Here is a 71,326-nt window from a genome sequence, read left to right as displayed (position 1 = left end):
TTAGCTGTGGTGAATGGTCTGGAAAGTGTCTAGTGGGGGTGACTCAGGCTCTGGAGAATGGGTGACCTTGCACAGATGAGAGGTATGGGAAGAAAGATATGAGAAGAACATTTCTTTGGGGAGTACACCATACAACATAATAGTGTATAAATAGAAAGTGACTTTTAAATTAGAATAAAAGAAAACCAGTATGGGGATGGGGGGATATTTGAAGTGAATTCGCTCACCCACTACTAGTTGGAGGTACTTAGAGTTTTCTCTATGGATGTTATATTTTTTTCACCTTTAATATATCTGTTCAGAAACCATCCATAAGGATACACATGAAGGTGTTAACCATGGTTGTGATGGAATCATGGTATGTTTTCTGTTTGCTTACTAGAATTATTCAGAAATGAGTTTTGTCTTCACATTAAGAAGAGAACAATCAAGGATACTTCCTTTGTGGGAAAAAAAATCACATTTGCTGTCCACATGTTTTGACTAAGAATACCAGATATTTAACAACAATTTTCAGGCATCAGAGCTTTCACCGGAGTAGGAGTCCTAAGTCCTTGACATCATCACTTGAGCAAAGCATTTCATTTTTCTGAGCCTGTTTACTCTGTTGAATGGCTTTAGTACTTGACTTTTTGTCTAGATCCTATATCCTCATAAACAAACATGAACTGATTTCAAAATGAAGGGGGAGAAGTTTCCAGTGGGCACAAGAGGAAATTTATTCTGCCCTCTCATCCTGGGCTTACAGGTCAGCCAAAAGCCAGACTAACCCAACTGTTATACAGAGAAAATCCTTTATCTCATCAAGTTACAATAAAAAATGACCTGCAGGTATAATGATTGTAGTTTGATTTCCTAGATTTTTAGACCCAGCAAAGTTGCAGGCTGCCAAGTTCCTTCTTTAATCTTCTTTGCCAAGTTCCTTCCAATGATTCTTCCTCTCATCTCTCGAAAGGTTAACAACATTCACACAACAGAATTTCCCTTGATTTTCCCAGGTCTAGCTAGCATGCATCAAATAAGATGCACAGGTTCTTTGGTAGGAAGAAATGTGGTAGTGGGCAGTGAGAGGAAGCTTCAGATAAAGCCCAGTGATATCTACAGATCCTTTTCAGCTGTAGATAGTGGTTCATTTTCTCATCCTTCCCCAACACATAAGGATAATAATAATATTCATTTATTAAACTCTTACTGTGTTCAGCACCGTACATGCATTATCCCATTTAACCATCACCACAACCCAATGATGCAGGAACTATTATTCTCCACCCCTAGCAACTGAAGAAACTAATGGGAAACTGATTCTAAGAAATTTTAAACGACTATTTCAGGTTATTCAAGTAGGATACTGAAAAGTTAAGATTCAAATCCAGATCTGCCTGATTCCAAAGTCTATGTTAATACCTCTGTACTATAAGATCATGTAGCCATGGATATGGAATTTGTGGTTTTACCAGTATTTATTTTCCCACTCTCAGCTCCCTCCCCACCCCACCTTGGCAACCATTTCCATTTGTATCTGTTTTTATAAAATAGGTATTTTTGTTTTGTGAGTAAACTTGCGTAAATGTTACTTTACATTACATTAGCATTGCCTTTAAGACACATCCACGTTGCTATATGTGTGTTTAACGTGCTGTTTCTAACCATTTCATAGCACTCTGGGTTGTACTTCCAACCATATTTTACCCATTCTCTCTGCAGTGATGGACGCCCAAATTACCTCCAACTCTCTGAAGAGTTCAGTTTTATTTTTCTCCACAAAGTAAATTAACCATTAAATAATCTATCCTCTCCCAATTTTTCAGATATTAATATTGCTACCTCAGCTTCCTCTTTTTTTATACATTTATTTATTTATTTTTTAGCACCTTTAATTATTATTTATTTATTTATTTATTTTGGGGGCTGCGTTGGGTCTTCGTTTCTGTGCGAGGGCTTCCTCTAGCTGCGGCAAGCGGGGGCCACTCTTCATCGCGGTGCGCGGGCCTCTCACTATTGCGGCCTCTCTTGTTGCGGAGCACAGGCTCCAGACGCGCAGGCTCAGCATTTGTGGCTCACGGGCCTAGTTGCTCCGGGGCATGTGGGATCTTCCCAGACCAGGGCTCGAACCCGTGTCCCCTGCATTAGCAGGCAGATTCTCAACCACTGCACCACCAGGGAAGCCCTCAGCTTCCTCTTGATTCATATTTGTGTAGTATACTTTATTCCAACCATTCATTTTCAACTTTTATGTGCCATTGTGTATAGCAGGTATCTTTTGTAAGTGACATATTGTCAGATCATTTTTTATCCCAATAAGATACTTTATGTTTTTTAATTAAGTTTAGCCCATTTGAATTTGTTATATTTACTATCATATTAATATTTGTTTCAGACAGCTTAGTTCATATTTTCATTTCATTTCGTTTTTTAAAATCCTTTCCTGCTTTCAATTAAATAGATTAACTTTTATTCTGCTGGTTAAATTACATTTTCTATTTTTGTTCTTATGGTGGTTGCCTTAAGACCAACACTTAGTTTATTTACTCAGTTGTTTTCCTAACTTTATCAACATCTAAATCTTTGCTCTAAGACAGATCTCTTGTTCCTTTGGTCTTTTCCTGCCCATTCCCCCATCATGTAGATATACCTAGATTTTTAAATTAACGTTGTTATAGTTATGCTTTCTCATTTATTTTGGTTTGAGCTTTTCCATAGACGACAATACATTTACCAAACCATTTGATCAATCCGACTTTTTTTCTGTACCTAGTGCTACATCTTCCTGAATTTATTTCTCTTTTCATTTGTTACTTCTTCCAACTTTGTTTTCATTATGGGTCTTTGAGTACCTGAGAACATACATGTTATGCCCTACATTTGAATGACAATTTGCTGTGTCATTTCCTTAATTCTTTTTTTTTTAAATAAATTTACTTTATTTATTTATTTTTGGCTGCATTGGGTCTTTGTTGCTGCGCGCAGGCTTTCTCTAGTTGCGGCGAGTGGGGGCTACTCTTCATTGCAGTGTGCGTGTTTCTCATTGTGGTGGCTTCTCTTGTTGCGGAGCACGGGCTCTAGGCACGCAGGCTTCAGTAGTTGTGGCTCACAGGCTCAGTAGTTGTGGCTCGTGGGCTCTAGAGCACAGGCTCAGTAGTTGTGGTGCACGGGCTTAGCTGCTCTGCGGCATGTGGGATCTTCCTGGACCAGGGATCCAACCCGTGTCCCCTGCATTGGCAGGCGGGTTCTTAACCACTGCGCCACAAGGGAAGTCCATTTCCTTAATTCTTTAATAATATTACTTCATTGTCTTAGTGAGTCTAGTGTTGCTATTGAGAAGTGCAATGCCACTTGACTTTTGTTCCTTTTCAGGTGATCTTTCTTACTAGAAATTTTTAGAATTTCCTCTTTTTCTATATGTGCTCTAGATCCACTTTCTCCTTAACTCTCTTGCTTGTTCCCTGATAAGTTTTTTTCCAGACTGAGATGTGTCATCTTTCTTTAACAATGGAAAATGTATCTTTATTATTTCTTCCAATGTTTCTCCTTTGGGGATTCCCATTATTCAAATATTGATACTTCTACATTTATTCTTCCAATCTCTTAGATTTTTAAAACAATATTTTCTCGTTTTGTTCTTTCTTGTTGGCCTTTTTTGAGAGTTCCCCGATTGAATATTCCTACTCGCTAATTTTTTTAAGCTATGTTCCCATCCTGTAATATCTCTCATCTACATAGTCTCTATTCCAGCATTATATAGAATTAGTTATATATGTAATTCTTTGTTGTGATTCTTATTAGTGCCCTATAGTACAAAATATTCCTCTCCCTTCTTAAGGACACATAGGATGATTATTCTAAATTCTTGATCTGTCTGTTTCAAAAATTCTGTTCAGTGTGCTGTCTTCCTTTTATAGACCTCAATGTATCCTTATTTTGGCATATGAGTTCATGTCCCCTGGGGGTAATGGATACTCTCTAGTGCCATGTGTTGTGGAAGCACTGAAGATCTGGCCCCAGTCTGCGTTCCTCAAGGCACATTTCAAATGAGTGGTGGGGATAAGCCCCAGACATTGCAGAACCACTGATGACCATCCTGTTTGCTGCCACTTCACCAGGAGACTCTCCTGACCAAGACTGCGCAATTAAACTGCTGGGAAAACAACAGCACCTGGAGAAAATATTGCTGGGCCACCAGTTTGGGGTTTGAGAATGGAGGTTTGTTAGAGTAATTGTCAGTGTATGATTGGTCAATCTGCAACTCTTTTCATGAACAACGCACCAGGGTAGGGCTTTTGCAGTGTTCCTCCTCCCACTACCCCCTCCAACCGTCCTTCCCTTGCATGCTTCAGCCCTCATCCAACCTCATCCCTGCCTCTCACCCACATCCCTTGGTCCAGGGCATCCTTCAGACTCCTCAGGGATTTCTCATAGCTTTTTTTTTCTAAATTGTTCTTCAAATTTATGCTTTAGTCATTTTTCTAGTGTTTTTTGATTTAAGAAGAGGAATTCAACAACCTATGACAGTTTGCCATGTTGCCAAGCAGAAAAAAATTGGACTTGTTAAAATGCTATGCAAATATAAATTATGATAATAAGACAAATACATGATAATTATCTAACAACAAAATTCTGAGAGCTCAAAAAAAGAAAAAGAGATTACTTATGCAAATTGGTTATTTTGTGACATATTATTTGTTATTGACCTAAAATGACTGTGGGAACTTAGTTTTGTTTTTTTTTCTTCCAAACAGTTTAAATGTCTGAGAAGATGAAGGCTGGACAATAAATGCCAGAGAAACAATGACAGATGATCAGATGATGCCGGAGTTTTCTCTTTGAGACTCATGGGCAACTCTACCATCATTACACTGTCTTCCCTGTGCAAATATTGAATCGTTCCCTCTTGAGACTGGACATCATCTTGCTGGGTTTGCTCCATAGATGATATAACAAATGCAAGGTAACTCCTGGAATGATGTAACTCAAACAAAACAACGAACACCAGTGCTCAATGTTTTTCTTCTGAGAAATCTCATCAGACTCCAGGCCCTTTCCCCTACTTTTCTCAGGACCTCTCAGCTAATTAGATAGGAATCTATGCACACTTCCTGCGGGCCTCAGTAGTCCTCCCTCACAAAACCCTGGAAGCTTTAGAATCAAAGGTCTGCATGTTACCCCAGGTAATCACAAAAGGCAAGACCTGGCAAAGGAGAGATTGGTTAACCAGTAACAAAATCATAAGCAGCTCTGACTCCTCCCCTCCCATAGCAGAATCCACACGTAGATGTGATGAGAGTCCTCGATTTGGAGATGTAGCAGAGATATCTACTCCTAGCCATTGCCATGAACTAGTCACACACCCACAAGCCAGGTCACTTCACCTCTGGAAGCATCAATGTACAAATCAACTTAGAACTGCTGTGAGTACAAGTTGCGTGTGAAAGCATTTCAAAACTGATGAAGTACCAGATATGCTTGTATTGAATTAGTATTATTATTAAATAAACAGGGTTCATCTCCCCAAACATAAAGACTTGTCCCTAGGTCTACACGTTCTGTAGAAATAACTTTCCTACACACTTTCCGATGCCTAGAAATCTGAAAACTCCTTTCCTTTACGTTGAGATCTAAAGTGTAAATCTACATGAGTGGGGATCTACTTCAATTTATCAGTCATAGAAACCTTGGTTAAATGCATTTTCAGGGCATTTGTTGAAATGAGGACTGTGAGTCTCTGAGGTAGAAGAGGCAGATGTAGCTAAAAATGGTAAATCTAGACGCCTGGGAACGTTGTTTATTATAATTTTGCTCTCCTAAATCAGCTTTCTCGGCAGAATTGCTTAAAAAACAAACATTGTTTTTGCAAGATTCACCCTAGATGTCTAAACTTTTTAATCCACAATAAACAATTTTTCTGATTCTTAATGTTTATCTAGCACCTGACTCATTTTTTTTAACATCTTTACTGGAGTATAATTGCTTTACAATGGTGTGTTAGTTTCTGCTTTATAACAAAGTGAATCAGCTATACATATACATCCTGACACATTTTTGATTAATCAACGCTCTATCTTTCATCAGTAGTTCAGCTAAAGAGCTGCAGTCCAGGAGTTGAAGGACCCCAAAATCTCAAAGCAAGAATAAAAATGTCTGTCCTCATTTAGAAAGTATCAAAATGTGAGCTTATGTAAGTGTTTGAGAGGTGTCTTCTTTACTATATTTCCTTCAACACTCTGGACAATTCATAGAAAAACCAATTACTTTATTGTGCTTGACTGCAATTACTTGACTAAATCAACTAAATTCTGTCCACTATGAAAAACTATCACCTGATGTTGTTATGCTATTATTTCCCTCAATTTATACTTTAAATAACATATTTCTAGTACTTCCTCAACCTACAAGTTTCCCTTATTCCAAAGAAACAACTTAGTATTAGATTTAACCACAAGGCATTGCCATTTTTTCAGGTCAAAAATGGTTGAAGATTGGTGCAGATCATGCATAGATCCAGGCAGCCTAGATTCAAAGCCCATTTAAGTCACTTGCAAGGTCTCAAACCACAGACGATTATACAATTTTTCTAAACCTCAGTTTCCTCATCTGTAAAATGGGTGTAATAATAGTACCCATCTCAGTTATGAGAATTAAATGAGATAACGTGCAAAAAGTGCTTAGCACAGTACCTGGCACACAGTAATTTCTTAGTACCTGCCAACTTAAAAGAGAGAAAGAAACGAAGCTGATCCATCCACCGGTTTTCCCAATGTTTAGCACAGTGCTTAATCTGTTACATATACTAAATAAAGTTTTTACCCAATTGACTGGTTTTGGCCTTCAATTTTATCAAAATCATCTATTACGTATCCATAATTCTGTGTGAATATTGGGTGTTTTTGGTCTAAGAGTCTCATGTTCCTATTCAGTTCCATCTATTTTCTCAGTGAATTGAGTGTTTGGGATGACCTGGAACACTCCAAATTTTAGAGGTCAGAGGGAGGAGGAGCAGTTGGGAGGAGTGGCCAGTGATTTGGAGGAAAATCCTGCGGTTGTCAGGTTCTGTAAGCCAAACGAAAAATGTGTTTCAAGAGAGAGGGAGTGAGAATATGAGCCATATGCTCCTGAGAGGTCGAGTAAGCTGAAGGTTCAGAACCAAACATTGGGTTTGGCAAAAAGGAAGTTACTGATGACCTTGACAAAAGGAATTTCAATGGAATGCAAGAGACAAAAGCCAAAATGGGTCAATTAAAGACAGAGTGAGAAGAAAAAATGTGAAACACTGAGAACAGACAATACTTTAATGGCTTTCGGTACAGAGGGGAGCAGAGAGGTGATGGCACACTCGGTAGGACATATAGGGTCAAAAGGGCATTTTTTTAAACATTTTTATTGGCGTATAATTGCTTTACAATGGTATGTTAGTTTCTGTTTTGTTACAAAGTGAATCAGTTATACATATACATATATCCCCATATCTCTTCCCTCTTGCATCTCCCTCCCTCCCACCCTCCCTATCCCACCCTTCTAGCTGGTCACAAAGCACCAAGCTGATCTCCCTGTGCTATGTGACTGCTTCCCACTAGCTATCTATTTTACATTTGGTACTGTATATATGTCCATATGTACACTACCACTCTCTCACTTTGTCCCAGCTTACGCTTTCCTCTCCCCATGTCCTCAAGTCCATTCTCTAGTAGGTCTGCGTCTTTATTCCTGTCTTGCCCCTAGGTTCTTCATGACCATTTTATTTTATTTTATTTTTTAAGATTCCATATATATGTGTTAGCATACGGTATTTGTTTTTCTCATTCTGACTTACTTCACTCTGTATGACAGACTCTAGGTCCATCCACCTCACTACAAATAACTCAGAGAAAACCATAATTCAAAAAGAGTCATGTACCACAATGTTCATTGCAGCTCTATTTACAATAGCCAGGACATGGAAGCCACCTAAGTGTCCATTGACAGATGAATGGATAAAGAAGATGTGGCAAAAGGGCATTTTTAAAGATGGGATTGAACACTGATAAGAGCAACCTAGTAGAAAGGGGAAAAATCAGGAAGAAGAGAAGAGACAATTGCAGGACCACAGTCCTCACACAGAGCAGAGGCAGTACAATCAGTGCACAAGTGGTGACATCAGATTTAAAACAGAGCAGGAATTGTTCCTCTAGGTAGGAACTGTAGGAAAGTAGAGTATGGGGTATAAAGGCAGGCAGTTTGCTGAATTTGCTAATAAAAGATGGAGTACTTCTCTTCTGATTGTTTCTATTTTCTCAGTGAAAAAGGAGTTGAAGTAATCAGTTGAGAATGAGTAGAGGAGATGGGCTGAAGACAGAAGAGGAAGCATGACTAGTCATTTGGTACTGGGAGAGCAAATGAACTAGGAAAATGTAGTAGAATTGCCAGACTATGCTGAGGGTCCATTTGAGATGTGTGGTTGTAAATGTAAAGCTAACCAGTTAATACAATACTGTGTTTTCCTTCAGCCTTGTTTAGCTGCTCAGAGTAGAGCAGCTTGCTTGGCCAGTCTGACAGAAAGAATAAATGGCAAGGTGTGTGCAAGAGACTGTTTACAGTAATGCACCATGGGTAATCTGAGCTGAGAAAAGAGAGGAAAGAGGTCATGAGGATGCTAAAGGGTAGAAAAGTGGAGGAGTCTATGGTGGGCCCAGTGGAAGAAAAAAGTGAGGGTACTTTAAAAGTGAGCAGGGAGAGCTTTAAGAACACACATAGAGGAGGACCTTCAAGACGGCGGAGGAGTGAGACGTGGAGATCACCTTCCTCCCCAAAAATACATTAAAAATACATCTACATGTGGAACAACTCCTACAGAACACCTACTGAAGGCTGGCAGAAGACCTCAGACTTCCCAAAATGCAAGAAACTCCCCACATACCTAGCCGTGTGCCTGACAGGGTCTTGGTGCTCTGGCCGGTTGTCAGCCCTGGGCCTCTGAGCTGGGAGAGCTGAATTCAGGACACTGGACCACCAGAGACCTCCTGGTCCCACGTAATATCAATTGGCAAGAGCTCTCCCAGAGATCTCCGTCTCAACGCTAAGGCCCAGCTCCACTCAACGACCAGGAAACTCCAATGCTGGACACCCCATGCCAAACAACTAGCAAGATAGGAACACAACCCCACCCATTAGGAGAGAGGCTGCCTAAAATCATAATAAGTTCATAGACACCCCAAAATACAGCATTGGACATGATCCTGCACACCAGAAAGACAAGATCCAGCCTCATCCACCAGAACACAGGCACCAGTCCCCTCCACCAGGAAGCCTACATAACCCACTGAACCAAACTTACCCACTGGGGGCAGACACCAAAAACAACGGGAACTATGAACTGGCAGCCTGAGAAAAGGAGACCCCAAACACAGTAAGTTAATCAAAATGAGAAGGCAGAGAAATACACAGCAGGTGAAGGAGCAAGGTAAAAACCCACCAGACCAAAAAAATGAAGAGGAAATAGGCAGTCTATCCGAAAAAATAATTCAGAGTAATGAAAGAAAAGATGATCCAAAATCTTGGAAACAGAATGCAGAAAATACAAGAAACGTTTAACAAGGACCTAGAAGAACTAAAGGGTAAACAAACAATGATGAACAACACAATAAATGAAATTAAAAATTCTCTAGAAGGAATCAATAGCAGAATAACTGAGGCAGAAGAACAGATAACTGACCTGGAAAATAAAATAGTGGAAATAACTACCACTGAGCAGAATAAAGAAACAAAAATGAAAAGAATTGAGGACAGTCTCAGAGACCTCTGGGACAACATTAAATGAACCAACATTCGAATTTTAGGGGTCCCAGAAGGAGAAGAGAAGAAGAAAGGGACTGAGAAAATATTTGAAGAAATTATAGTTGAAAACTTCCTTAATATGGGAAAGGAAATAATCAATCAAGTCTAGGAAGAGCAGAGAGTCCCATACAAGATAAATCCAAGGAGAAACACGCCAAGACATATATTAATCAAACTATCAAAAATTATATACAAAGAAAAAACATTAAAAGCAGCAAGGGAATAGCAACAAATAGCATACAAGGGAATCCCCATAAGGTTAACAGTTGATCTTTCAGCAGAAACTCTGCAAGCCACAAGGGAGTGGCAGGACATATTTAAAGTGATGAAAGGGAAAAACCTACAACCAAGATTACTCTACCCAGCAAGGACCTCATTCAGATTCGACAGAGAAATTAAAACCTTTACAGACAAGCAAAAGCTAAGAGAATTCAGCACCACAAAACCAGCTTTACAACAAATGCTAGAGGAACTACTCTAGGTAGGAAACACAAGAGAAGGAAAAGACCTACAAAAACAATTCAAAACAATTAAGAAAATGGTAATAGGAACATACATATTGATAATTACCTTAAATGTAAAAGGATTAAATGCTCCAACAAAAAGACGTAGACTGGCTGAATGGATACAAAAACAAGACCCATATAAATGCTGTCTACAAGAGAACCACTTCAGACCTAGGGACACATACAGACTGAAAGTGAGGGGATGGAAAAAGATATTCCATGCAAATGGAAATCAAAAGAAAGCTGGAGTAGCAATTCTCATATCAGACAAAATAGACTTTAAAATACAGACTGTTACAAGAGACAAAGAAGGACACTACATAATGATCAAGGGATCAATCCAAGAAGATATGACAATTGTAAAAATTTATGCACCCAACATAGGAGCACCTCAATAAATAAGGCAAGTGCTAACAGCCATAAAAAGGGAAATCGACAGTAACACAATCATAGTAGGGGATTTTAACACCCCACTTTCACCAATGGACAGATCATCCAAAATGAAAATAAAGAAACACAAGCTTTAAACGACACATTAAACAAGATGTACTTAACTGATATTTATAGGACATTCCATCCAAAAACAACAGAATACACTTTCTTCTCAAGTGCTCAGGGAACATTCTCCAAGATAGATCATACCTTGGGTCACAAATCAAGCCTTGGTAAATTTAAGAAACTTGAAATCATATCAAGTATCTTTTCTGACCACAACACTATGAGACTAGATATCAATTACAGGAAAAAAACTGTAAAAAATACAAACACATGGAGGCTAAACAATATGCCACTAAATAATGAAGAGATCACTGAAGGAATCAAAAAATACCTAGAAACAAATGACAGTGAAAACACGATGACCCAAAACCTATGGGATGTAGCAAAAGCAGTTCTAAGAGGGAAGTCTATAGCAATACAATCCTACCTCAAGAAACAAGAAACATCTCAAATGAACAACCTAACCTTACACCTAACGCAATTAGAGAAAGAAGAAGAAAAAAACCCCAAAGTTAGCAGAATGAAAGAAATCATAACGATCACATCAGAAATAAATGAAGTACATGATAGCAAAGATCAATAAAACTAAAAGCTGGTTCTTTGAGAAGATAAACAAAATTGATAAACCATTAGACAGAGTCTTCAAGAAAAAAAAGGAGAAGACTCAAATCAACAGAGTTAGAAATGAAAAAGAGAAGTAACAACTGACACTGCAGAAATACAAAAGGTAGTGAGAGATTACTACAAGCAACTATATGCCAATAAAATGGAAAACCTGGAAGAAATGGACAAATTCTTAGAAAAGCACAACCTTCTGAGACTGAACCAGGAAGAAATAGAAAATATAAACAGACCAATCACAAGCACTGAAGTTGAAACTGTGATTAAAAACCTTTCAACAAACAAAAGCCCAGGACCAGATGGCTTCACAGGCAAATTCTATCAAACATTTAGAGAAGAGCTAACACCTATCCTTCTCAAACTCTTCCAAAATATAGCAGAGGGTGGAACACTCCCAAACTCATCTATGAGGTCACCATCACCCTGATACCAAAACCAGACAAAGATGTCACAAAAAAAGAAAACTACAGGCCAATATCACTGATGAACATAGATGCAAAAATCCTCAACAAAATACTAGCAAACAGAATCCAGCAGCACATTAAAAGGATCATACACCATGATCAAGTGGGGTTTATCCCAGGAATGCAAGGATTCTTCAATATATGCAAATCAATCAATGTGATACACCATATTAACAAACTGAAGGATAAAAAACATATGATCATCTCAATAGATGCAGGAAAAGCTTTTGACAAAATTCAACACCCGTTTATGACTAAAAACTTTCCAGAAAGTAGGTATGGAGGGAACCTACCTCAACATAATAAAGTCCATATATGAGAAACCCACAGCCAACTTCGTTCTCAGTAGTGAAAAACTGAAACCATTTCCACTAAGATCAGGAACAAGGCAAGGTTGCCCACTCTCACCACTATTATTCAACATAGTGTTGGAAGTTTTAGCCAAAGCAATCAGAGAAGAAAAAGAAATAAAAGGAATCCAAATCAGAAAAGAAGTAAAACTGTCACTGTTTGCAGATGACATGATACTATACATAGAGAATCCTAAAGATGCTACCAGAAAACTACTAGAGCTAATCAATGAATTTGGTAAAGTAGCAGGATACAAAATTAATGCACAGAAATCTCTTGCATTCCTATACTCTAATGATGAAAAATCTGAAAGAGAAATTAAGGAAACACTCCCATGTACCACTGCAACAAAAAGAATAAAATATCTAGGAATAAACCTACCTAAGGAGACAAAAGACCTGTATGCAGAAAACTATAAGACACTGCTGAAAGAAATTAAAGATGATAAAAACAGACAGAGAGATATACCATGTTCTTGGATTGGAAGAATCAACATTGTGAAAATGACTATACTACCCAAAGCAATCTACAGATTCAGTGCAATCCCTATCAAAATACCAATGGCATTTTTCATAGAACTAGAACAAAAAAATTCACAATTTGTATGGAAACACAAAAGACCCCGAATAGCCAAAGCAATCTTGAGAAAGAAAAACAGCTGGAGGAATCAGGCTCCCAGCCTTCAGACTATACTACAAAGCTACAGTAATCAAGACAGTATGGTACTGGCACAGAAACAGAAATATAGATCAACGGAACAGGATAGAAAGCCTAGAAATAAACCCACACACATATGGTCACCTTATCTTTGATAAAGGAGGCAAGAATATACAGTGGAGAAAAGACAGCCTCTTCAATAAGTGGTGCTGGGAAAACTGGACAGCTACATGTAAAAGAAGAAATTAGAACACTCCCTAACACCATACATAAAAATAAACTCAAAATGGATTAAAGACCTAAATGTAAGGCCAGACACTACAAAACTCTTAGAGGAAAACATAGACAGAACACTCTATGACATAAATCACAGCAAGATCCTTTTTGATCCACCTCCTAGAGAAATGGAAATAAAAACAAAAATCAACAAATGGAACCTAATGAAACTTAAAAGCTTTTGCACAGCAAAGGAAAACATAAACAAGATGAAAAGACAACCCTCAGAATGGGAGAAAAATATTTGCCAATGAAGCAACTGACAAAGGATTAATCTCCAAAATATACAAGCAGCTCATACAGCTCAATATCAAAAAAAACAAACCCAATCCAAAAATAGGGGGGAGACCTGAAAAGACATTTCTCCAAGGAAGGTATACAGATTGCCAACAAACACAGGAAAGGATGCTCAACATCACTAATCATTAGAGAAATGCAAATCAAAACTACAGTGAGGTATCACCTCACACCGGTCAGAATGGCCATCATCAATAAATCTGCAAACAACAAATGCTGGAGAGGGTGTGGAGAAAAGGGAACACTCCTGCACTGTTGGTGGGAATGTAAATTGAGACAGCCACTATGGAGAACAGTATGGAGGTTCCTTAAAAAACTAAAAATAGAACTACCATATGACCCAGCAATCCCACTACTGGGCATATACCCTGAGAAAACCATAATTCAAAAAGAGACATGTACCACAATGTTCACTGCAACTCTATTTACAATAGCCAGGATATGGAAGCAACCTAAGAGCTCATCGACAGATAAATGGATAAAGAAGATGTGACACATATATACAAGGGAATATTACTCAGCCATAAAAAGAAACAAAATTGAGTTATTTGTAGTGAGGTGGATGGACCTAGAATCTGTCATACAGAGTGAATTAAGTCAGAAAGAGAAAAACAAATACCGTATGCTAACACATATAAATGGAATCTAAAAAAATAAAATAAAATTTAATGGTCATGAAGAACCTAGGGGCAAGACAGGAATAAAGACGCAGACCTACTAGAGAATGGACTTGAGGACATGGGGAGAGGGAAGCGTAAGCTGGGACAAAGTGAGAGAGTGGTAGTGTACATATGGACATATATACAGTACCAAACGTAAAATAGATAGCTAGTGGGAAGCAGTCACATAGCACAGGGAGATCAGCTTGGTGCTTTGTGACCAGCTAGAAGGGTGGGATAGGGAGGGTGGGAGGGAGGGAGATGCAAGAGGGAAGAGATATGGGGATATATGTATACGTATAGCTGATTCACTTTGTTATACAGCAGCAACTAACACAACAATGTAAAGCAATTATACTCCAAGAAAGACATTAAAAAAAACCACACACACACACACACACACAAAAGTAAGTAGGGAAGATAGAATCTGGAGTCAAAAGACATGGTTGAGTGCCCAAGCTGCCATTTACTAGCTGTAGATCTTTGGGAAAGCTGGATCACCTGCCCACATATCACTAGCCTCATCAGTAAAGTAGACCTTTCCTCCTCAGGAGATCTTGAGCTTCAAATGACGATCATCTCTTTAGGGCTCCTGTACTTTTATTGCAGCACTTATTGCACTGCACTTGGAAATTGTTTAGTGCTATACAAACACAAGAACGACAATAAAAACAGAAGAAATGGAGGAGGCTCTTCATCCTCTCTAATGCCCAGCCCTTTGCCGGTATGCCAGTACCCACTCCCAACTACTTAAAGGGCTACTATGAAAGGATTCATTCCCTTTGGTTTTGAAAGATTTTTCTTACTATCACAATACATTAATAACAGCTAACTCGACAGAGAGCTTTCTGGACCACCAAGTGAGAGTAACTCAGACAAGGGTCCAAGACCAGGTTGGATTACCTTAGGATGTGTTACGAGGAACACCACAGCCTCCTGAGGTTGGCTGAGCATAAACAAGGCTGCCACAAGAGCCCAGGAAAGGAGGGATCAGTGCCATCCTTTCCCATACATGCCCAGGAGCAGCGCAGGTATGTACATGTTGGAGAGATGATGTTTTTCTTTGACTTGCCCACGTTCTAAGTGAGACGTTGTGCCCAGTTTTAGAAGCCACAGAGCCTCGATAAGCAGGGGCAGGGTTTCCGGAGGCAGAAGTCACTAGAATCCCAGTCAAAAGTTGGCAAGGCTTGGGCACGGCCTTAGAGAAGCAAGTTAACCTCTCAAGGTCTCAGTCACCTCATCTCTAAAGAGACAGCCCAGGTCTGTTTACAGAATTCCAGGATCCCAAACCTCTGGCACCTGCTGATGTCAGCAAGACACGTTTTACACCCCCAGCGGCACGAAGCAGTGGAAATATCAGTACCAGGGCCCATGGCATTCTCCTCTCCGCCACCGTTTGCACCTTTCCCCCCAGCCCCTGCTGAGACCTTCAGGATTCTGTGTCACCTGCAGTGTTAGTAAAACCAGCTGCTTCAAGTCACTGCAGCCAGATTCAAAATGGACTGAGGATAAAAAGCGTGTTTCTCTGCTCTCTGATTTCATGAAAGGGGGACATGAGATGTAAAGATAAGAGTGTATGTATGTGCGTGTGTGTGTGTGTGTGTACCATGTGCTTGTGCACAGAAGCATACACGCACTCCTTTTTTTTTTTTGCAAACACTCCCCCAGTCCAGCCCAAGGGCTCACAGTCTCCTAGCATTGATGGTAACACAGCTACCGCTAGCACCCGGGGACCCCTAAACCATCCACTGTACTTTAGGACTAGCCCTTTCTTACTTCCCATTTCTACACTGCGTTCCAAGAATATTTAGAAAAACACCTTTCGTCCAGTGTCTTCCCTTGCCTGGTGCCCAGGGAACCTGGGTGCATGGACGTGTCGGGTGGGAGGAGATGCCTTTAGCCTTCTTATTTCCTTCATGACTTCCCACCATCATCAACACACTTCCCCGCTCCCTGAGTACAGGCCTAATGTCCCAGCTCAGACTTTAACATGTTTTTGCATTTGTGAGGAAGGGATTGAAGTGGATTTGCTTGTCTCAATAAGCAACCGTTGGCTGTCCTCCAAGAGATAAACCTCAGTCCCCCCTAACCTGCCCCCTCCTTCTGATGTCCTTGGTTCAAACACTCGGAATTATCATTCACATTTCCCTTCTGGTGTACTCACAGCTAATCCCATTTTCCATGGCCTGAATGGGTATCAAGAGTCCTCTTTAGGGCTCTCCTTTTCTCTGTATGTCTATCCCCTCTAATCCAACCTGCGTTTGCTCTAAATCCACCATAAAGATGGCTCCCACCCCATGTGCTTCAACCGCCTTTAAAATAAGGAAGAACTTTGCCCTCCACTTCATGGTCCCCTCCTGCTTTTCTCATTTGTCATCCTCCTGCCCCCCTTCACGCTCTGCTCCAGGTACCCTTACCCGTTCAATCACCCCCTGCTGTGGCACTGCCCCTGCAGCCACCCTCCAATTCTCCATCAAAAGAAGCTCAACTTATCCATCAAGGTTGACCTCACGTTTAGCCTCTTCCATGAGGCCATTCCTGATTCTCCCACACACAGGAAATCTCTGCTTCCTTTGAATTCCCGTGCGGTTTTGCCCATATCCCTCTTGTGGCCTTTATCACATTCTGACTCTTGGTTGGGTTATATAGCATGTATGTGCTTATCTCATTCCTCCTACTGGTGGAGGAGGCCCCCAAGAACCTTGACCTCCGCCCATCCCCTTCACCCCCACAGCCCTCTATAGCACAGTGCCTGGCATATAATAGCTAATTTTGTTTTTTGTTGTTGTTGTTTGTTTGTGTTTTTTTTTTGGCTGTGTTGGGTATTCGTTGCTGTGCACGGGCTCTCTCTAGTTGTGGTGAGCAGGGGCTACTCTTTGTTGCAGTGCGTGGGCTTCTCATTGTCATGGCTTCTCTTGTTGCAGAGCACAGGCTCTAGGTGTGTGGGCTTCAGTAGTTGTGGCACATGGGCTCAGTAGTTGTGGCTCGCGGGCTCTAGAGCACAGGCTCAGTAGTTGTGGCACACCGGCTTAGTTGCTCCACGGCATGTGGGATCTTCCCAGGCCAGGGCTTGAACCCGTGTCCCTTGCAATGGCAGGTGCATTCTTAACCACTGCACCACCAGGGAAGCCCTAATGGCTAATTTTGAAACACAAGAGAAGGAGGCGAGATTGAGTAAAGAAATAAAAGTTTGATGCATGTTCTTGAACCAAGCAACACCAGAACAAAACCAGTTTTAAATTAAATAAAGTGATTATTCTTTAGAGAAAGTACAAGATTAGATGGATACTCTTAACTCCAGTGGCCTGATGTTTCTGGAAACCTCTACATGTTAACTTTTCTTCAAGGCTCTGGAATCCATTTCCAAGTAATAACCCCCTACCAAGACATTTACAAAAGTTACAAAGTGACTAATTCTTGGAAACTTTCCTTGTGACTTGAGATTTCTAACTGGGAAGAGAGGGATGGGGGCAGCTTAGAGAAGACAGAGGGAGAATGAGAATGAGAGAAAACCCAGCCAAGCACAGGACTGAGCTCTGGGTAACCATTAGCTCTAGGTACTGGGAAGCTCTTCCACAAACATTTGAGAGTATAAACTCTAATTATTTGAGTGTCACCAAACCAATAGGGCAGAGAACTAAACTTCAATTCTCTTTTGTCAGATATGAATAAACATTTATCACTTTGCCTCACTATCTTGTGATCGCATGATCCACTTTCGCCTCACAGCAGTCCTTTAAAGTGACCTCTGTGATGGGAAAGCTGGGGTTACAAGAAGCCCAGAATCCTGAGGATGACTGATGGATACATTCCATCTGAGCTACAATTCCTGTGGAAATTCCAAGTCAAATTCCAATTCCAAGTCAAAGGAATTTGGTGGCACTCATGAGTGAAAAGACAGAATATTTCTAACAGATGAGAAACGGAGAAGTTACCCTGAGCACATCGCTTCACCAATGTGTGCCTTGCTTTCACCATCTGGAAAATTAAGAATACCTCTAAAGTAACCAGCTTTCAGGTACTTTTTATGTGGAACAAATAGAAGGTGGACTTGGTGAGTTCTTTACTTGTAGCTAGAAGGAGAAACTCCAGATCTTCTCCAGAGGGATTAGGAGTCAGGGTTGAAGAGAGGTGGTGGGTCCAGGAAAGAAACAGTTTTCTTCCCTCTTTACTGAATCTTTCTCCACTTTCTCTCTGCTCCAGTTTGGAATTGCCCTCTCAGTCTTCTGTATTCCCACAGACGTTGCTTGTTCCACATGTATTTAGCTATAAAAAAGGCCAGAGGGACATTTACTAAGGATAAAAGGGTAAATTCAACAGGAAAATACAACAATTCGAAATTTGTATTCATCTGATAAAAATATAACAATCCTAAACTTGTATTCATCTGATATCTTTAAAATATATTTTTAAAAAAATGAATGAAATGTTTGCTGTACTGTCTTTTGAGGAAACTAGCTAGAGCCCATTAGTGGAATTTTGATTGTTTTCTCTACTACAGGTTTTCTACAGTCCCTGCTATCCCCTTGGCCAAAAGAGATACTTGGCCAAAGAATGTGGGCATCCTTGCCCTGGAGGTCTATTTCCCAGCCCAATATGTGGACCAAACAGACATGGAGAAGTTTAACGATGTGGAGGCAGGGAAGTACACAGTGGGCATGGGCCAAACCCAGATGGGCTTCTGCTCAGTCCAGGAGGGCATCAACTCCCTGTGCCTGACGGTGGTGCAGCAGTTGATGGAGCTCACGCAGCTCCCATGGGAATCTGTGGGCTGGCTGGAAGTGGGCACTGAGACCATCATCGACAAGTCCAAGGCTGTCAAAACAGTGCTCATGGAGCTCTTCCAGGATTCAGGCAACACTGACATTGAGGGCACAGACACCACCAGTGCCTGCTACGGTGACACTGACTCTCTCTATTCAGTGGTGACACTGCCTCTCTCTATTCAGTGTTTTGTTTTATATATTATATATATGTTTATTATATATTTTATATTTTTATATATTTATGTATATAAAATTGCAGAGAAAAAAAAATACTGTTTTGTTGGGGTTGGAGTTTGAGTTGTTATATAATCTGGAGTCCAGCTCCTGGGATGGTACGTGCTGCCAGAGGCCTTATATAAGAAGGGAGCTGGGTTGGAGGCCGAATCCTCAGTTTGGCTTCTCCTTTCCTTGGGTGGTTTCATCCAGGGAGGGAAGGACACCTTCTTCATACAGCTGCTGCGATCATCCAACAACCACAATGATAATAACCACTCAGACTTGTATAGTTAATTAGGGAGCATGTTCACAGAGTCATTCATTTGGTCCTCACAACAGCCTAGGAAGTGGGTGTCATATCTGATTTACGGGGGAGAAAACGGAGGATCTAATATCTTACACGTAGCGCATGGCAGAAGCAAGACACCAAATCAAATTCGGTATATTTCCCATTTCCCTCTTCCTGTTTCTCTAAGGTTTCTCCCAAGTCTCTGAGTGGGAAAGAGATTGGTGATGTTAAAGGATTTAAACAAGTTTAGATGTTAAGGAAAAACACCCCGAAAAAAATAGACCCAAAGAATCACAGGATAGACTACGACACAGAGTATTTCTACTTTCTCTCCCTTGCCTGGTTCCTAGGAGAGTTAGAAACCTAGGTCTGTCAATAATTGATGACAAGTCCCTTAACCTCTGTGAGACTCAGAGTTTTTGTTTGCCTACCTGCCTTCCAGGCATTAAACAAGATATCAATGGAGATGTGAAAAAACAGTACCTGGGCAGACAAGGCCCTACATTTACTAAGTTGGAAACTAGAATTTAAACTTTAGAAACCATAATAAACATTAATTATAAAATTAATTATGAAGTCTTGATGTTGGCGGTGACCCTAGAGACTATCTAATCCAATATTTTTCACTTTAAAAAGAGGCCAAGAAGAGTTTAATGGTTTGTCTCTGTTCATGCAGCAAGGCAGTACAATTCCATTCACCCATTCAGTGTTTTTTTCAACTGCACTGCATAGCCTCACCATCAATGATTCCATTGATTTGGCATGTTCTAGTCTCTACATCATCAAATCTGTACTTTCAGTGCTTCTCCTGCTTGGCATTTGTATTATTACCTCTTCAGCAACCCCTACTACTGTCACCACCAATATGTCCAACCCAGCATTTAGTTAGAGAGTAGAAGTGAAGGGCAAGGGACACTCACCAGCCTTTAACCAAAAATCAGAGCCTATATTTGGGGGCATTATCAGCTTCAAACATGTCATTTCAAATGAGTAGATTCTGCTGAATGGTTGGGTATTCCACAGGAGAGGGCTGCAAATGCATTCTTCTTTAATGTGATGTCTTGGGGGGAAAAATTTATACAAACTATTAGGATGTAAATTGTTAATCTATACTAAAACAAAAAGCATATTTAAGCTTGAGTCTAATGGCAACTGCTAAAACCAGACAAGGACAGTGTAGATGTGATCTCTGCTTCTGACCTGGCCAACCATCCACCTAGGGACCCTCAGATAGGAGAAGGTGGTTCTGGGACTCACCAAGAAGTTCTGGACCATTCCAGAGAGACAGTAGAGTATGAGGGAAGGAAAGAGTGGTACTGGCTCAGATTGCCTGAGAGACCTCATTTTTTCTTGTCTTTTTTAGTTTTAAATGAAGGTAATTGAAACCAACAGTTAAACACACACACACACACACACACACACACACACACACAAGGGTGAAAAGTAAAGAAAAATTTCCCTTTGACACCCCATTACCAACTCCCATAATTTAACACTGACAGTTTCTATGTATTTTTCCAGGAACACTGACAGTTTCTATGTATTATTCCAGGAATTTTCTACGTACCCTTATCTATTCATTTTTTAACATTGTACACATTATTCCTCATCTCTATGATATCTTAGAGGTCATTCTATAGATAGATAAATAGATATAAGATATATATATAGATCTATAGATAGATATACACATAAGGTCACCTAAAGTCATTCTTTTAAAAGCCACATAATATTCTATTGATAGATATGCCAAACCTTAGTCCCATATAGATGGATATTTAGATTGATGTATGTTTTTTGCAATTATAAATACTGTTTTAATGAACATTGTATAATAGTTTTGCACTCTCATGATAATATGTTCTAGGAATAGATTCCTAGAAGTGGAATTGCAGAATAGTTTGATCTAAAAGTTTGATAGAATGTGCCAAATTGCTCTTCAACGTCTTGTACTAAAGTACATTCCTACAATATATATTATCAAACTTTCTAATCTTTGTCAGTTTAATAAATAAAATAATAATATCATTGATTTTCCTTTGTTATTATAAGAGAACTTTGATACTTTTATGATGTTTATTGGCCATTTTTCTATTACATATCTTATCTTTCTTATGAGGCGCTTATATATGAATGAAAATAATCCTTTGTTGGCTTTACGTACTGTAAATACTTCCCCAGTTTGTCTTTTGAGTTTGTTTCTGATAGAAGGTTTTAATTTTAGGCAGTCTAATTGACTGGTTTTTTCCTTAATGGCTTCTAAATACTATTCTATAGTTTCCAAATTTTATATACATATATAAATTTTGTTTATATATATTATATAATATGTTTATTATATATTTTATATTTTTATATATTTACATATATAAAATTGCAGAGAAAAAAAAACAATACTGTTTTGTTGGGGTTGGAGTTTGAATTGTTATATAATCTTAAGAGAAGTTTCTTGGGTTTCAATGAATTTGGATTGGAATCCTGATTCTGAATCTTTATCCTACCATCTATTAGCTGTGTGGCTTTAGGCAAGTGACTCAAGTTCTTTGGGTCTCAATTCCTTTGTCTATAAAGAGGAGGTAACTGTATCTGACAGATAGGCTTATTGTGAGGACTGAATTATACAGAAATAATGGCTCTCAACACAAGTGCTGTCGTAAATCCTGGGGGCTTCCTCACAGTTTAGGTAGAATACTAAAATTGCTGCCATGTTTCTCTCACAAACCCAAGTTTGAGGGCGGGCAGTACTATCAGATGAAAGAGGAACAAATAATATTCAAGACAACAATTATTTATTGAATAATCATCTGGCTACTATAGAAGTAGTTACTATGGGTCACCTACATTAAATGTGGTTACTTGACACTAACTCTTCTCAGAAGGAAAGTAATACCAGATAGTTCGAAGCACGTGGTTCAGGATCCAGTCAGAACTGGGTCTGAATATATAATTCCATATTCATGAGGTGGGTGACCTTAGACAAATTACTTGGATTCTCTAGAAGGCAGTGTCTTCCTTTGTAAATGTGGATATTTCCTGCCTCATTGGATTATTTTAAGGATTGTTTGAGGATAGCTCGTGTCTATCTAGGATTTCAAATATTAGTTTCCCTCCCCATCCCTTGGCCTTCTATGATTTGAAAGAAATTTCCACTGTAGTACTGTGAAGTGCTGTAAGGTGATCAGTACAAACCTAAATCATCTTCAGAAGTGCTAATTTATGAATTTTTCATTGAATTCAGAAACTGAATTCTGAATAAATGAGGATTTTACAGCTAGAGTCACAGAACACTGAGTTTTGACATTGCATTTCACAGGTGTCATGATGAATTTCACTAGGACATAAGTTCCATGGGGCAAGAATTTTTATTTTGGTTCAGTGATCTATCTCCAGTACCTAAAATTGTGCCTGGCACACAGGAGGCTTTCAGTCTACTTGAGATTTGGTAGTGATAATCATTATTTCCTGTCTCTCATTACAAGTCACTATGCCCTGGTGGTCTGTGGAGACATCGCAGTGTACTCCAGTGGTAATATTCACCCCACAGGCAGGGCTGGAGCTGTGGCAATGCTGTTTGGGCCCAAGGCCCCTCTGGCCCTCGAGAGAGGTTTGTAGCAAACAGTGGCTACGTGGTGCCGGGAGACTGTGCATGGCGTAGCCAAATACCTAGCTCCTAATTCCAAGCTGGCACACCCACTATGCAGGGCTGAAATGTGGATTTGATGTTGATATTGACTGCCTTCAAAAGACTGGACTGGGGAGCAGAGGGCAGGGAGGAGGGGAAGAGAGGAATCGGCAAGGTCGCCTCTTCTGCACCCTCACACTTTGGGATAATGATGTGTGGAACAGCTGGCACTGATGCTGCTGACAAGGACCCTTTGAGAGCTAAACTGACATCTGAAAACGAAAGAAGATAATTGGGTATAAAGTGAGAGCTTTCCTTTGAGACCTTTGGTATCTATTCCAGATTTTTTTAAGCCCATCTAGGTATGGAAATGGAAATATAAATCTCATTTATATAAAAGCGGCAATCCAGTCAACTCCCTTTGAACACATGAGGGATGTTCGGTGGGCTCAGGCTTGGGCACGAGAAAGATAAAGACCAGGGGGCTGCTTGTATGTGGCTCTCCTACCCTCTCTGCTCAACGTGGGCTGCCTTGTACAGTTCCCGAATCCCTCTGTGTGCCTTGCCAGGGCTTAGAGCAACCCACATGGAGAATGTATATATATGACTTCTACAAAGCAGATATGACTTCAGAGTGCCCACAACTGGATTGGAAGCTCTCCATCCAGCGCTACTTACGGGCCCTGGACCAATGCTACTTGTTATACCGTCAAAAGATCCAAAACCAGTGGGAGCAAGCTATGGGGCTCAGAGGGCAGAAGGTGGGGACCCTATTTACACGAGGCCAAGAGTATGTCCTAAACTCTTAAGACAAGGACTCTTTTCTCCTCTGCAAATGATCACAAGAGAATTGTTTCATGTCCCCTTCTTCTGACATCCTTTCCTGGGCCTAGGCCAAATTCCCTTTGGAAGTCACTCAGAGTCAAGTATGAAATTGCCTCTAACTTGAGTTAAATGAAAGGAAGTAAACAATCCAAGGTCAAAGCTGAAGTCAGTGGTGCCAGCCACTTGGGGAGGTACTGTGTGAATCAGAGTGACCACATCCTGTGGAGGCCAGGATTCATTTCTGATGAAGTCAGGAGTGATTTGACTCTTGGTTTATAGTTTGCCACCTTTTAAAGTCTGGTTGATGTTGAAAATTCTTACCTATATTTTCAGTATACTTAAGTGTTATCAGTGATTTTTTTTCTTTGCCTGGTAGTGTTGGAAGTTGATTTTATTTTCACCTTACTTTCTGAAGTTTTCTGCTAAAAAATATGTACCAATTCCATAATCAGAAAAGAAACGAATCTTCTTTTAAAAATAAAGAGAAACCCATATACTTAAAAAATAAAGGGGGATTTCCTACCTGTTTAGCCATGCCCAGATGGGCATCTAAAAAAGGCAGGTTTCAGCGTGGATGCTTTAGGGGTGGCCCCTCTCTGCTGCCCTGGGTGGGATGCTGGCTGCCTCCATGGGAAAGGATCAACTTGGACCTCTCTGCCTCTGCCCATCCACTGTAAAATTGTTATTGGCTAATTGCTCTGGCATACTCTGAATTCTTATGACATTCTAATTTTACTCCTTAATCTCATATGGAATTTGATCAATGCCGCTTTGGATCTCAGCACCAAATTGTAAACTTTCCTAAGGGCAGGGGGTGCATTGCCCTTCTCTTTGGAATATGAGAGAGTCTGGAGTGTAGATCCAGAGACACCAGAACCCAAAGCCAAAGCCAGCTGTTTTCAAGCTGGGTGACCTTGGACACATGACTCAGCTTCATATTTTGGAGACTCTGTTTTCTCCCCTGGAAAATAGAGAAAATAGAGAAAATAATACAGTACGAGGTTGATTTGAGCAATTATTTGTCACAGAGGTTGGCAATGGCAGATAGGAAGAAAATATTTGTTTCTTTACTTTCTTCATGAGTAGAGTGCTTAGCAAAATGCTTGTAAAATGAATGAACAAACCTCCGTGTGTTTGCCGGAGGTAGGAGCCAGTTTTCTGGAAGACCTCAGCACAGTCAGATCTTGGAGAGTATGTCTAAGTGGATCATGCCACATCCTTGCTTTCACACTTCTTCTTCCAGCTGGCATCGGTCGACATTTCACTCTTGATGATTTACAGTTTATGATCTTTCACACACCCTTCTGCAAGATGGTCCAGAAATCCCTGGCTCACCTGATGTTCAATGACTTTCTGTTAGCCAGTAGCAACACACAGACCGGCCTCTATAAGAGGCTGGAAGCCTTCAGGTGAGTCCTCTTCCTGAGGAGCCTAGAGGCTCACGATTGGTGAGAAGGAGGAGGCTTCCTCATGCCTTGAGTTTGGACCACCAGCCACTCCTGTGGGAAAAGACAACAATCCTCCAACACAGTAGAAATGACACCAAGTCCTCACGTGGGTTAGTGCGTTACTGTCTTCTCAGAGACCTCACCCTGTATCTTAGGGAGCACAGGGGCCCTGCCAGAACCTCTAGATCAAGTGACTATAAGAAGCTTCAGAGAGTAAGAAAAAGGGGAAAGGGTGTGTGGCTAAATTTTTCAGGTAATAAACATGTTATGAACATCAACTACGTGTCAGACATCATACTAAACTCTGGGGACACAAAAGTGGATGTGACTCCATGATACCTGCCTAGAGGATCTCACAGTCTGTACAGAAAGAAACACCTAGAAGCAAATAATCACAGTGCAGGATGGCAACTTGGGGAGTGTCTGGTCTCATTCTCACTAGCCAGTGGCTTAATGAATGTCTTGCTTGTTGCCTCAAATCCCCGCACCTATGAAATATAGTCCAGCTCACTCCCCTTCGATGTCAATAAAGAGAATGCTGTTTATTGATGCGATACTCCAAGACCTTTAGAAAAGAAGACTACAAAGAGTTCTCACTGGGAAGGGAATCTTTCCGTTTCTTCTTGGTATCTGTTCAAGTTTTGGAGTATTTTACCAACATCTGCCCTTGTTTCTAACTACTACTGCTAACCCTGCCACTAACATCCAAATTAGCACAAACACTGCTTCTAAGACCTGCCCCATGGAAAAAAATTCTAACATATACCAAAGATAATAGCTTAATATCTCTAATATATGAAAGTCTCATCAATAATAAGAAAAACACACTAAGTAGAAAACTGAACAAAGTATATGGACAAGAAATTTCCTCAAGGAAGAAATGCACATAATCATATTTTTAAATGTGCATGACCATTAGTAACAAATATAAACAAGTTAATGTTTTCTTTAGATAGCATTTAAAATTTTTGAATACCCAGAATTGAGTCTATGAGAAAATGAGCAATAGTAAACTGATACAAATATTTGGGGGAGTAATAGGAAAACATGAAGCAAAAGCCTTAAAAGATGTGCATCTTTGGCTCAGTAATTCCACATGTTTAAAAGAACATGTAGCTATTCCTCAAAAAACTAAAAATAGAACTACCATATGACCCAGAAATTCTACTCCTGGGTATACATCAAAAAACCCAAAAACACTAATTGGAAAAGATACATGCGCCCCAGTGTTCAGAGCAGCATTATTTACAATTGCCAAGGTGTGGAAGCAACCTGTGTCCAACAGCAGATGAATGGATAAAGAAGATGTGGTACACATATACAATGGAATACTACTCAGTCATAAAAAAGAACAAAATTTTGCCATTTGCAACAACATGGATGGACTTGGAGGACATTATGCTAAGTAAAATGAGTCAGACAGAGAAAGACAAACGCTATATGATATCACTTGTAAGTGGAATCTAAAATACAACATACCAGTGAATATAACAAAAAAGAAGCAGACTCATAGATAGAACAAACTAGTGGGTGCCAGTGGGGAGAGGGGGAGGGGCAACATAAGGGTGTAGGAGGTACAGACTATTGGGTCTAATATAGGCTCAAGGATGCATTGTACATCATGGGGAATATAGCCAACATTTTGTGATAACTGTAAATGGAAAGTAACCTTTTAAAATTGCCTAAAAAAATTTTAATGAAAAAAAAAATGTTTCCTGAAAAAAAAAATAAAATGTAGCTCTTCTCTGTAGTATTTTAGCTAATGAGGACAGAAATGAGGCTATCGGTTAAAGTAGGGTACATCATATCATGGTTCATTTGGCAGCCTTTAAAAATAATGTTAGAGAAGCTGACAATGTCAAAGAGAAAATTAGTTAAGGAAGCATGCTAAACAGATGTATAGCATGATTTTACTTTCCAATAAACTGTATAAAATTAGGAATGGATCCCATAAGAAAACTATGACCTAAGTGCTCTCTCTGAATGGTAAGACTATTAGTGACAGTTTTCCTCTGTGTTTTCTGTATTTCCAAGTATTCTATTATAAAAAACATGTGTCCCAAAGTCTTCTCTCCAGTAGCTATCACACTTTTCCCCTTGCTGCATTCCTTCCCTCATGTGGCTTCTCGCCTGGCCTATTCCTCAGGCTGCCTCACAGGGGGCTAAAGCTGGAAGACACTTACACCAATAAGGACGTAGAAAAAGCATTTCAAAAGGCCTCTCTAGACATGTTCAACAAGAAGAGCAAGGCCTCCCTCTACCTCTCCATACACAACGGGAATATGTACACTTCATCCCTGGATGGATGCCTGGCCTCACTTCTGTCCCCGTGAGTACTGCATGTGACCCCACCTCCTCTTACCCGTGGCCTCTGGTCTGAGGGTTCAACCAAGTTTTGTTCCTCTTCTGGTTCAGAAGTTTTTCAAAAAGGAAAGAAAGAAGGAAGGAAGGAAAATGAAAGAAACAGGTTTCAAAGGTGTATGTGTAGGTAGATTTACCATCAGTATTAAACAGTGGTCTCCAAAGTGAAGTGCACGTATGATGCCAGGGGATGAGCAAGATCTATTTGGTGCAGCAGGAAAATAGTAGAACTTTTCTGCATATTTTGATCTCATCCTTTAAAATCTCTGTACTCAGTAAAGCATGTTGGTCAAGAGATTCTAGCTTAAGAGCCCAAAACCTGTGTTCAAATCTCTTTACCATTTATTAGCTTTGACCTTGGAAAAATACTTAACCTTTATGTGCCTTCTTTTTCCCAACTATAAAATTTGTACAATAACAATACCTACCTTCTAAGGTTTTGATGAATGTTAAATGTCTAAAGCAATTAAAACAGTAATGCTCAGCAGGGGCCCAAATGTTAATTTTTAGTTTTATAGATATTCTATTTTGTGGATTTTACAAGAAAACACTTGTACTACTAGCACATGCATACAACATGAGAAAAATACATATGTATATCATTGGACTTGCTCAAATTATTCCTAATGAGGATATAATAAAAAAAGTTGCAACTGCTGAAGCACTGCCAGTCAACATGGGAGCCTTGAGATGAGTCCAGTGGTCTGACCTTCACTTGGAGGTGCCTTCAGAGTTCACTGAATTCATCTTGTCTTCCTGGGTGGGGAGAAGTTCCTTTTACATCCCAGAAATTCTGGTATGCTCACTGTGACTTCTGTATCTTAGACTTTAGCTGTTCTCCTCTTGGTAAGTCTTCCTCCTTCTGGGCCTACCCCCAGGGTCTTCCAGAACTCCCTGTTTGTGTAGAGTGCCCAGAACCCATTTCTAGTTGCAAGAGGTTGACTAGACTGGTGGCTTATTTGCAGTGCAGAACATAATGTTGATGTGTCGTTTTAGGTTTTGATTTCTTTGCCCGCAGTCACTCTGCCCAGGACTTGGCTGGCTCCAGGATTGGTGCCTTCTCTTATGGCTCTGGCTTAGCGGAAAGTTTCTTTTCATTTCGGGTGTCCCAGGATGCTTCTCCAGGTGAGTCCATTCTTTTGATCAGGCACTTCTGGCCAGTTTCATCTGGGAAAAGAAACCACTTTCTGCCTCACCACTACCAAGGCTCCCACCTTGACAGAATTATGTTGTGATTAAGAACAAAGGAAAGCCCTGAAGGGATTTAAGCAATAGAGTAAGTTTGTCTAATTCATGTATTCGAAGCACTTCCCTGGCTACTACTTAGAGACTAGATTGATGAGAAACAAAGGTGAATATGGGGAAACCAGTCAGATTGTTCCAGCAAATAGTCTAGGCAAGAGATGATGGTGGTGGTTTGGTTGCAACTGGTTAAAGAGAAGTTGATGGATTTGAGATATCCAGTAAACATTTGTTGATTATTTTATGATGGATGTGATCAAGGGCATACGTCTAAGCACTAAATGGGATACACCGTGACTAAATGAGGGTCTGCCTGTATGTTTTGCTAACATTATGTTTGCTGAGCTTTATCATTCCTTGACATTCTAAGCCATACATAGAGCACTTTCCCCTGGGGCGGGAGCTCCCACAGAGCCTGGCTCTCCATTGGACTTGTGATTGGTAGTAGTGCTGACAATGAAGTAAGTTTAAGCGTCTTACTTTTGCTTCCCAGGCTCCCCCCACCCCTGGAGAAGCTGGTATCCAGTACCTCAGACCTGCCAAAATGTCTCGCCTCCCGGAAGCGTATGTCTCCTGAGAAGTTTGCAGAAATAATGGACCAAAGAGAACAATTCTACCACAAGGGTAAGAAAAAAGGCAGAAAGAGAGGAGGAGAAGGCAATTTTTCTCAGATTCTATACCAGGAGCTGAGAGCCAGGGATTCAACAGAAGTCTAGAATATAGTGGGTGAGAGTGACGACTTCTATCAGATATGATTGGGAGAAGGTTTGTTAGGTGCAAAAGGGGAAGAACCGGGTGGGGAAGCAGAAGGCAGAGTTGGGAAGAGGTAGGAGGCAGCATGTGGCTTCCCAGCACTGAGCACAGATAACCACCCAAAACAGGACGCTGGACAATGAAGTCCCATGGAAGCCAGATGTATGGTCTTTGAAAATACTATCTATGCAACAGTTGAAAAAGCCCAGATTTTGGAGCCAGATATCAAAGTCTAAGCTGGGCTGTGATACTTATCAGCTCTTTATCTTTGAGAAAATTATTGAACTTTTCTCAGTTGCCTCATTTCTAAAGTCATACGAACTTTGCAGGATTGCCAAAGAGATTAATGAATTAATTAATGATAAATAAGTTATCAGCAAATATTACTGTCTTCTTCCAGCTACCCCCTTTCCTTACCAAACATAAAACAAAATAGTGCCCCCAAAAAGCAACAAAGGAAAAGTACACCAAAGCAAAAGTTAGGACTGGAGAAGCCAGATGGTGGTTTTAAAATCGGGGTAACCATATTTTTTCAAACAAAACTTGGGACACATGATTTACCCTGAAAAGGAGACTGAGCTTATGGAACTGAGAATGTTCCAGAAAACCTAGACCTCGTAGTCATTGATCTTATCTGGAACAGGGGACATGTTAGAACAAAAAAGAAGCCAAAATAGGGCTTCCCTGGTGGCGCAGTGGTTGAGAGTCTGCCTGCCAATGCAGGGGACACGGGTTCGAGCCCTGGTCTGGGAAGATCCCACATGCCGCGGAGCAACTAGGCCCGTGAGCCACAAGTACTGAGCCTGCGCGTCTGGAGCCCGTGCTCCGCAACAAGAGAGGCCGCGATAGTGAGAGGCCCGCGCACCGCGATGAAGAGTGGCCCCCACTCGCTGCAACTAGAGAAAGCTCTCACACAGAAACGAAGACCCAACACAGCCATAAATAAATAATAAATAAACAAATAAAAAAAATAAAATAAAAGTAAAAAAAAAAGCCAAAATAAAATACAAATAGGACCTCTGAGATGAACGTTAATGGACAAAACTTTGAAATACTACAATGAATCAGAGTTGGAAAACTTAGGGCTAGGAAGGAAGTGTCTACTAGAAAACAGGATGCTTTGAGGTACACCTCAAGCTAGGTACCATTGGCAGAAGGACATGATGAAGATTTCAATGGAGGAAGGGCATGTTTACTGCAGAATAACGGCATACTCCTATAACAAAATTTCTAGTAGACAAGTCTTAGGTACTAGCTCCAAGAGAGCTGCTTCTGGTTTTTCTGCTGGCCCAGAGCTCTACTGGGTGTAGACTAGGTGACCTCGCCACCCCTTGCAGCACAGCCAGGAGAGCCCCACGTGAAGGTCTAGGCATCCCTATTACCATTTTCTCTTCCTCAACCCCATGCAGCCCTTTGTGAGTATTGCCTCTTCTCATTCCACAGTGAATTTCTCACCACTTGGTGACCAAAACAGCCTTTTCCCAGGCACTTGATACCTGGAGCAAGTGGATGAGGGGTATCACCGAAAGTATGCCCGGAGTCCGGTCTAAAGGTGATGAGTGAAATTTTAGAGTGTAGGTGGCTGAAAGATTTTCCTCTGGGTAACAGATGCAGTTCTGAGAGTGTAAACAGGCCAGAGAGGGTTCGTAGCTTCCATAATGATCAGAGGTGGGGAGTTTGTACCACGAGGACCAAGTAAAACTCTTGGGGCTCTTTGCCTAAGGCAAAAGCTGGGGGAGGGGCACGCTCTTAAATCTTGAATCTGAAAAAAAGAGTCAACTTGTTTACCTGATCTACTCATGATAGGAAGCTCCCCTAGAAGCTTGATAGAAACAAACTTAGCATCCATAACAGAAGCAGGCAGGCTGTGAACCTATGGAACTCATTACTCCAATGGGGCGAGTTGGTAACAAAGATGAAGAACATCAGAGAAGGAACACACCAGTGTGTTGGAGAGACTCATAAGGAAACAGGGTGCTGGGGATTCTGTGAGAGGCAGAAGCCTTGGCTGGAGGGAACCTTAGGCTAAGGGGCTGTGAGCAATCTTCCCATCTTGCGATTCCTTCTGGGGAGAAGAAGTGAGATTTGGGAAATAAGTGGAGAGGGGCATAAGGAGAGAAGAGTTTGATGGAAGAGGATGGAATCGGGAAGAGAAATAGGAGAATTCTTTATGGTACTTTTTAAAGGAAAATCAAAGATTCAGGATTAGAATCTTGTAGTGCATGGACCCACATATCTGCCTTCAGTTAATCTTCGGAATTGGGAAGATACGCAGAATGGAAGTGTGAGAAGCAATTTCTTTTACAACCCATAAATCTCAACAGATCAGTCCCTGCACCCGAATACTTCATCTATATTTTCCTGTTTTTAAATTTTTTCCCCTACTTTGGTACATGAAGGGGGAAGACTAAAAAGTTTGCCAAGGGCAGGGTAGGGAACAGGGAAAGATGAGGAAGAAGTCCTGGGTAAACGAGATACCTGGATAAAACAGGAAAACTGCAGGATAAGGGGTGTCCTCTGTTCACTCCTAACCACTGCCAGCGTTCTCAGCCCTGTGGGGCAACTGAAGTGTGCCTCTGGGATGTTAGGAGGTAAGCGAGGTTGGAAAGAGGGCCGACCGGCCAGGCTGCCGGGTATGGTTGAGAACGGCAGGCTCCATAAGCAACTCATCAGACTTTGGCGCTACCAGGGAGTCATCTGTTTGTTTGCTTATCTGTTGTCTGTTTGTAATATGGTTCTTAAGGGCAAGTCAGTGGCAAAGAGGGGGCCATTAAATGTGTCAAGCTAGTTCAGTTATCAGAAGCAGAGAGAGAGAGAGAGAGAGAGAGGAGAAAGAAGAGACAGAGAAAGAGAGAGAGAATTGGGATTTTTCAAGGGAGAGTTTCCAAGTCAGGTTCCCTCCCTCTCCTGGTCCACATGCTTAAGCAGCATTGTACCAAGAAAAGAAAAGCTGGGCCTCATCCTTGTCTCACAGGAGCCATGAACCTACACCAGTGAGATGTTAGCTAAAATAAAGATTGTATGTCAGTGCAGTGCTCTGCGGAGCTCTGCCTCTGCACTGCCCAGCCTGCTCTCCCATCACAGACAGGATGTGTCATGGGGACCCTGCCCACCTCCCAGCCTTGGCTCCCATGGCGTTGGGCTCAGGGCCCTCAGCCGTCCAGGTTTGCTCCTGGAAGGGCAGTGGAACACCCCAGACCTCGGGATATCTTCAGGAGAGCCTGCCTCGGGTAAGGAGCAGGTATGGGGAAAGGGGGGATGCCCAGGGTGAGACTCATGATTGAATGTCCTTCTTTTGTTTCTTTAAACTTTACAGATAAGTGGAGAGGTTCCTTGCAAAAGTACGCTATAGAATTTCTGCCCTCTCTCGGTCGTATAAATGTCCCCCACTCTTAGCTGGTAAATAGATTGGATTGGACACAGCAGCCCCCCAAAGCACTGGCCCTGTAGAGTGAGGGGCCATCCTTAGTGGGTCCTTCTTGCCTCTCTCTGCTGCAGTCACTGTCATGGGCTTGTGGTGCTGGAGAAGCCCTTTGTGAAGAGGGAGATGGAGGGACGGAGGGAAGGCTCAGCCTTGAGTCATAGACCGGAAATGTGGCAGATCCTTTGTCTCCTTCAAGATCCAGATAACTTGCCTCTCATTTGTTATAGCTTTGTGGTTATTGTTATTATTAAATTTCTGTGCTGTTAGTTCTTTGTTCCTTAGGGTTTTCTGTGAATTTCTAAATTTTATGTTTGGTACTAAGCTAATATAACACAATTAAAAAGTAGGGAAGGAGGGAATAACTCCCATATTTCTTGGCAACCAGAACACAAAACAGTGCAGCAGCTGTCATGCAGAGAAACCTGCTGGACCTCCTGGCTCTGAGGTCCCACTCTCCCCACCCGCATGTACACCCACGGCAGTGAACTTGCCGAACACTCACCTCACACCCTCCCTCTCTCCCTTCGAATTCCACTCTCTGAGAGCTACAGGGGAAACAAAGGGTGAAACACAGCCTCCACCCCCAGCTTCTTTCCCTGATCTTAAGACACCTTACAGAGCCAGCAGACAGGGGCCAGAAATGACTTCAGGAGCTGAGGATCAAAGCTCCTTGGTCTCATGCCTTGTTGGTGTTATCGCCACAAGTGAACACAGGGCAGAGGTTAATAGGTTACGTTTTGGGCCCCTCCAACCAAAAACATTGTTTCAATCCCTAGCAGGAAATTTTTCCCTTAGAGGATGGTTTTTACCTCTTGAGCTAGGGCACTGCTTTATCTAGGATCTTCTTGTAAAATAGCAATGGTTCAGGGGCGTGAAGTTATTTAAGTTATTAACTTATTGACTTGTAGAAAGTTCCCTCTGCCACCCCAGCAAGAAGAGGGGCACTTTGGAGGAGGGAGGATGGCTTCTGTCAGTGGGGAGGAGGGCTGGCGTGGGCAGGCCGCCCTAGGGATAACAGGACATTGGGCACAGGGGGATGAGGTGCTGGGCCCGCCCACTTCACTGCTTGCTCCAGGCTGTTCGTTTCACAACAGGCACCAGAAAATCCGAGATAAAGCGCTGCGTGAGCGCTAATCCTGCATCAGCTGACTCCCTTCCCAGGCCCTCTCCACCTGCTCGCTGAACTCCTGCTCTATTACACCAGCTGTAGCTGCCACCCAGCAGCCCCCCCTTGGCTGACCCCCATTGCCTGCCCCTCCTCAGCAAGCTGTTTGGGGGCCCTCAGTCTAGCTGGCAGCCCTGCCAGGACAATGTATGCCTTTCCTAGGATCTCTGGAGTAGTGTCTGTAGTCGTGGGAGCAAAGCCCTTATTCACCTGAGCTCTTTTTTTTTTCATTTTTATTTTATATTGGAGCATAGTCGATTAACAGTGTTGTGTTAGTTTCAGGTGTAGAGCAATGTGATTCAGTTATACATAGATCTATAATACATGTATCTATTCTGTTTCAAATTCTTTTCCCATTTAAGTTATTACAGAATATTGAGCAGAGTTCCCTGGGCTATACAGTAGGTCCCTGTTGTTTACCTATTTTATTTTATTTTTTTTATAAATTTATTTATTTATTTATTTTTGGCTGTGTTGGGTCTTCGTTTCTGTGCGAGGGCTTTCTCCAGTTTCGGCGAACGGGGGCCACTCTTCATCGCGGTGCATGGGTCTCTCATTGTCGCGGCCTCTCCCATTGCGGAGCACAGGCTCCAGACGCGCAGGCTCAGTAGTTGTGGCTCACGGGCCCAGCTGCTCCGTGGCATGTGGGATCTTCCCAGACCAGGGCTCGAACCCGTGTCCGCTGCATTGGAAGGCAGATTCTTAACCACTGCGCCACCAGGGAAGCCCATATTTTAAATACAGCAGTGTATACGTGTCAATCCCAAACTCCCAATCTATCCCTCCCTCCCATCCTTCCCCCCTGGTAACCATAAGTTCATTCTCTTAGTCTCTGAGTCTGTTTCTGTTTTGTAAATAAGTTCATTTGTGTCATTTTTGTTTTTTTTTTTGCAGATGCTGCATAAAAGCAATGTCGTATGATATTTGTCTTTCTCTGTCTGACTTACTTCACTTAGTACAATAATCACCTGATCTCTTGAGGCAGGAGACTCCGGGCCTTGCCTTCTATCCACATAGTTTGCTGGGCGGTCTTGGTGGCCTGAGCAACCAGGACCTTCTGTGTCACCGAATGCCACAGCCAGGCCTGCTTCCACTTGCGAGTCATTTGGACACTATGTGGGGATGATATTAAAAATATTTAATGAGACTATCAAGGTGCTGCCCATCCCGTGCACGCCGGCAGAATATGAGCCTTGGATCAGCTGCAGGGCACCCAGGAGGGCACTGGTCATTGTCACCAATGCACAGACGTTTCCAGCCCCTTCCTCTCCCCCTCTTCACTGACTTTGATACTAAGCCCTAGGACTTCCTCTGGTAGCTCCGGCATCTACTTCATTAAAACTGACCCCTGCTGGCTCTGAACAAAGCCCTCTCCCCCTGTTTAAGGTCAGCATATGAAGGGATGATTTTCCAGTTGCCCGGTCACCATTTTCACCCTAAGGTCGGCTACTATCATGCAGATAAAGAACTTCCCTATTTGGGCAAAAAATCACCCAGGACAACCTACAGCAGGAGAGGATGGAGTGATGACTTGATAAAGGCATTGAGGCCTGTTACACGCATCTCAAGCAAGGATACCAACATGTCACAGTATATTGAAACAGATGTGGAGAGTGGTCCAGCCCACTGATCATGAGGCAACTTCTGGTCTCCAGGGGACATACAAAACACACACACACACACACACACACACACACACACACGTACGTACGTACGTTTCTGAATCTCAGAGTCCCAGGAGCCAGCATTCAGAGGCCAGTTCCCTCCTGTCCCAGTATTTGTCTGCCTCCCTCACTGAGCTTTCAGCAAACCTTCTGCTTCCCAGCCAAGACACACAAGAAGGAAATTCCACTCTAAAGTTAGGCGGTGCAGAGATGCCACAAACCACAGAGCAACGCGAAGGAGTAAACAGCACCAGCTGGATCTTGAACTTAATCTTGCCTTTTTAAATTTAGGAGAGTTTACGTGGACAGCCACAGGACAGGGTGATACAGTGAATGTGTCCCATGCCTTCACAAGCCACCCATGTCTAGGAAGATATTTGGGGATGCTCAAGTAATTTGGGTTTCTAGAATTGTTTTGACCACCTTAGAGCACAGAATATGGTTTGTCTAGGGGTTTCTGAGAAGAGGCTGAGAGGCTGAAGATTGAGCTCAATTTTTAACTGAGTTTTAACTTATCAATCTCAGCCTGTTTTTCTAGCTATCGATGGGCTCCAGCGCCACCACCGCCCTCCCCTCCACCAGATGTTTCTTGATCTCTTTCCAGGCAGAGAGAATGGGCTGTCTGATGTCAGGACACCCCACGTCCAGATCTGGCAGAATATTACCACAAGGGCAAAGGGAGGGCCCTTTGGTGCATGGGATTCTATGTAAGCGACTGAGACCTGGTCGTCTGCTCTTAAAAAGACATAGGGATGAAGAAACCAAGTGCCTCGGGCACTTCCCATACACCACTTTTTTAAGCCATTCAATCCTGAGAGCCGTCATTACCCCTCTTACTGATGAGGGAACAAAGGCTTAGGGGAATTAAACACCGTGCTCAAGGTCAAAGCAGCTCAAAGCCACCTTGCTGTTCTAGTTCAGGCCCATCCCCTTCCAGCTCTGCTACTGCAAGGCCCTAATACACGTTATGAGCTCACAGCAGAGGTCAGCACAGCCAGCGGTTACGGGTGGAGCTTCTACCGACCTTTGGTTCAATCACAGCTCTGAGGCCACAGTGATGGGTTTGCTCCCGCCACTGCCAATCAGCTGCCCGTTGCCGGGCCTTCTTAGCCTGCCTTGTCTCCAAAACAGATGCTGCTGGGCATAAGGTAGGAAGGGATCATCCCCTACAGATGGAGTAAAAATCCCTCAAAAGGTGAAACCCTTAGGGTACAGGAGTACCATTCTGCCATGTTTTGTGAAAATCATCTTTAAAAAAAAAAAATCAAGTAAGATACTGCCCAACCCATACTGAGCTGGCTTTGTGATCTCACCAAACATCTTCAGGACCTGTGCCTTTACTCACACTTTCTTCCCCTTATGAAACCTTTCCAAACATCTCGTGGGAACCACCATCCACAGCTCTAATTACTTCCTCCTCTGCTCTCAACAGAATTCATGTACACCTGTTGTGGCACTTTCCTCACTGCTTCCAGTGACCTCTGTGTGCTCTGTCCCCCCAGCAGATGGAGACTTCTATGGGAGCAGCCTGAGCTTTAATCCTCCTCCTCCTAGGCAGAGCATCTAACCCAGTGCCTGGCACATAATGCTGTACATGTTTGTTGAATTATATTTTCAATGTGCATCTAAATTCCCAGATGGAAGGGATATCTGAAATAGCATAGGAATTTGCTCAAATACCTTGAGTTTTGTTCCTGTAAAAATGTCTCTTAAAAACTTGAGAGACAGGAGAGGGGGTTCTCTTCAGAGTACCCACAGGCAGGCGTGCAGTCCGCCCATCTGGATCTCCCTTTACATGTCCTACCCTCTTGCAACAAAAGTCCTGCCCCACGGCTGCCTGCGGATGCCCTCTGGTGGCTCTTCAGGGTAATGACAACACAAAGGTGCCCGGAGAGTACGGGGTAGGCTCTTTATTGGGTGGTTATTGCTGTACGACAGGGGTCAGATGAGACACAAGCAGTGTCAGCCCCAGGAATGTGGCTCTCCTCTCCCAGTGGGTGTGTTTCTTCAGGAAATCCCACGAGGCTGGGACAAGTGAGCCCAAGGTTAGAAGTGGAACTGGAAAGCCTCGGTCGTGTGCTGCTTCCAGGGCTCCAGGCTGGGCAGCAGGGAGGAGATGCCCATGACGTGCCAGGTCTCCCCATCTGACACCATTGAGGTCTGGTAGGACAGCAGCTGCACCTCTGCCTCTTTCAGGAGGCCTGGAAGTAGAAGAAACCCCTGGTTGGCACAGGGCTCGGGGGAAGGAGAAGCAAGAGGCTGGGAGCAGGCTCACAAGTCTTGAGTTCCCAAGATCAGTGTTGGAACGGGGGTGATGGTCTCAGAATCAAAGCGCTGAGACAGGGAACAAAGGGCTCTGCCCAGGTCCCTCACTATTCTGCAGGCTTTAGGAACACCCTGGCCATCAGGCAAGGCAGGGGAGGGAAGATCAGCCACGAAGAGCCAGAGCTGGACTTGCTGGCTGCCAGTTTTATCCAGACCATCAGCAAGGGGGAAAAGCAGGGGAAAGTTCCCCTGGGCAGCTGGCAACGATAGTGAAATTAGGCCCTTTGGGGCCTGTGGACACACTCACTCTCTGCCATACTTGGAAGTGCTCCAGAACTCCCAGTAGCCCAAGCGCCAGGGGACAGGAGCAGATCCAAGATGCCCACGACATCTGGAGGGGATGCCCTGACATGCTTTGTTGGATCAGGCTGGCCACCGCCGGGCATGCGGTCAGAAGGAAACCTGCAACTTAATTCTGAGCTCCTGGGATACAGCTCTACAGGCAGTTCTCAACTGTGTCCTTACTGTGGTGAGCACCTGCCTAACAAGAGGGGAGCTGGGGCCCTACCCCTGACGCACCGCTCTATGACCTTAGATAAGGCACTTAACCTCAGAACTCCGTACCGGCTCCCCAAATGTTCTGGAACCTGCGGCAGATCCAGTGATGCTGGCAGGCATGGAGAGGGGCTGAAGGAGGCAGAAGTCCACGGAGCCCAGTCCCAGGACAGAGCCCTCAACACACACCCACCGCTGCCTCAAGGCCCCTCCTCACCAATCATGGTCGGCAGCATCGCAGGGTTGGAGGGGTGAGCCCTGAACATGAGCAGGGGCAGGCCCCGTTGGAGAGGCACCTCCGGTCTGAAGACAGCTCCGTTGAGTGCCTGCAGCACAGGCGTGGTGCCCTGGACCCAGCCCACGGCCTGGTAGGGGGCACCTGCCAGGGCCACGGTCAGGAGGCATTCCCCGCAGCCCTGCTCCCCTGGTGCAGCAGGGCTGTGGGAAGTGGTTACCTGCAGAGAAAAGGCAAAAAGGCACAGTGACGCCCACCCCCTCCCTAGGCCTAATCGCCAATTTATAGGGCTTCAGCCCTGCTGCCACGCTCAGCAACTCAGGGCGGGGGGAGAGGGCAGATGGGGAAGCCTGGTGGCCCTGAGCGTGAGCTTCCTCCCTAAAGGGAGGGCGAAGAGATCTGCCAGGTACAGGTAAAGGCTTGGGCTGGATGGTGGGAAGTGGGGAGAAGGTGGGAGGGAGGGAGGCAGGGCTGTGAGAAGGCCTGGGATGAGCAGGACGGTCACCAGAGGCTGATCCAGCCTGGTCCCTCCTTCTCTGACTTACTGCTCCCTGCACAGAAGCAGTGGCCTGCCTGGGATATAGGAGAGCAGTGGGGGGAGAGGAAGGGGGACGTGAGAGCTCTACTGCCCGCTGCCTCTGCCAGCTCCCACTGGCTGAGAAACACAGACTTCAGTCTAAAACGGGAACCGGAAGGGAAGACGCCAAAGGGAAGCCACGAGGGGCGGCAGAGGCTAAGATTATGTGCGGCGAGCTCTCAGAGTTTGCAGACTAACCAGGAACCCGGGTGCCGTGGTAAAGGAGCACTAGTTGGAGAATCGGGGGCCGAGCACGCCGGGCTATCTCCCAGCTCCCAGCCTGGCTCCTCGATCTCCTCAGCTGTGAACTGGGGCTACTGCTGCCCCTCCCACTCACAGAGCACTTATACACAAAGCACCTGCACGAGTATTAGTTCACTCGTAGCGATGCTCGGGGCCGGTGGTATCTCCACTCTGCAAGTGAAGAGATCACAGCTACTTCTCACAGGCAGACACTGTCACCTGCAGGACCGGCGCCCAGGGCTCCCGCTCGCTCGGGGAGCAGAGCTGCAAGGTGCTCTGAACGCAGGCGAGAAAAGCAGTGCAGACCCGGGATGGAGGGGATGGAGGGGAGGGGAGGGGAGGGGTGCGCACATTGAGGCCGGTCTCGTTCACCAGCAGCTTGGCGTTCACCAGGTTCACCTCCACCTGACGGGAAGCATCCTTCAGGAGGCCGACGATGACGGCGGGGGTCAGGCAGTTCCCAGAGTTCTTCAGGGACAACCCTGGGGACCCAGAGAAGCCGCTGTAAGGCCACTGTGCGTAGAACAACAAGGGAGTGGGCAGCACATCGCTGGCCCCGAGCTCTGGGTCACGGCTTCTCACTGACCTGGGGGCCCAACTCCAGCCTGCCAGGCAGTTCTGCTTTCCTCTGCAGGCAGAGAGGTGGCCGGGGTGGGGGACACACGAGGGGTCCAGGCCAGGACACTGGGGACACGCTACACCAGTTTAAGAAACTCTTCTCCAGAACCCAGCCTAACTCTGCTGCCCCGCACACCTGCCCCTGGCCTGTCCACCCTGGCTTGCCTGTCATTCCCCAAAGGGACACTTGAAAAATATCCTACTCTTATCCCTACCCGGCACTCATGCCCTTGCCGGCCTCAGGAAATGGAAGCAGGAAGGGGCGACTAAAGCAGCTGGGCCCACGTCCCTGTCTTGTCTCCTTGAGGCCTCGGCACCCCGGCCAGTGAGGCCTCTGGCTCTGCCCCTGTCTGGTACCGGCAATGCTCAGGGTCTACCTGCCTCCACTCCAGTCTCTCCCCACGTGAGGGGATGCCCAACAGTCAACGGGGAGGACAAGCCCCTGCAGGGTTCAGGGGACCGGGGCCCTCCCCGGTCTCTCAACCACGCCTGCACAGGGCTGGACCCACTGCAAAGGCGGCCAGAGCCTGCGGAGGGGCAGACAGCGGGTGCTGCTCCCGTCCCCACTCCCCGGCTGAGCAAATGCCCCTGCGGGCATCAGCCTGCCCGAGGGCCCACCTTAGGATGTGACAGAGCACAAAATGTCCTCACCGCCTGCCTCGTCTGACACACCCGCCCCGGCTTTCACTTCACGGGTGAAGAACTCACAGCTCAGAGAAGGAAAAGTCCCACAGCAGGTAAGCAACTGGGTCAAAACCAGAATAAAATGTTCTGCTGCTTCACCCGGACTCCCTCCACCAATCCTACTGCCTCTCATGTGAAATTCCAAATCTTACGGAGGTCCCTCTTGCACCCCAAACATGCACGTCTTAAAAATACTGTATAAACGTGATTTACGAAAGTTAAGTATATTTCCCAATAACTTTTTGTACCCATCCTCCTCAGTAGCAAGCAAGCCATACTCAGACCAAATGTGAAACGCGGAGTCACGAGAGCAGGGTCACCTCTGAGTCCCTCACTGGTCTGTGGCCTGCAGCAGACACACCTGGTGGGGTGCCGAGTCCACGCCCCTCTTCCCTCTCCCTCTGCAGAGTTCCCGGCTCACCCTGTGTTACCACCTGGATGGTCCCTTTGGGGGACCCAGCCCAGGCTTGCATCAGTGCCCCAAGAGCTTCTGCCAGACCAATCCAAGGCTTGGTGTGTGGAGAGAAGGCACTGGTAAGGGCCTGGGCGTTTACCTGCAGAGAAAGGGGAGCAGGGCAGAGGTCAGGAAGGGATGGGACAGGGCACACCTGCCCAACTCGGCTCCCAAACAAGGTCTTATTGTTGAGACTCAGCTCCACGTGGAGAGCAGGTGGCATGGGGCCACCCTTGCTTTGGGTGCCTGGGGGGTGACAACCTCCATTAGCCACCAACAAGGTGACAACAACCTGTTCCCATAGCTGAGGAGAGCTATAGAGCCAGAAAAGGGCACAAAAGGCTAAGACCACTTCAAACTGCCAGACGGGGAGTGGGAAGATGGGGAGAAGGACATCTCCCTCTTCTCTGAACATGTGCCAGCGCCCCCAAACCACTCCACCGGAGACTTGTTTCTCCTGTGCTGGGGAAGGAAGATGGGTCTTTGACATAAAACATATGGGGAGGGCTTCCCTGGTGGCACAGTGGTTAAGAATCCACCTGCCAACGCAGGGCACACGGGTTCGAGCCCTGGTCCGGGAAGATCCCACATGCTGCGGAGCAACTAAGCCCGTGCACCACAACTACTGAGCCTGCGTTCTAGAGCCCGCGAGCCACAACTACTGAACCCGCGAGCCACAACTACTGAAGCCCACGTGCCTAGAGCCTGTGCTCCGCAACAAGAGAAGCCACTGCAATGAGAAGCCCACGCACCGCAACAAAGAGTAGCCCCCGCTCGCCGCAACTAGAGAAAGCCCACGTGCAGCAACGAAGACCCAACGCAGCCAAAACTAAATAGATAAAATAAATACATTTTAAAAAAAAATTTTTTTAAAATAAAAAACACATGGGGAGTCACAGATCACTTGGACCTAGAGTGGTGTGTCTCTCTGGGATGGCATTCCTAATTTGCCTTCATTTTTATTTTCCATGTTGATTTTTTAAAATGTGTTTTTACATTGTCACAAAACACTCTGTCAAAATATCACAATTTGTAAGGCTGGATTTATATACCTTTTTTTTTTTTTGGTCATGCCACGCAGCTTGTGGAATCTCAGCTCCCCAACCAGGGATTGAACCCAGGCCATGGCAGTGAAAGCGCAGAATCCTAAACACTAGACCACCAGGGAACTCCCTGGATCCACACGTTTTTGATGATCCTATCACTCTTTAAAAGTTGACTCCTGTGAAGTCCACCACAGACCGGCTGGGCAGTTGAAGAAGGCAGAAGCCACGTAATCTTCTGACGTTGTAAGTCTAGGGTCTGGCTGGCTGGACCCCCAGCAGGGACTTGATAACAAAAACCAGCTTGTTCTGTGTCAAAATGTCTATTCCATCTTGTGGCTCTGAGTTAAGTATCTGGCCACTTATGCTGAGGCAACTTGTAAAGAGAACCATCTAAGAAGGATTTAATTAGAAACACGGGTTGGATGCAAATCAATCAGGCAGCTCTAAGATGTAATGAAAAGAAAACGTGGAGGCTTCTATTCCTGTTTTCATAAAGATACAACTGGCAGAGAATTAAAGAAGAGAGACTTGTGATGACAGAAACAACCAAGGAGGCGGGACACCGCAGCAGACCCTTCTGTGTTAAGGGGCAGCCTGGTGTGATCGCACCCTGCGGCCGGGCCCCCTTTGATCCTCTCCGAAGGGCACAGAAAGGGCAGTGAGTCCCAGAGCTGCAGGGGGAGAACTGAAGGGCCAGGCCACAGCTGGGGTGTGAAAGCCTGCAGCAGGCAGCGGGAAAGTGCTCAACTGAGAAGCCCCAAAGGCAGGCGCCACGCTTGGTCAGATCCCTGCACAGGCCAGGGCGGTGCTTCCCCCAGGTCTGCTGAGTAAAAGGAGCGTCTGTCTTCTCTAGAAGATGAGTGGGAGGCTCCAGGAAGAGCCAGTGCATTGGGGCACCAACCTGACCCTAATGCTAGTCTGTGCCTCACGTTAGAGCAGAACTGAACTGGAGAGGACCCGGTAAAGAATGAGGGACAGAGGAGTTTCCCATGTGACAAATATGTCTTTCTTACAAATGCCTACTCTACCCCACCAGCCGTTGTGGCTGGAGAGTTCAATTTGCCTAAGTTTAACAATTTGACTAGGAGATGTGACCTCTTAAGTAAGAAGGGGACATTTTGTGGGCCCATTTGATGGAGCTGGTGTTAAGGAGTCCCCATCATGAAAAGGCCTGGAATGCCACCACTCCCTGAATAACTCATAAGGGCTGTACCGCTGAGGGCTGCACCCTGCCTTGTGAGTGGACAGAAGAAAGAAAAGCCCAGCCCAGACTGGGTGGCAATGGTCACGGTGGCCCAAACCTCGCCTGGGTCCCCACCAGCCTCACGGGGGAGGAATGAACCGCTCAGAAGCCCACGGCATGCAAAGGGAGTGAGAAAGCGTGCCCTGTCTTGAGAAGTCCACAGACACAGCGCAGAGAGTGGGTGCAGACATGGATGGGTAAGCGTCTTTGTTGACCACCGAGCTGTGGCCACTGCCAGGCTGTCCCAGCCTGCCCGTCGCACCTGCGATGGCTGCCCCCAAGGAGCCCTCCTACGGGACAGCAGTAGGCGCCCTTATTTTCTCAGGGTGTAGAGGCCACAGTGGCCTGGGCTCTTTAACCAGGGCTGGCAGGGTTGAACAAAGCATCCTGTGTCTCTCCTGCCGCAGTTCTGTCCTCAGAAGCGAAAACGCCTGTGTTGAGGGTCAGCCAGGAGGATCAGGGACTACCCCCCAGCCGCGCCCCAACTCTCACTCATTATTGGTTAAATGCTCCAGGCAGAGCCACATGAACTGCAGAGAAGCTTACATCCTTTTGGTTTTGGTGGCGTTTTTTTGTTTGTTTGTCCTCTGAGAACTTAGAACTTAATTAAGAACTAAGATATAAACTCATGAAACCTCAATAATAGGAGAGAATGTGGCTTACTGCAAAAGGGTTGGGATGGAGCTAGAAAGGCCAAGCAAGCCTTCGTGAAGGGGCAGGTGGCGCGCGAGCCCCCCGATGGACAGCTATTCCTTCCTTATTCACCTCCATATCCCCAAAGGGCTCTGACAGTATCTGGTACCCACTGGAGCTTAGGGACCATCTGAAGACTGAGTGAATGAGACAGGACTTGAAGTATAAAGTCAGGTTCAGCTTGGAAGAGGAACACATGCCAGGAAGGGCCCACTGTGAGCGCAGTCAAGAAACCATGATTTGGGGAAAGAAAGGGGGCCAGCTGGCTTGGAGGGTTCCTATGGGGAAGATGGGTGCAGGCTTCCGGGCAGGGCATCCCTGCCCAGGCTTCTAAGAGAGATGGGATGAAAGGCGAGCGCTCGGGGTTACGAGGCGAGGACGCCCTCTCAGGGCTTTCTCCACAGGCCGTCCCCCACCTGCCCCTACCTCGGGCATCCCGCCATCATGCCAGCCACACTCCTTCACTCCCAAGGCCTGTGGAGAACAAAGGAGCCTTTCTCCAGAGGCAGGGCACTGGGAAAAACCACAATCTCAGCAGTGAGCCTACGCTATAAACAAGCTAAGCTGGCTCCCTGCTGCCGGGCCTCAGCTCTCAAGACTAAGCAGGGGCAGCTCCTGCCACCCCACCCAGAGCGCTGGCTCAAGTACAGTCCCTTATCTTCGGCCCCCAGGGCTGAATCTGGTCCCAGCAACAACGCGCCCTTCTGCAGCTCTTCCCTCTGACCTCCGGGCCCAGCCCCACATGGCATACTTACAACTCCCGCCAGAGATTTCCCCTTCACCATGTCCACGAACTGGATGGCAATTTCCTCCCCGCAGCGGCTCTGGGCCTCCTTGGTGCTGGCGCCTAGGTGGGGGCAGCTGATGACATTCTCGTGGTCCACCAAGGCCCGGTTCCGGGGTGGCTCCTGCCCAGAAAGAGACATCTCTGGGTGGGCCGCTACAGATCGGCCCCAGGGAGTTGGAGGGGAAGAGGGCAGGGGTGATGCTGTCTCCTACTTCTGTAAGAGGTCACTGGACTCAATAATAACCATCTTCCTCATGAATGTTCCATCACAGCAGAGTAGACAGAGCTGTAGACCGGATTCCAGTCTCAGCTCCACCAATTACTCCCTATGTGCTTTTGGGCAAATCTCCATCTCTCTGAGCCTCAGTTTCCCTATCTATAAAATGGGTTACTACTACCTATCTCCTAACACTATTATGGAGATTATGCAGTAATAAAGGAGGTTCTCAACCAGTGGTAGCTGTTATAGCTGATACTGGTTTTTCCCCTCTACCCACTGCCCCAACACCAGTCCACCCCTCAGCACTTACTGTCAGCTCTTAGCACAGAGGCAGGCTCTTTGTGGGCATTCCGCACGGGTGTTGCATCCTGGTTCTCACCAGGACAGGCGGCCCATCTGGCCACTCCTACCCCACCCTCCAGTGCCCCTTCCACCCCTTCTGCTCACCGGGCACAGTGTAGGGGCCTTGGACATGTTACTTAGGCCTCCTCTCTTCTGGTCATTCTCCCCAGGACTCTATCGGCTCCCACGGGATTTGGCCACATAGGTCTGTGAGTGCCGGCCGCAGAGTAGTAAGTGCCATGGGGAGACCAAAGAGAGCGAGGGGAAGGTGCTGTGTTAGGGAGATGGCAATATAAACAAGGGTCAGGCACACCCTTGCCTTCAAGGAGCTGACGATGTAGCTGAGATAGATGACCAGGACCACAAACCCAACGCATGCTGTGCCCTGGGCAGGGAACAGACACTGAGTGCTACAGGGAGTCAGAGGGCCAGGGTCTTGCCAAGGTCACAAAGCTGGTAACCAGCAAACCCCCACTGCCTAATCCAAAGCCCGTGCTTTTTCCCCGATCTCCAATGCTGAGGTGGGATTTTTAAGAGAGGTGGACAGGATTCAAGTGGGAATGCTATCGGGTGTGAGGGCAGGATGGGGGCAGTGGGTGAGCAGATGCTACATCTCTGCTCCTGCACAGAGACCTGGGACAGCAGCCTCTGGGACCAGGGGAACACGTCTAACCAGTATCCTCGGCTTCCTTCCCTCTGCAGGAAGAGAGGAAGGGAAAGGAAGGCCAACAGACACTGGGTGGAATGTCTTCTTGGCAGTGGGAGTCATTTCACCAGAGATCTGTATCAATACCTTAAACCCCTCTCTGCCTGCCCCAAATCCTCCACCTCAGAACTGATCTGCTGCTCTGTCTTCCTCTGAACTTATCAACAGCGTAGCCGTCCAGGAGCCCGAGCCCAGGAATGGGTCCTATATAAAATCTGAGTTTTGCAGAAGACAGCATGGCTGCCTCTGTACCAGGCTCTGCACCGGGCTCCTCAAACCACAGACGTGTTATTTTTGGCGACACAACTTCTCCCGCTAGAGACAGGAAGCTCAAGGTCTTTGCACAGCTGGGCTTGCAGCCCAAGTCTCTCTGCTCTGGTCTCCCCTCCCCACCGACACTGAGCAGGCACTCACTTCTGTGAACACGTCCAGCGCGGCTCCGGCACACTGACCCGACTGCAGGGCCCGGAGCAGGGCGCCTTCATCCACAATCCCTCCGCGAGCACAGTTCACCACACGCACCCCCTTCTTGCACTGGGCGAAGGTGCTGTCGTTCAGCAGGCCTGGAACGGAGGGAGGAGCTTTCCTGCGGCAATGGTGTGGGGATCCCCGTGTTCTCCCCACTGCACTGGCAACCGCACCAGCTCCAGAGGCCCTCTCTTTCCCCCACCAGCTCTTCCCCACACACCTCCTTTCTGGGGGACCACGGTCTTTCTGGTCTCACTGCTCCCTTCTCAGATGCTCTGGGGCAGGAGTCCTTGTCATGGATTTGGACCAGACTCAATTTAGAAACATCCCAAATATCCCTGAGATATTAGTGCTTCCTGCAGTGGTCCCAGGAAGTATTCATGGGGTCACTGGTGTTGCATGTTGACCCAGCTCACCCAGACCCTGTGCATTTCCAGCCAACTCACCCCTCCTCGGTCTGATGCAAGGCCGTGTAACAAGACATCACCATGCTCCATGCTCACAGGATCTGGATGGACCACCGCCACAGCTGGTCCCCAGCATAGGCAGAAAGCCCAGACCGAGGGCCCACCCTTATCTGGTCTGTGGCTTCTGTGGCCAACCCACAAGGTAGGGGCACACCTACCTGTGGTGGAAGGCAGGAGAGGTGTGTGCACAGTGATAAAGTCACAGAGAGGCCAGATCTCCTCCAAGGGCACCTGCTGCACACCGAAGGAGGCTGAGACCTCTGGCGAAATGATGGGGTCATACCCTATGGTCTGGGGAAGTCAGAGAGGGAGCGTAAGTGTCACTGTTAATTATTAGCACTGGTATTATTAGTCATGGCAACCATTTATGGACCACTGACCCTGTGCCCCGCACTACAGTTAAGCCTTCCCCAACACCTGTCTACCTCTCACGACAATACAACCGTGTTGGCACTATTCTTCTTCCTTCATTAGAGCTGAAGGAAGTGGAGCTTACACACTGGAGGGGGCGGCGCCAGAGTTCAAAGGCAGGTTCGCCCACCTCCAAGCTCTGAACCACGAACGGGTGCAGGAACAGCTGGTGTGCGGTTGGACCAGTGGAGCTCAGACGCCCTTGGAAAGCGGGGAGCCCACGTGAGGCAGGACGATCCTGCGGGAAGCGGTGACGCGGTCGAGGGCACAAGGGAAATGGGGGAGAAGCTGGCTGCAGCCAGAGGCCCCACAGGCCAGAAGACAGAGGCAGATGCACCGCCCACTTCAACAGAGTGAGGAAGAGATGAGGGAAGAGGGCAGTGGTGGTGCTGAGCGGGTTACCAAGGAGACGGGACTCGCCACTGGGGAAGAGGGTGAAACACCAGTGCTGACACCGGCGGGGAGAGTACGTTCCCCTCTCTTGAAGTTTCTTTTAACAAGACTTAAAGTGCATCTCGTTTTGGAAGGCACAACTTGGTGAATAATCGCGCAGAGAGGTATAAATGACTAATGACAAATCCTTTCAACAAGGCAGGTTTGACTGGGGTGGGGAAGGACACCAAGAGGAGGAAAGTGAGACATAAAGGCACCGTGGGTGCGGAGGACCCAGAAAGAAGCCTGGTCTGGGCTGGCCGGGGAAGGGGTGGGCCCCCAAAGCAGAGGGACCTCCCTGAGGCTGCGGAGAAGGAGGGAAGTTTGACTCCTGGGAGATGGGGACAGACAAGAAACTCGGGGGTGTAAACTTCATCAACCCTATGAAATCAGCTAAAGGTCATCACATATTGATGGGAAGAGGGAAAGCTGGAGAAGACAAAGCTCAGGAGAAGGAAGAAAGGACACAGACTCATAGCTGATAATGGCAAACATCTTTAGCATTCACTATGTGTCTCAAACCTCCTTAGGTACTATTATTTCCCTGTTTTACATATGAGGAAACTAAGGCGGAGTTTAAATGCTTTAGCCAAGGTCATAAAAGTAGCAAGTGGTAGAGCTGGGACACAAGTATTCTGACTCCAGGGCCTGCACTCCTAATGCCTACCCTCTAATCAGGGGTGGAGTGAGAAGCCCACAGCCCCACCTGAGAAAACAGGAGTAGAATGAGGTGGAAACATCTCTCCTACATCAGAAGGAATCTTGGGTGTCAGCCACACACCTCTCAGCAAGGTCAATGCTTTAAAGGTTGCCAAGGCAGCACAAGCAGCAGGGATGCATGTGCAACCAGGTGAAAATCATCCACCTCTTGCAACAGCAAAGACCTACCCGCATTCTGCCTGGTCTGCCCCGGAAGCCTTCCCAGGGCTCTCTCCATGGGCTTGGTCCATGTCTCAAAGGCATGGATGTCCTCAAGAAGGCCGGACAGCCGACTGAGCTGGGCAGGCTGGCAGGACCCAGGATACGGCCTCTGAACAAGTGAACCAGGAGCTGGGCCTGAGTCCTGCCTCAGTCGCTGTCGACTGTGTGTCAAGGTGCAAGTCAGTGCCTCCAGACCTGGGTCCTCCACTCTACGTAAAGAAGCAGGTGGATGATTTCAAAGTCACCCGCTGCTCTGACTTCCAACAATTCAATATTCCACGAAAAGAAAGCTCCCTTAGCCCTGAGAAAATGTACAGAGTTGGCCCAGGATTAAACAAAAACAAACAGAAAGAACTTCAACAGTGGTCATCTCTAGGGTGGTAGGATTAACTTTTCCCCTTTATGCTTTCCTACGCTCGTTTAACTTTCCCCCACTGATCATGAATTTCTTTTGAAATTAGGGAAATATACAAGTTATTTTAGAAAATAATGGCACAGAAGATTGCTATATCAAGTCAGCACTCCTAGAGAGGAAGCTGAAAACGGTTATGAATGAGGTGTCGCTTTTGGATCACATTTTTCATCATCAGCCTTGTGGGACAAAAAACGCCGGGTGGGTCCCACTCCGACCTCCGGCAGAGGTTTGGGAGAAAGAGGCTGCCTCCCGGACGCCCTACAGGATCGTGAGCTCGTGACCACCTCAGCCCCACGTGGCCATTCCCCCAGATGTAACCTTCTCATTTCTCGTGGGGAGGATGAAACGCCCGGGGGAGAGGAGAGGATCCTGCCCTGTGTTCTCACAAGTCTTCTTTGTCCGTGGGCTCTGAGGCTGGCTGGAACAACGGCCCCGTTCATCTCTAAGCCAGATGTACTTTTCCTCATGTGGAGCGGGAAGAGGACAGGGACACCAACGGAGGTCACACAGCCAAGCCCGATGGAGGGGGTTCACACAACTCTATTGGCTCTGGGCTCCTAGGAGCCAAGAAGCAACATGGGGCTGCCGGGAGGAAGGGTCCTGCAGGCCAAGCCTGGCCCAGTGCCCCCACTGCAGCTGCCTGGGGCTAAAGGGAAGTGGACAGGGTGGGGTGGGGGGAAGAGGAGGGATAAGCATCTGCCACAGCGGTCAGCAGGCCCCGACTCAGCTTTCTTTCACAGAGAAACAGTACCTCGTTCATCTGCAGACAACTGCAGGGGAAGAATTCTACCCTGTTCTCATTTTTCGCTCAAAATACCCAGGGCGGACAGGAGCTGAACTCAACTAAGGGCTGGGCTTCTTATATCAGGGGGACCACGTTGCCAGAGATAAAAAGGGTGATATCAGGCCTGAGTCGGGTCCTAATGTATCCTGGATAGGTCAGATGTCCTCATGTGCAGAAGTCAGGGCACTCGCGGTTACACACATCTATGACTCCTAGAGACGAGCCTTGGGGAGCTGCATAAAGGGATGCCCCACCTCACCCCACGCCAGGACTCCTGATGTTGGGGCAGCAGAGGAACCCTAGATTTTCAAGCGGTGCTCCAGGGCGACCTGCTAGCTGCCGTCCTAGAAGGCAGCCTTGGGAGGCTGAGCACGCTGCTCCCGGTCCCCCGGCTGACCGTGGATGGAGGAGAGCCAGGAGGCCTGCAAGGTAAAGGGGCTCCAACAGAGGAGCCTAACGGTCTCGCCCTCTCTCTACCCCAGAGCCAATCTTCGGGCTTAGCGTTGGTGCTGCTCTCCCCCAACACGATGAAACCTTACACAGAAACTCAGTATAAAACCAGATCAGGGGCTTCCTTGGTGGCGCAGTGGTTGAGAATCTGCCTGCTAACGCAGGGGACACGGGTTCGAGCCCTGGTTTGGGAGGGTCCCACATGCCGCGGAGCAACTAGGCCCATGAGCCACAACTACGGAGCCTGCGCGTCTGGAGCCTGTGCTCCGCAACAAGAGAGGCCGCGATAGTGAAAAGGCCTGCGCACCGCGATGAAGAGTGGCCCCCGCTTGCCGCAACTAGAGAAAGCCCTCGCACAGAAACGAAGACCCAACACAGCCAAAAATAAATAAATAAATTAATTAATTTAAATAAATAAATAAATAAAACCAGATTAATTCGAAGGTGCAGAGGTGAAGGCCCAGAGCCCCACCACCTGCTCTCTTTCTGGGCCCATACCCCAGGTCCTTATTCTATATCTGAAAGTATTTGAAAACCACTGCTCTAGGGCAGTCGGAATTCCAGGTACCAGACTGAGATGGCAGCTGCCTGTCCGGCGAATGGCTGAGCACAGGGACACGGGGCAGGGGCTGATTAACAAGCAGGGATCAGGAATAAAGACAGCGGTGGTGGAGTGGGGCAAAGAGCCCCAGATTGGAACTCAGGAGGCCCAGAGTCTGAGCTGGACTCCACCCCTTATTCGTCCTATTATCTTGAGCGTATCACATAACCTCCCTGGGCCTCAGTTTCCTTATCTGTAAAACTGGGGTAATAATTGTGACCCCAGAGGGTCATTGTAAGCACAGTATCTAACACAGCAGATCTCAGTAAATATTAGCAGGACCTGAAAGAATCGGTGACAACTGGTGCCTCGGGTTCAACGTCCATCCCTCTGGGCTAAGGTCAGACTCATCACAACACTGGCCAAAAAGAAACTGTTAAGAGATGCTGGTCTGCTCCTCACAGAAAACCCTGAAAAGAAAGTGCAAGGCTCAGCCCCTGGCTGGCTGGGGCCTGTTGACCCATTCTAGGGGACAGGCCAGCTTGAGTGAGTTGAGCCTCCAGAGTTATAACCTGTTATCCAGCAACACTATTGAGAAAAAGTTTCAAGCAGAAAGAACATTACAGAGTGCAAGACCCAAATGATTCAGAACACCAGCAGGCTGCAGGCTGCCAGAATTATACTGAAACCCACATCTGCACCTGTGGCTCAAAGCAAAGTTAGCAGCTGCTCTAAGGTGGAAACCAAGGCTCCTTCTAGGCCTGTGCTGGCATAAGTGGGCTCTTCCCCCACCGATCTCCGCCTGGCTAAGCTCCCCCTTCCTTAAGTGACCAGACAGTCACAAAGAAAGGAAGGGAAAGGGGTGGTCCACCCCCAGTATCTGAGCCCAAGAAGGTCTCTCCTTACAGCTCCTGTGATATGAAGGGGAGCCCTTTTTTTTCTTTAACTATTTAATAGCTTTTATTCTACACATTTATAAAAGTAACAGTTTTCCAGGGAAATAGTTTTCACCCAACCACCATATATCTGAAAGTATTATGTTGAAGTATAAACTCAAAATAAGGCCAAGTGGAATCAGTAATACTGGGGCTCATAATGTAGGAGCTGAGACTTCCCAGGTCTGGAGGAGTTCCATGACCCTAGAAGAGCAGGTACTGCTGTCACTTGGAGCGAGAATGGTAGACAGAGGTCCTGCATCAGCTACACTTTTTTAGTATTGGTGAAAATGAAAACCGTCCATCTGTTTTGATGCCTGTTCAGTCACACAAGAGAAAGCCATGAATGGTGCCCCGCTTTCACAGTCCTGTTTGCTTAGGGAGGACATTTTCCCTGGGCATGTTGGAAAAACGGGGAAAACCATGATTTCATCTGTTACACTTTTTTTTGCACACACTTTTCACCAAAACATTTTCCTTGTAACAAAATGAAACTATCCGAAGAGTAGTTTCGGATAGTTTAAATCCTGATACCTTAGAGAGGGTCAGATAATAGTTGTCCATTAGCAGCTTAATTAGTGATGAACAGCCTGGTGACAGATCAGGAACAGGATCTGTTCCCAGGTGCCAGGAGAGAAGAGGATGATAAAGATAACCTTTACAAGCTTTGCTGCTTCGCCCGAGCCAGCCCAGCCGGAACTGCTCAAAGTGTCCCCTACGACTACTGGTCCGCTCTATGTCTTTAATTAGGTTGTTCTCCCAAGTTACTGTAACAAACCCAGTCCTTAATAATTTGACACCATTGCCTAGGACCACACAGTAAACTCACTGCCAGGACCATTTCACAGTTTAAAGAAAGTGGTAGCCCATTGGGATGACGGATGTTCACAGACGTCAGAGCTCACAGGGCATCTGCGTCTATGTTCACACCCCCTCTTCACATGCTGGCCAAGTGGTTATCCGGTCTTGCAGGTATATCTGCAGAGATGCGGGACTCACTCCCTCCTGAGACCATTCATTCCATTGGGGGCCAGCTCTGTAGCTCTGCCCCTCCAGCTTACACCTAGTGGTCCTCCCTGGATCTACTTCTTAGAGAGAATGACTCTTCTATAGGACTTCTATTTAGCTATTTGAAGGCCTCCACTATGACTCCCAAGTCTTGATGGGCTCAGTGACCCCAGTGCCTTCAGCCCATTCTTAGGGAACACAGACATGAGGTCCCTCACCATCACCCTCTGTCTCCAAAGCTTTCACAGTCTCCCAGAACTTGGGGTCTTTGACTGCTCAAATACACAGGGGCTGATCAGTACAGAGAGTGAAGAATGTCACCTCCCTTGCTCTGAATGTCATACTTCTTTTAATGCTGCCAAAAGTCACATAAACTTTTCTATCAATCACATCACTCACTGTTAACCACACTGCACTGTTGTCAAAGGCCTCCTCCCCTAGAAAAAGCCTTTTATACTCACCTCTACACCCAAGTCTAGTTGCTCTGGAGGCTCATATGTAGGGCACTGATGTATCCCAAACAAAGTTTCTATTACAGTGCCCAACTATCCTAGACTTTGAATGTCTTTTAGGACCTGATTCTGCACTTTTAATTATTTACTACTTTTCTCCCTGCTTCCTGTCATCCACAAATGACACATCATCCAGGCTGTTGATGAGAATGGTGGACAAGGCAGAGCCCTGCACCATCCTGTACAGTCTCCCTACAGACTGAGTCGGATCCATCTTTCAACCAGTTACTAAACCCTTAGCACCACACTCACGGTCTCCATCTTAACCCCAAGGGTATCATGAAAGACCTCACCAACGCTTGCTAAAGTCCACATCTGCAAACAATCTAAATGTCCATCACTGAGGGAATAGCCAAATAAAAGCAATTTATCCCTACAAAGGAATTCCATGCAACAGTTTTAAAATATGGTAAATCTATTTATTCCAAGACATACGTTTTTATCTTAACAACATGCACAATATTCCATTCTCTCTAGAGATAGAATTCCTCTATAGGCATAGAGCTGTATGCATTCCATATAAATGCACAGAAAAAATCTGAGATGACACAGATCAAACTGACGTTACCTGTGAGGAAACTCTGATTGGTATGGTCATCTAGGAGACCTTTATCTATATTTCAGTTTTTATGAGAATGCACTGACTTATTACATGATTACAATATAATTTTAAATAGTCAAGATATATGACATCTAGGGAGTCCCATGATATTACCAGTTTAATACTGATTTCCAAAGAGAGACCAAGACTAGTTTGAAACAACTTGTGTTTCATAAACGCTAATCAGACAGCGTCCTGTCTGGATGCTGATAAATCATCTCTTTTACAATTTGTTCAAGAATCTTCCTTCCTTGCCCTTTAGAAAATCTTGCTCTCCACAACTGCTTGAACATGAACCGAGGTTCAGATGATGCAGGTCAGTGACCTGCTGCCCTGAGACGAGATTAAGAATGTGTTGGGACCTGGAAACATGTTAAGGAGCTGGGTCAAAGTGAGCAGGTCCCGATGTGTTGGGACCTGGAAACATGTTAAGGAGCTGGGTCAAAGTGAGCACGAAGAGACACCACTTGGGCCAGTGGGAAAGGACCAGAGCCAGGCTGCTCTTGAGGGGCTGGGGTTGGGGGGACATCCCGAGGTGTGTTTCGGGTTTTCAAAGAGCATGTCCCAGAAGCAAGACAGTCTAGAGTAACCCTCCAGAGACATCTGGACAGAAGAAACCCCCAGAGAAGCAGCTACATGCTGCAACACAAAAAAGGCAGCCAACATCCTCAAAACCATGCTGGGAACAAAACATGTGGGCATGTGGTGAGTGCTATGCCAGAGACACAGATTAACACTCGTAAGCAGGCTCTAGGCACCTCTGAGCTGGGCCCTGTCAGTCACTTCCGCTGCTGACGCTCAAGGTCCTACATCCCTCTATGCCTCTAGGAAGCAGCCCTGGCAGCGGTTAAGTAGCTGAGTGGTGCCAAAGGCACAGACAAGCTTATCTTATCCATCACTTCAATTATTCAAGACATGAGGTGGGACTTCTTGTCTGACTTCAGTCACTGCCAAAGTCTCAAGTCCTTGACAATGAGTGTTCCTGAGCTAGAAGAGCCTGGAGTGCTGTGGCACCATGCGGGAGTGCACGGGACAGAATGGCTGCTGGGGCCTGGCAACCATCCCAAAGTCACTGTATCATCAATGAAACGCTCACCTGTTTGGTTACCTGTGCCCCGAGTTTTACTTCACCCTGACCCCCGCTTTTAGATGATCAGAATTTTTCATGAGCTGAACCTTTACCTTGATCCCTCACCAATGAGGAAAAAGGAGAAAGTGCTCCCTGTGGCTTATGGCACCTCACCACCCCGGCACAACCACCCCTGCACAAAGGACGTGGCTTTGGTTTGTTTCCATGATCAATGGATCCTGCTGGGCCACACCCACCTCTCACAGGGAGCCAGAAAAATATCCCCGCCCTTCCCAGTGTGGCGGGGCTTAGAAACGATGTCTGGCTGACTTCAATTAATAGGGTGGGAAGTAGAGGCAGGGGAGAGAAGATGTGGATTGTGGTACAATGGGATGCCCACCTGGTTCTTATCCGTCGTCCATTTACTGCGAGCCCTTAGCAAAAACTTACAAACTCCAGAGGTCGACATAAAATTAAGGGTTAATCTATAAAGTCTCTTCTAACACAATGAAGGTGGGAGGGACATACAGAAAGGAAGGAGCAAGGGAAAAAGGGAAAATTCCATAGCAGCTCTATGTAAATTTTTCTAGAACTGAAATGATCTGATTTTCAAAACCATTTTCCTTAATGTTTAACTAAAGCTTTCCTGGCTGCAGTTTGAACCCACAATCCCTCCCTCAACAGTCACAGGAAACATGGAGACGGCCACCAGCCGACCCAGCGGCCACATCTCTCTGGCCCACCTGGGCAGCCCTCTGGGCTTCCTCTCTTGGCTGAATGGCCTCCCGCCTCGGCAAGGTCTCCTGGATTGGCCCCGGGGACTGGGGGTGGCACTGCTACTGATGACAGCCCTCCCTCAACCAGAAGAACTACTGAGCTCCCAGCATAGTATAAGAGAGAGCCCTGGTGGGCGGCGGGGGTCAGGGATGATTTCTGAGAGATGCGTGAGGTCTCCTGGCCACCGTGGACTCCACAATCATTTCACAGCGTATAGGCAAGCACCTTTCAATCTCTTCTGGACTGTGGAGGGGAGCTAGAAGACGGATGGACAATTGCTCTGTTTTAAGGTTATAAATTTGCTCCTGGTTTCTGAATTATCACAGAAGACAGAACCAGCAAAACAAGGAGGCCCTCGCAGAAGGGGAGGAAAGGCAGGGCAGGATACAAGACCCCTCTCAGCTCCATGGGGACTCAAGGCAATTACTCACCCCAGAGCTGAAGGACCTCCACCAAGCATTCCCAGATGTTGAATTCAAGGGTCTAGATCAGCAGGCCAATGTTCCCTCCCTCCCTGGCTTTGCCACCCATTCACTCAGGGGCTCTAAAAGGGGGGGGTCAGGCTCTCCTAGGGCAAAGCCTTTAGCTTCTCTCAAGCAAAGCTGCCTCCTCCACAATTGCTATGGGAAGCCCCACATCAAAGTGGTCTGGTGACCTCTTACCTTCATCCCAAAGGATTGCATCCGGGTGGCCACCTCTCTCCCAATTCTGCCCAGGCCAAGAATTCCTAGGATCTTTCCATTCAGCTCTGTTCCCATGAACTGCAAACAGGCGAAGAAGTGGAAGTCAGCACCCAGAGTGGACCTCGGGCACCCAGCCAGGTGGGGTGACGCAAGGCCGGCTGCTCACCTTCTTCCGCTCCCATTTGCCATTCTTCATGGAAGCCGTCGCCTGGGGAATCTGCCTGCAAGGACAGACAAAGTCAGCGGGCCCACCCAGACCCTGCCAGCCCAGGAAGGAGGCACAATGTGAGGGCTGCACAGCCACTACTTCTGCCGGGCATCCCCCCAGGGAACCAAGCTCAAGCTGGGTCTGGGGGGCTCAGATTCAGAAACACCGAGGACGGTCAAGGGAGGGTAGCAGGGGGAAAGCCTTGGCAAGACCTGACTTGGAGCCCTGGGATTTGTCTCCAGTTAGGTGTCTGGGTGGAGGTTCTGAGTCCATCTCAGCGGCTGGAGTATCAGCCTGAGTGACTCTGGGCATGTAAAAAGCAACAGCTAATCCTCCAGGGATAATCCTCTTGATAACATCAAATGTTCCAGAAATTCAAGAATTTCCATTTTCCTATTCCATCCAGAGCCATAACCTACAACATCTTCCACTGTATCAAGGGACAGCTGAATACTTATTCTCCCTTGAGAGTTAGGCTAGACTGGGGTGGGCGGGTGGTGTAGTCCAGACACTTCCAACAACCACACAACCTCCTGTCCCACCACACACACACACACACACACACACACACACTCCACAGCTTATCTCCTCCTATTGGTCAACATGGAGGTCTGAGTCTCTATGTGTTTTCTGGAGAGGACAGAGGAAGTTAGGGCAATGTGAGAGGTCAGAGGGCAAGATGTGTCATGTGGGACATGGCCCTCCAGGCTTCTCCAGAAGCTAGAAAGGAAGAGACAAGAAACAATGTTTAAACATCAGCTCATTTAATGCTCACAACTGCATGGGGGTGGGGTGTGGCCACTGGGGGTTAAATACCTCGCCCAGCATCACTCAACTAGGAGTAGCGGAATCAATTCAAAGCCAAGGAAGACATCCCCACCAGTTAGCCCCCTAAGTATTTAAATGCAGGCGTTCCTGCCGGCCACAAAATTCAGAGGTGTGTGCATGTCTGCATGTGTGAGAGAGAAGAGATTCCAAGATAACTGTTCCTGTATTTCCACTTCACTGACTTCTTATAAAAAGCATTCTTTCCTGTCTACACGTTACCAGGACGCAGACTTCCATCTGAGGGTGAGGTTGATGGGAATCTGTTCTACGATCGGAGTCCCACGAACTCATGGGTCAACTCAGCAAAGCTTACGTAACAAGTTCATGGAAGAAGATCCATCTCATTGCTCTGGTCCATGGGGCCTCATTTCAGGAATGTCATTTAGGACAATGACTTGCCTTGAGGAAGTGCTCCCTCCTCAACAAAGCCAGCCAGATCAGATGCCTCTGGCCGAGTGAGACAGAGCCCCCAGCTCCGGCCTCCCGACCTCTGCCCACCTGGCTGCAAGGTGCCATCTAAGAGGTGTGCGTGCAGCACCACGGAGCACAGGAAACCCTCACACCCTCCCTCTGGGTGCTCCACCCAGCTGGCCGTGGTGCCTCCCCAGGTTTCAACATTTCGGGATCCTCACCAGGCCAGTCTGGGGAGGACCATGACATGGGCAAAGGACCTCCCAAGAATTATATGGAGGCCGGCCTGACTTACAAGAGAAAATAAAGCAGGCAGAACGGTGAAATCTACATGTGTTGTGTTCTCCTCTCTTTCTTTCTGTGTCCTTGTTCTTCTCCAGCACCTCAGGAACAGGCAAAATCTGTTCAAAGTCCCCCACCGTGAGGCCCATTCAGGCCTGCTCTCCACCCACATTGCCCAATGCTCTCAACTTTACCGTCCACACTTCCCACCCCCTCTACTGCTGCCCTGCTGGGAAAGCGGTCTGCTTAAACCAGCACACAGGGGTTATGAGAGACTGGTGATTCCTTCTCATAGGGTGCTTCTTTCTCGGTTTGGATGACGAGTGAGGTCATGATGAGTGGTTGGCAACAGGGTGCTTCCCCTAAATCATACCACTTTGCCTACTCCTTTAAGTAAAGCTGGTCTTGGAATAGGAGGAAGATTATTCCTGACTCCCAAGGGAAACACCACCTCCAGAAAAAAAGTGAGAGAATTAGAAAGCTGCACTGGGATCGCTCCCTCACCCCCCAAAAAACCAAAAAAAAAAACACCACTGAATTTAATAGCACAAGTGATACCAGGGCATCAGGCCTCAACACTTCTCCAGATGTTCTGGGAGATCCAGACAGCCAGCTCAAGGACCCCCTTCCGGGCTGGGTCCCTTCTGCTGTGCAATTCTCCCTGTTCTTCCCTTTCTCCAGTCTCCTCTCTTCTTCACTGATCAGTGAATATCAGTGAATACCTAAGATCTCAGGTAGAAATCTTGGGGAAGAGTTAGAACAAAGGTGAACTCCCCCAGATCCTCTCCCAGCAGGGAGGAGAACAGGTCTTGAGAAGGGAAAAGAATCATTCCTCAGCCCCAGAAGGTTTCAGGCCTGAGTAGTGACGTGAGGGGTCCTGGCTGCCTGGGTTCCTTGGTTTAAGGATCCGCGGATCTGCAAAGGGACCCAGAGCATCTTCCCGCCCTCCCACTGGCTCCTTGCCCTTCCCACTGACCCGCTGCCTGTTCAACAGCAGTGTTCATACAGTCATTTTACCACCCAACACAGTAAGATTTGTGCACATCCTGTGTGTTTGCAAACAACCTGAGAAGCCACCTGACCTTGGTGTGCCAGAACCAGTGGAATGAATGTTCAGTTGAGGACTGATGGCCTTGAAGGTTCTTAGCAGCCTGCATGTCACCAAGCTGAACTGTTTCTAAGTTTCTCGGGGTCAGTTTGCTTAGGGAGTCATAATAATTGACAGACCACAGAGAGTGACTCTGCTCAGAAGTCAGGGACTTACCTGGCCAGGCACATGATCATCCCACAGGTGAGCTCCGCAGCGCTGAGGCTGTTCCCACTGGGGGTGCTAAAGATGGAAGAAGATGGGGGACATCGGTCAGCCAGACCCAGGATTCCCACTCCTGTCCCAGTGGAAAGACTCTAGTACACGCTGTGCTCTCTCTCCTGCTCCATAAGCTTACCCGTTCCTTTTGTTTGTTTTGTTTAGTTTTATGGGTTTATTTTTTATTTTAAAAAATTGAAGTATAGTTGATGTATAATATTATATAAGTTACAGGTGTACAATATAGTGATTCACAATTTTTAAAGGTTACACTCCATTTACAGTTATCATAAAATATTGGCCATATTCCCTGCGTTGTACAGTATATCCTTACAGCTTATTTTATACCTAATAGTTTGTACCTCTTAACCCCCTACCCCTACGTTGCCCCTCCCCCCTTCCCTCTCCCCACTGGTAGCCACTAGATTGTTCTCTATATCTGTGAATCTGTTTCTTTTTTGTTATATTCACTAGTTTGCTGTATTTTTTAGATTCCGTATGTAAGTGATAACATACAGTATTTGTCTCTCTATGTCTGACTTATTTCACTTAGCATAATGCCTTCCAAAACCATCCATGTGGCTACAAAAGGCAAAATTTCATTCTTTTCATGGCTGAGTAGTATTCCATTTTATATATATATATATATATATATATATATATATATATATATATATATATATATATATATATATATAAAACATCTTCTTTATCCATTCATCTGTCGATGGATACTCAGGTTGCTTCCATATCTTGGCAATTGTACATAATGCTGCTATGAACGTTGGCGTGCACCTATCTTTTAGAATTAGCATTTTTGGTTTTTTTGGATATATACCCAGGAGTGAAATTGCTGGGTCATGTGGTAGTTCTTTTTTTAGTTTTTTGAGGACCCTCCAACTGTTCTCCACAGTGGCTGCACCAATTTACATTCCCACCAACAGTGTACGAGCGTTCCCTTTTCTCCACATTCTCGCCAACGTTTTGAACTTACGTGTTCTTAGTGAAAATCCCTAACACCACGCCACTGCCCTGGGTTCTGTGATGTACTCCTGCCCTAACCCCAGGACTGGAAGAAAACCCCTTTGCCCTGGCTTTATGTTTTCCTGCGGAGGGACCTCCATTCGAGAAACACACTCATTTCTCTACCCAAACTCACTTCTCCCGGGGCAGAGAAGTATCTCAATAGATTGGGAGAGAGACGTGTGGCTCAGCCCTTCTCTCTCTCCTCTTACTTTAGGATCTACCTGCCTACAGAAAGCACAAATCCCTGCTGTTCCATGCCATTAATCTTTTTTTAAAAAATTTTTATTGGAGTATAGTTGATTTTACACAGTTGTGTTAGTTCCATGCCATCAGTCTTATCGAGGCTGTACTCGTGACAGATACAGAGGTCAGCCCCTTGCCCACAGACCTTTATCAATTTGCCCAACCTGGCTTATTTTTAGTAACAAAGCTAATATTTTTATCTCCGCCTGTTTGACTTTTCCTTCTATTTCTCAACAAGTTTTGCACTGAGAAATCATCCCCACATGTTAAATCATAGGGTAATGTTGACCCTATCCATCTTACAGAAAGGAAAATAGAGATAATACCCATGAAACTATTTTTCTTTTCTCAAAGGCTTTTTCTTGTTGCTCTTGGAATAATTTATTAACACACGTGTTCACCCTCCTTTCCCTCTACTGGGTCTTTTCTTCTCTGGAAATGAAGGTTATGAGGTGAAAAAAGGTCAAGAGATCCTATTTTTAAAAAGTTAAAAATCAAGATAAAAGGATTCTCAGACATGTATACACTGATGTGTATAAAATTGATGACTAATAAGAACCTGCTGTATAAAAAATAATAATAATAAAAAATAAAAAAATAAAGTAGACCAAAAAAACAGTTTCTTTCCCTTGAAAATCCAGAACTTTTCAAAAGGAAATAGATAAAAATAAATTAAAAAAAAAAAAAAAGACTCTCAGAGTCTGTCTTTCCATAAGAACACCTGGCTTCCTGTCTCACCCAGCAAATGATCAGGTTACATGGGATACAGGAAGACGTGTGGGGACCAAGGGGCTGGAGCCTCTGGGTCCAGGGCAAGATTGGAGGATGGGTTACTGGTTAACATTTCTTCTGTTGGATATTGACCTCAGGCAGACGATTGGGTTGGTTAACCCCGACCCTATGGAGGCAAGTGGAGGGAAAGGAGGGGAAAGTCTTGAGGACAGCGAGGCTCCCGAGGGAAGAGGAAAGGCTCGAGGACAGAGAAGTGGAAGGGGTTAACCTTGCCACACCACCTACATGCCAGACGGGAGCCAGAAATGAGTGTTGCCTAGCGCTGGCATGCTGCCATGACCTTTGCCCTGGGTTTCTGCAAAGACAGCTCTAAAGGGGACCCCTTCCCTCTTGGCCCCGGAGTAAAGAGAAACTGGGTTCCCGGCCCCCACAGGGCGCAGGGAAGTGAGGAAGAGAGAGAATGGGAGAGTCCGTCTACTAGCAAAGGTTATGCAGCTGCACAAGGGAGACCATAGTCAAGCAGAGCCAACAGAACCTGGCTCCAGATGAAACAGCCGAGGGGGAAGGGCAGGGCTGAAGCAGGGACTGAGACAAATCCACCAGCATTCTTCTGATTCCCCAACCAGGCTGCAGGCGTGCAAGCATCTAGGGGGCAGGTTTGTGAAGCATTTTGAGGTTACAAAGAGAGCCTCTGTGTCAAAAACCCCAGGAACCGCTAAGCTGTGAGCGGTGACACCCTGTCTGGACTTGGCCCGGAGCAAGCAGCCTCCTGGAAGCCCTTCTAACTCTGACCCAGCTTCCTCTACAGGTGTTTCCTCCCTCCTCATGGTCAGTCGCCACACACCCCACCACCCCACCACTTCCATGACTTACTTCATGACCAGGATGCCCTTCCTTGTTGCGGCCTCCAGATCCACATTGTCCACACCCGTGCCAGCCCGGCCCACCACCTGCAGCTTCTTGGTCGCGTTGATGACATCAGAGGTCACCTTGGTGCCCGAGCGGACAATAAGGCCTTCGCAGTCCTGAGGCAGAAGAAGAAACACCTGGATCCACAGAGTTGGTCTTTGAGGCCTCGTAAAGCCCTTCTGTCCAAAGTGGGAGTTCCTGCAGGCTGGCTGACTTTGGATACATTCAAGGAAAGGAAGGCATGCTTATGCACACACATCTGAAAGCCTCCGCCATCACTCAGGCTTGGGTTCACATCCAAGCTCCAGCCCTGACAAGCTATGACTCTGAGCTTCGGCCTCCTTAAGTGTGTGAGGAAGAAATGAGACAGGAAGGTACAACGCCTGGCATGGTATCTGGCCCCGCTCAATGGTCGTCACTTCCTCCACTGGACACGGAGCTACTGATGGGAAGAGGTGGGATTGGATTCTACTTTGTAAGCCCCTATGCCTGGTACACAGAAGGCACTCAATAGATGAATAAATGAAGTGAATAAAAGACAAATTGTTAAAAGAAAAACATTTCCTAAAATCGAAACCAAAGTAAGGGGAAGGGGAGAAAATAATTAAACTTGTCCATAGTTACTTGGAAAACCAGGCAATATTAGACTAAGACTACACCTATGTGAAAAATCAGACTTTCTGGATTCATCATAGCCATTTTACTGGGGCTAAGCCAGACCCCAGGACAATCTTCCTTAGGCTCATCCAGAATCCAGTGGTATCTTCTGCAGAATAAGGATACTGTTGCCAAACACCCAATGAGAATCCCCAGGAAATGGAGCAGGTGAGCAAATACACACCCTGTCCCAAGCTGGCTGTCCCAGGTTGGTGAGCAAGCAGCAAGGGTCACTGCACAAGCAGCAAGCTGGGAACCAGGAGGCTGGGGTTCTAGGCCTAGGGCTGGCAATGACAAGTTGGGTCACTGTACCAAGTCATGTCACCCCGAACCCTGGTCTCCTTCTGTAACATAAGAGCGTTGGAACAGATGGCCCCTGGGGTCCCTGCCACATCTGATCTGACACCTGTAAGCCACGCTGCATTTCCCCAGTGGAGCACCCAGCTGGATCCCACGAGAACCTTCTCTCTTCCCTCCCCACCACACGGATTCTGGAGACAGAGAAAGGTCATGGGCCTCTGGCTCCTAGGGCAAGGACCCACACTGTGTTTACTGTGTGCAAGCCCAGAGCCTTGGGACCAGTTTGGACAAGTTACATGCAGAGAGAGCACAGAGTTCTTTTCTCTCCACGGAGGGAAGAAGAGGAATGACGCTTACGTTGCAGCCTATTTAGATCTGGAGGGCTTCTCAACACTGGGATGATTGTTCAAGAGAGGCTGCAGAATTACTTCTCTGGAGGCGTGAATGCTTCATGCATCCTCACTGGCTGGGGGCTGTGCCAGACCGCAGACAGCTGGATGGAGGAACCTTCACGGGCACTCCAAGCCTTTTGTGTCTGTGGTTCTGAATAGAATGCTCCTTGAATGCTCGCTCCAAAGCTGCCAGCCCTCCCGCAAACCTTGGGAATCTGCTTCCCACAGGACAGACCCGCTGTAGAAGAGGATGCAGACTCCCCAGGAGCCCACCCCATTCCTGCAGACCCTGAGGACAAGCCCAGAAACAGCATGGCGTTTTTCTTTAACAAGCACAACCTCTCTCTGTGGAAGGATCTCCCTTACAGAGACTTATCCTGCAGTCTCTCTCTACTTTTCCCTCAAGGGTGTGTCCCAGCTTTCTCTGAAGCCAAGAAGTCTGAAGAGCTTCCAGTCAGACCAGCACAGATGTACATGCAGAGCTCACCCATCCCAAGTGGGAATCTGCCTTTGCAGACTCCCATTCAGCAGACGCTGGTCCCACACGATCCGGGCATTCCTGTGGCCAGAGTTCACGGGCTTTCAAGACCCTTTACACCCTCAACTACCCCTGTTCCTGTTCATTCAAACACATCATCAATTAATTCATTCAAGGGAATTCCCTGGTGGTCCAGTGGTTAGGACTCTGCACTTCCACTGCTGAGGGTGCGGGTTCAATCCCTGGTCAGGGAACTAAGATTCCTTGAGCCACACGGTATGGCAAAAAAAAAACCAAACAAACAAAACAGAAACAGAATTCATTCAATCAGCATGCATTTACTGAGAGCCTGTGTGCCAGCCTACCTCCTGCTGACCCCTCAAAACCCCTGCACTCCAGGCCCCATCCCCTTCTCAGGCCCCAGGTCATCCCTCTGAGACTTGGCTCCCTGCAGTCCACGCCTCTCCTCAGCTTATGCAAACTGCAGTCCTTTGCAAATCCGCCCACATCTTCCCTGCAGTTTGCAGTGATTATAACTTTCTTCTGCAGCGCCCCAAGGTCTTCTCTGGCACTCCCGCAGTGGGAATCTCAACACTGCACCCACTCTGCTGTCTACTCTTCTCTGCTTTGTGCATGCTCTATCTGTATAAGAATGCAGGCTGGAACAGGCATTTGCTACACTTGGGTTTCCTCCCCACTCCCAGTCCCCCAGCTGCTTCAGAGCTGGAAAACAACAGGCCACCGTTCTGCTGGATTTACGGCTGTTCCGGACAAACTATGCAGACTCAGCAGTGGAAACCCATTCACGTTCCTCAAGTTCACACATGCTTCCTTTCCCAAGAACAGGCTTGGCCTTGGGGATGATTCTAGCATTGCTCCTGCTTCTGACTTACATCATAGGAGAAGTCAGAGAAACTCTCCAGATCATGTTCCCCAGCTATAGAGAATGCAGGTAGGCGGTATTTGGCACAATATGTGTAATCCTGATTAAGTAGATGGTTATTTAACTTTTGCAAACCAAATCCTAGTGTAAAGGCTAGAAATTTGCATTTTAAAAGAGGCTTTCAAAACATGGACTCTTGCATCGAACTTTATTCCCTTCTTTTCCTTTCTTCAAATTCTGAAATAAAGATATAAAGGTGCTTGAGTAAATTAAATGCATTACCAGCATGCATTTAGAGGGCTCTGACCAGCATTGCTAGTTAATGAAACAGAAGAAAATATCAGAATGCAACACATATAGTAAGGGTATTCTTTCATGAAACTTTAGTGTATGTGTGTACACATATGTGTGTGTATAGCGAGTTACAATGTAAAATGAATTTCTTATTGTGGGCCATGGTCAAAGTTTAAAAGCCACTGATACATGCTAAGATTTAAATGTTCCTGCATATTAGGCTTATTTAAGATGTGACATCTGCTGATAGAAGAGGGGTACACAGTCTAAGTAAGAGTTTTGTTGAGTTCCAAACAAGATGCTTTATTATTCCAAGCCAGTGTTTTCCAAACTTTTGACTAAGACCCACAGTAAGAAACACATGTTTAAGCTGTGATTTTATACTCACATACCACACACACCACAAACACACACATAATTGAAACAAATTTCGTGACACAATACTTAGCCTTAACTATCCGCATTGCTCTCTGATATTTCTTATTTTGTTTTTTTAAATGCTAATCATGACCCATTAAATGGACTTCATTACCCACTAATGAGCTGTGACTTGCTTCAAGTCTGAAAAGCATGGTTCTGGGCGATGATTGTACTTCCTGACCACAGAGTGAGAGAGAATAAATTGTGCCTGCCCAGAATACCAAGGAGTGGGAACGGAGGCCAGGCCTGGTTCAGGCAATGGGCTCCAGTTTCTTTCAGTACTAAAAAGGTTTAAACAGGGGGGGGCAGGGCCACTAACCCAGGCACCTCTCCATGCAATAACAAGAGGCAGTGCGGATATGAGGACCCTCCAGTGGCCCAAGGAGACTAACCAGCAGTCTGAACCTAGTGTTTTTTACAAAGACAGACATGAAGACTGGGCACTCCCAAACCGCCCAACAATGTAGCCAACAAACACCCCTCCTCTCCTGCCAGGAGTTTTCAGTGCCTTTAAAACATCCTCCAAGTTCCAGCCCCAGATTCCCAGCACCCACCCGGCCAACCTCCCAACACCATGGAAACAAACCCTCCACTAGTGACCAAGGCCTCCCATTCTAGTCAATTCCACACTTACCACTCCCTCTCAACCCACCCTACCCCCGGGGTACAGAATTTTAATTTCCATAACAAAGCTGGAAAGCCCCAAGTCCAGGCCACTCTTCCCAACCCAGTGGTCTGGTGGAGGTGAGCATCTAGAGACCACTCCACTTCCTTCTGGCCACTGCCCAGAGCCAAGGCCATTGATACCATCTGCACAAAAGAGGAGGTGACAAGTGCGAGGTGGCTGTTTTCCATCCAGTCCTAGGGTAGTCCAAGGATCACGTCCTGAGCCCTTGGCCCCCACCGAGTCCAGGCTGACCACCCGCTTCTCTCCATTTGCAACGCAGTGGAGCAGGCAGAGGCTAGGCTGCCGGATGGTCTCATTTAGCACTCAAGTACTGTGTCATCTGGTCACTTGTCTCACCCTGTGTTGGCCAGGCTCCTAACTAGCTGACAAGCTTCTTTAAGACAGGGACCAGGGACTTCCCTGGTGGCGCAGTGGTTAATAATCCACCTGCCAAGGCAGGGGACACGGGTTCGAGCCCTGGTCCAGGAAGACCCCACATGCCGCGGACAACTAAACCCGTGCACCACAACTGCTGAGTCTGCGTGCCACAGCTACGGAAGCCCGCGATCCACAACAAGAGAAGCCACGCAGTAAAAAGCCGGAGCACCGCAACGAAGAGCAGCTCCCTCTGGCCGCAACTAGAGGAAGCCCACACGGAGCAAGGAAGACCTAACGCAGCCAAAAAAAAAAAAAAAGACAGGGACCAGTCAGAAACTTCTCTGCGTACAAGCCAGGGGCAGAATACAGTACCACGGGGTTGGGGGGGAAGCGGCAGGGGTTCCATGGAGAAACACAGCAGGAGATACAATGGCAGTTATGAAGACCATGCGATTGCCTCACAGCTAAAGCAACAGCAGCTACCTCTGTGGTTTGATTTAAGGGACTCTGGAGAGGGTGGATCCCGCGCTGAGACTGGTTGAAGTTGGTAGGAGGCTACACTGCGGGGTGTGGGAGTTCGGGGGCAGGGAAGAATACATCCGGACGGGTCGGGTAGAGACACCTGGGCGCTGGGCACAGTACAGAAGTAAGAAGTGCAGAAACTGGAGTGAAGAGTTCACGAAATAAATGTTATAAGGCAGGAAGAGGCCACCAAACCTCGCAGGATTTTTACAAACAAGTTAGAGAAAGATCTGAAGTAAACTGCACAAACGGTGATAACGTTCCCGAGAAAGATCTGCTAGGAAATATACATTTCCGGGGGCTTTGGGATCGGAATCTCGTCCGATCTGGCCATTCCTGACCCCGCCGAGCCCACTGGCGGAGACTAAGCCTGGACAGCGGCGGCCGAGGCGACTGCCGCGTGGCCGGCGCGGACATCTCGGGCGCCCCTCGCCCGCCCCTCTTTCCTCCGAGCGCTCCCAGGCGGCAGAGGGGCGGTGAAAACTCTCCGCAGTCTTGCATCAGACGAAAGGCGGGTATGGCGTTTGCCGCTCCAGCCGGGCCCCCTTCCCTGCAGCTTCTCCAGCAGCCACGGAACAGGGTGGGACTCCGCCGGGGCCCCCCAGGGAAAGCAGGACTTGGCTGGGCGAGCCAGGGCTTGGCTGGGGAAGGATCGCCGGTCCCTGAGCTCCAAGCAGGGAAGCCACTTTGGCGCCCCTCCCCCGGAGCCCCCGCGCGAGGTGGGGAGAGGCGGCGCCGGGCTGCCAGGGCCACTGCGCGCCACGGCCCTGGGAAGCCGCGCTGGCATCCCGCGGGCAGCCTACAGGACCAGCTGAAGCAGCCAGCACTTTGCAATGCTGGCGGGAGGCATGCCAACGTGAAACACGCGGTTGCAAACGGAACGGAAAGTTTGCATCCTGCAGGTTGCCGCCCTTTGTTCCTCCCTCCTTCTTCTCCCTTCCCCCCTTCCCAGCCCCCAATCTCGGGAGACCCCAAGACTGACAGCAGCGATGGGGGTGAGGGTGGGGCGCGCTGGGCCGGAATTGGTCCGCCAGTGTCCGCGGAGGATGCCTCGCAGCCCTAGTCTGTCTCCCGCTCGCCTAACCTGCAGCTCGGCTATCAGCTCCTCTTTGCTCAGGTTCTGCTTCTCCACCACCTGCAGCCCTCCATCTTGCAGGATCTTCCGGCAGCAAGGGTCCAGGCTATCACTGATAAGCACTTTCCGCAGATCTGCAAAGGCCATTGCTGGAGTCGGCCTCGGAATCGGCAGCTCTCCCTGGGCAGAAACACCTAAACGGAGAAGCTGCTGTTCCGGCTGGCTGGCTCGTGTAACTGGGCAGGATTCGCGATCTCCCGCTGCCCCTTATCTCCCCCTCCTGCTCCTACCGTCTCCTTTTGATTGGACAGAAACGCTCCAACTCTCTGTGACTCCGCCCCCTCCTCGAGGTTCGGAGCTTTCAGATCCCCGCCCACCATATTATTCTCCCGAGATGAATTTCTCAATCTCAGCCAAAGCATTTCTCTACACCTGGTGAGTATATAGAAGCACAATTTACGCTGAGTAGCTGATTCATATCTGAAATAAACTGAGAAATATTCGTCCTCATCGTGAGTGAAATGTTTCATCTTCATTCTTTCCTCCTAAGGACCCATTCACTAATTCCTTAACAAGCATTTATTGAATGCACCTACTATGTGCAAGGCACGGTGCTGGATGCTGAAGAGGCTCGAACATCAAAAAGACATAGCCCCTTTCCTCTGGTGGCCTAACATCCGAGGGTGCCAAAGACACAGACACGGAAAGTTAAATATTAAAAAGCAGTGGGAAACCGTTTCTGAGACCTCACAAAGCAGTGATTAATTCCAAATGAATGATGCAATGAGAATTATGAGCTTAAAAGAGAGCAAGGGCCTGGTGCATTTGGACCAGCCAGAATGTTTGTTCAAGTTCAATATTCTCCTCTTCCTCTACTTCCTCTCTGATTATTAAAAAAAAAAAGAAGAAAAGGAAAATGAGATGTCAGTCTGGCCTGATTTATATATTGACCAAGGAGGCACTTCCCAGCTCTTAACTCCTTTATGTTGAAACCCCACAACAAACATGCTCTTCCATGCCCCACCTTGTCGAATACTGGAAAATTCCATTTTGGATTATTTAAGGCCACCTAGGATCAGGGATGTTCATAGATGAATTAGAATTCAGTGTTTTAGACATATCTGGCCCAGTTAACCGCTGTGTTCTGCTGTCCTACACCATTCACAAAACTCAAGTGCTAGATCCTTATCCTGTAGAACTATGCAATGTCAATATTCTGACATAACGAAACTTTGGACAGATAATTTCTAGGCACAAATCAGAAGTTAGACCAAATGCTCCCAGTGGGAAAGGAGATAATTTGGCTATCCTGTTTACTGGTTTGGATGATTTCTTGGTCCTACATTCCAGTACTCGTGAGTATTCCATTTCTCTTCCTCTCAGGAGGTGCCCAGCAGCCCTGGGGGTCCTGGGAACAGACGGTGGACCTGGCCCCAGAGGTTAACGAAGCGACTTGGGAAGCACCCATTTTGGTTACCACTTTCACTCACCCGCTTCCAGGACTCACCCTCTGCTTTCATTCAGTGTAGAATCTAAAACCCGCTGTCTCTAAAGGGTAACCCCACCCCTTTACCCCAAGTCAAACTTCTCAGATGGTGTTGAACTCACAACCAGAGGCCCTTCACACCTGTCACCTGGGTATTATTTTCTTTCTTTATTATTTATGCCCCACCTACTTTCAAAATGACACACAAAAGATACTTCTAAGACCATTAAGAAAATAGTCAGCAGATAAGAGTCCATTTCCAGGTAGAAGGGATGGTGTGTAAAAATTTCTACCCTAAGCAAGTCAGAAATGTTCCTCTTGAATTTCTATACCATTGTCCTCAAGTTACCTCACAGTGCCCCGTACAACATATATGCGAACATTTCCCCCCAGGATCAGAGACACAAAACTTTATATCCCTCTAATAGTGCCTAGCACAGTGCTTTCCATATTGGAGATTCAGAAGACGTTTCATTCAAAATTAATTTATCGAGCACCTACTATGTGCCAGGTACTGTGGCTTAACACTCGGGGTGTGGTGATGCGCAAGTCACATCCCTTTCCCCAGAAAAAAAAGAAAAACAACATTTAAAGTGTAACATTTGAAGGATAAATACAGAGGTGCTAAAGTGCTTTGGGAGCAAGAAGGAGACCCCTCAGCACAAACTAGAGGCAGCAGGAAGGATTCTAGAAAGGTTGCCCCAGGGATACAGAGATGAGTGCAACCCATTCTGCCTTCAAGCTGCTCATGGTCAGTCGCCTACTCTTGAAAGCATATA

The 71,326-nt window shown here is 46.4% G+C and overlaps 2 protein-coding genes across 2 annotated transcripts; one reads left to right on the top strand and one right to left on the bottom strand.

The window, feature by feature from the left end:
- The first annotated feature begins 18,965 nt into the window (after positions 1 to 18,965).
- Positions 18,966 to 31,205, top strand: HMGCS2 (3-hydroxy-3-methylglutaryl-CoA synthase 2). The gene is given in 10 exon segments (XM_068538164.1): positions 18,966 to 19,055; positions 19,198 to 19,235; positions 22,884 to 23,008; positions 23,596 to 23,627; positions 23,629 to 23,762; positions 25,093 to 25,260; positions 27,458 to 27,628; positions 28,679 to 28,789; positions 29,396 to 29,526; positions 31,099 to 31,205. Coding segments are annotated over 10 exon segments (1,107 nt in total).
- Positions 31,206 to 37,803: 6,598 nt separating this feature from the next.
- PHGDH (phosphoglycerate dehydrogenase) lies at positions 37,804 to 69,316 on the bottom strand. Its single transcript, XM_068540604.1, has 12 exons — positions 69,071 to 69,316; positions 62,960 to 63,111; positions 60,044 to 60,109; positions 57,217 to 57,271; positions 57,030 to 57,128; positions 47,670 to 47,802; positions 46,991 to 47,139; positions 45,277 to 45,429; positions 41,507 to 41,639; positions 40,135 to 40,265; positions 38,946 to 39,183; positions 37,804 to 38,109 (listed from the first exon to the last, which is right to left on the bottom strand). The coding sequence occupies exons 1-12, from the start codon at positions 69,206 to 69,208 to the stop codon at positions 37,955 to 37,957; spliced, it is 1,602 nt and encodes a 533-aa protein (XP_068396705.1). The 5' UTR covers positions 69,209 to 69,316; the 3' UTR covers positions 37,804 to 37,954.
- Between the last annotated feature and the right edge of the window lie 2,010 nt (positions 69,317 to 71,326).

The sequence above is a fragment of the Eschrichtius robustus genome, chromosome 3 (assembly GCF_028021215.1).
Source record: "Eschrichtius robustus isolate mEscRob2 chromosome 3, mEscRob2.pri, whole genome shotgun sequence".
In the NCBI taxonomy this organism is placed as follows: domain Eukaryota; kingdom Metazoa; phylum Chordata; class Mammalia; order Artiodactyla; family Eschrichtiidae; genus Eschrichtius; species Eschrichtius robustus.
This window is presented reverse-complemented; position numbering and strand designations above follow the sequence as displayed.

Coding starts and splice junctions, on each gene's coding strand:
- PHGDH (XM_068540604.1), bottom strand. CDS start 69,208: ATGGCCTTTGCAGATCTGCGGAAAGTGCTTATCAGTGATAGCCTGGAC. Junction 63,112..69,070: donor AGCTGATAGCCGAGCTGCAG/GTTAGGCGAGCG, acceptor CTTCTGCCTCAG/GACTGCGAAGGCCTTATTGT. Junction 47,803..57,029: donor TGCAATCCTTTGGGATGAAG/GTAAGAGGTCAC, acceptor TGACTTCCCCAG/ACCATAGGGTATGACCCCAT.